The sequence below is a fragment of the Hyperoodon ampullatus genome (genome assembly GCF_949752795.1).
Source record: "Hyperoodon ampullatus genome assembly, chromosome: 11".
In the NCBI taxonomy this organism is placed as follows: Eukaryota; Metazoa; Chordata; class Mammalia; order Artiodactyla; family Ziphiidae; genus Hyperoodon; species Hyperoodon ampullatus.
This window is the reverse complement of record NC_136924.1, coordinates 59541242-59613330: the sequence shown is the minus strand read 5'-3', so window position 1 is coordinate 59613330 and position 72089 is coordinate 59541242. Positions and strand designations below refer to the sequence as shown.

At 40.4% G+C, this 72089-nt stretch overlaps 1 protein-coding gene across 1 annotated transcript; it reads left to right on the top strand.

Annotated features, from left to right (window-relative positions):
• Nucleotides 1–18633: 18633 nt before the first annotated feature.
• Nucleotides 18634–51308, top strand: TESPA1 (thymocyte expressed, positive selection associated 1; the record flags this gene model as incomplete). Its single annotated transcript, XM_079714949.1, has 10 exons — nucleotides 18634–18796; nucleotides 19931–19973; nucleotides 26484–26533; nucleotides 27333–27386; nucleotides 28131–28167; nucleotides 28441–28539; nucleotides 33072–33280; nucleotides 35069–35865; nucleotides 36987–37080; nucleotides 51103–51308. The coding sequence occupies 10 exons, from the start codon at nucleotides 18634–18636 to the stop codon at nucleotides 51306–51308; spliced, it is 1752 nt and encodes a 583-aa protein (XP_079571075.1).
• Nucleotides 51309–72089: the final 20781 nt, after the last annotated feature.

Genomic DNA, 72089 nt, shown 5'->3' with positions numbered 1-72089 from the left:
AAGTGACATAAAACTTCAAAACTCCACAGAAATCTTCCTTTATTTCAATCCTAAGCCAGTTCCCACTCACATTTCAGCCTGTTATTTGGGGGAGTGGGAAGACATATAGATATTTATTGGGGATCTTTTTCTTTACTCTCAGAGTTAACTTTTCCTGTGGCTTTTAACTTTTCCCCTCCCCTGCAACGTCCTGCACATTTGTCCTCTGTTCTATATCCTAGGGGTCTCTTGTCTTTTAAGCAAAAAACAGAGGAGAAACCTGGTTCTTCCTTTGCTGTTTTACTTCGAGGTTCCATCACTCCTTCGGCTCTCTTGTTCCCAGGCAAAGATCTCCCCCGGGGGCCTTGAGAGCCACTGGGAGTAAGAAGGGAGAGAAGTCAGCTCTTGCCTCCCGAGGGAGGGAAGGAGGGAGGGAGGGAGGGAGGAAGGACAGAGGGAAGCTGTGCTCCAGGGACTCTGGACAACCGATTAGCTGGAGGAGATGGCCCTGCCTGCCTGCCCAGTCCTGCTTGCTCAGCTGCTCAGCATCGGCCCTGCCCCCGAGAGAAGAGTGGTTCTTCTCTAGGGTCCCTGCCAATCTCGTGGTCTCCGGCAAAGGAGCCAAGAAGGGCTCAGATGTGTCCTGCATCCCAAAGCCCACAGGCACCACTGGGCAGCTTCACAGCCCATGTCCAGGAAGCCAGAAGAGGCATCTTGATTTCACAGGTCTCCCTACCCCTGAAATCCTCCATCCCTACAGCTTTTACGCCCTATGTTTTCCCCCCTCAGCCACCCATATCCTCTCCCCCCTCCTCAGAAGAAGGAGGGACAAGCTATAATTAGAAAAATCTTCTGACTGAAAGTCAAAAAGGTTAATTTTGTCACTAGCTGTGTGGGCAATATCTTCCTCTATAAAATAAGACAAATGGTATCTGCTCTTTATTGCCCACCATGCTGGGAGGAAAATGCATATTAAGAAGCTGGTTATATCAGTTACTGAGACAATGACAAGGGTTGCTCTTAGTATGGCCATGGCAATGAGTGGAGCAGAAGTGATACAGGTTTCATAATCAGAGCAGGGATGAAATCCTGGCCTTATACGGAGACTGCTGGAACTCATTTTCTTCATCTATACGTTAGGAATAATAATGCCAGCCTTGAAGAGTTGCTGTGAGATTTAAGTGAGTGGATGCGTAGTGAAACATCTAGAAGAGAGGTAGGTGGATAGTGAGAGCTTAAGAAATGTTTGTCCTCTCCCAGATTCGAATGGCCCCCAAATCCAACCCAGAGCTGTAGGCTCCTGCAGTTATCACTGTGCTGGTTGTGCCTTGCACAGGGGTGTCTGCCCAAGCGAGCAAATACAACCAAGGTGGGGGCTCTGAGATCGGGCAGCGTTGACCTGGAAGAAGGGTATTTTTCCCCCTCTAATCTATCAGGGTTGTCATGTGCTAGACTCAAGGTTAAAAGATTTCTTGAAGCAGGTTAGAACTCCAATACCAGAGTTCTAGGCAGAAGAAGGTCAATATACAGGAGTTAAAGATAGTAAAATCACTCTCTCTCTCTCTCTCTCTCTCTCTCTCTCTCTCTCTCTCTCACACACACACACACACACACACACACCACACAAACACATAATGCACAGCTTCCAGAATGATATTTCTAAACATGGTTCTAATTATATCCTACCCTACTCCATATATTTTTGATACATTTTTGACTCTCCACCATTAAGAAAATATAATACTAAAACTAGTAAGTGAAAGTTTGATAAGGAATAGGATGTTTACTTACTTTCAAAATATTTAAAAGCACTTATTAATTAAATAGGAAAATTATAACTTTACAATAAAAGACAAAACAAAAGGAGAATACTGCCTCGTGTTACCAATAATGGGAAAATGTATGCCATGTGCTTCCCGATGGGATGCACTGAGAAGGATGTTACATCACTTACCTCATCCTGACCCATGAAAGCTGTCTAACCCAAAGTTAATCACATGCAACTGCAAAAAAACCAACTTGGGGGTCGCTCTACAGGGTAGAAGGACTATACTCTTCCCAAATGTCAAGGTCATGAGAGACAAATGGAAGTTGAAGAGCAGTTCCAAACAAAAGGAGATGAAAGAGACGTGAAATCTATGTGCCGTGTGTGATTCTGCACATTATGGGGGAAGAAATGAAATTTGAATAAGATCTATATTAGATAATAGTATTGTATCACTGTCAAATTTCCTGATTTTGATCATTGTAGTAGACGTGTAAAAATCAGTAGCTTTGGGCTTCCATGTTGGCGCAGTGGTTGAGAGTCCACCTGCTGATGCGGGGGACACAGGTTTGTGCCCCGGTCTGGGAGGATCCCACATGTGGGCCCATGAGCCGTGGCCGCTGAGCCTGTGCGTCTGGAGCCTGTGCTCCACAACAGGAGAGGCCACAACAGCGAGAGGCCTGCGTACCACAAAAAAAATCAGTAGCTTTGTTTTTAGGTAAAGGGTAAAGGGGCATAACATCTGAAAATTATTCTCCATGGTTCAGAAAAAACAAAAGAGACTGTGTGATAAAGAAAAATATATCAGTCAGGGTGACAGATGTCCTGGAGTTCTCTTTATTCTTCTTACAATTCTTCCATACGTTCGAAATTATTACAAAAGAAAAATTTACAAAATAAAACAAAGTTCAAACCCTGAACCATGACATCCAAGGATTTCTTAGATCTAGCCACAAACTGTCTTAACAATCTTATGTTCCTCTCGTTCTTCGTCATACAACTCACCTTGCGCTACTTGAGTTTTACCAAACATAACCTGTATGTTCCACCTTGGTACTTAATGCTCACTCAGGTCTGCCAGCATAACCTTCATTTATTTCCTCAACCTTTTGAAATCCTATTGAACTTTGACCCAAATAAAAATTTACCCAATCTGAAGAAGAAACCCTCATTTACCCACTTTAGCCCCTAAATCCATCCAGTCTCCTGGGTTAATTCACCATTTTGGCTTAGGTCAACCTTCTGAGCTGTGGGCTAGTTGCTGATGCCACCTAGTAACCACAACCGGAACTCAGAGAATTGGTATAGGCTGCCACCTGGTGGTCTTTAGGGAAAAAATTATTTGAAGAATTCATCTGTGAGTACAGAGATTTGTGGGATGGGAAACTTGAGGACACACAGATTCTGCTTAAAGTCTCATTTAATTCATCTGTGGGTTATCAGATCCGCTCTACAGAAGTGGATTTTGAAGACTAGAGTTAATATACATTCATTGTTTTTCCCAGAGTATTTACTCAACAAATGGTAACTAGTATTATTAGAAACAAACTATTATACTGGAAAGAACCTTAAAGACCATCTATTTGTATCTGATCATTTTGTAGTGAAGAATCCTGAAATCCAGGAGAGATGCAGAGCAAAACCTAAAGGACAGGCTTTTGGACTCCTCACTCTTTTACCAAATGTAGGTCAAAAGAAACAAGTTCATCCTGAGCGCAGCAAAAATGATAGTATGTGATTGTAGAACAATTGGGTTTAAATCTCATTCACACTCACCCTCTCGTTTACTCCTACCTTCTAAGGTGGGCCTGGCCAGCTGCTAGGTCCGAGCTGGTAAGGGCAGGAGGGGCTCCAGAGGAGGGAACTGCTCCTCCAGGGAAGGAGGAGGGCAGTTGTGACAAGGGACCAGGTGCCTGCGAGAAAGATGAGATGTTTCCTCCAAGAGGTCGGTTAGAGCAACTCGCCTTTCAAAACTGGGGTGGTTACGCTCCAGTTTTACTTTCTCTTGTGTGTGAATCACTTCCTTTCAGATTCTCTCTCTGTGCTTCTCCCTGGTTCGGCCTCTCTTCTTTCTTCTCCTCACTTCTTCCTCTTTCTTTCTCTCTAACCCTAACAAAGAGAACTCTCCTTGGAGCCGAGACTTCTGCCCAGACCAAGGGCTGGGCTGGATGCTACACGATCTCCTTCTCTGCAGCTCTCCCTCTGATCAGAGGCTGACGGTTATCCCACTTCCTCTGATTAACTGACACACGCGGATGAAGCATTTTGACATCTTTGCAGCAATCCTGGTGTGTTGTTCTACCCCCATCACTGGTGCTGCCCCACACCCTCCCGTGCCTGCCTGTCCACTCCGCCCACCGGGTCTCTGGCCCACTGTGTCTGGGAAGAGCAGTCTCGCTTTGGGGGAATGGCCTCAGGGCTTCAGAGCTTCCCTTCCGTAGAGATGAGCGAAGGACCTAGGCTTAGAAAAGAGTCCCCCGCTTCCTCCAATCTGCTTAACTCTTGCCCCGTTCTCACCGGAACCCAAGTTCTTGTGTTCTGCCTCTAAACCCTAACCCCACACTCCAACCCTACATTTTTTCCCTTATACTAAATCTACAGCAGCCTCCAAATTCTACCTGCTGCTGTGGCTTTTCATCCCTATCCTTTTAAGGTTTTGGAGTGTTGGGCCTAAAGACCCCAGCTTAAAATGTTTCCCAAATCCGTGAGGTCACTAGCCTGCTGGCAGTTGCTCCATAGTTTCTCGAAGGTTCAACCCACCTTAAAGGCTCTTTCACCCAAACATTTTGATTGCATTTCAGTCATCCCCCTCGTTCTTTTTCCTACCACCAGTTTTACCATTGCTATGAGTGTTGACTTTGTACCAGGTTCCTGGTAGAGAGGAACCCTCCTAGAAGCCCTCTTTTCTTCTAGGTAGGGAGACCAAACTGAAAATTATTCCACATTTCTCATTTCTTAAGTCCACAGGGTTGTCCTAGCCCCCAAAGTCCTCTGACTCCCATCCTGTGAAATCCCCAGATCACTTCTCCTCCACTGCACTTACACTCACATCTGTGGACCCCAGGCTCTGTCCTCCTCAAAGGGGTTATAAAACACTGAGCTCACTACGTGAATCACACTTGAGACCCCGATGAGGCCTTTAAATTAAACAACGTGCTTCTAAATTAAACAGGCTTGATCAGATGAAAGCTAGGACATAGGCTTACCAGATAGTCAAACAATCTGTGTTCACATCATCTGAGTATGACAAAAGACAGGAACGTCATTATTTAATCTAAGGAAGGCAGAACTGAAATGAATGTAGTGGAGGACAACTTCCCCATAAGTAATTTTCTTAGGATGCTCCTCCAAAAAAACAAAAAGACTAAGACATTTGGGAAACAGAAACTCCTAAGAGAGTCACAATTCATATCAGCTTATTAAAAGCTTCGAGAAGTTGTACCTTAAAGAATCAAGTTTTTCTTTTGTTAACCATGTATTTTCCCAAATTATTTGATCACACAAGAGAGTAAGCCCTCTAGGAGATAGCATTTCATATTGTCTCTCTTTGTATCCCCCTGGATCTAGCTTATCTCTGGAACTTAGAAGGTATCCAATTAAATACAATTTAAATAGAATTATCATTTCAGATCTCTACAGGAATACCTTCTGCAGAGGCCTGTGGCATATTGCTCTTTAGTTCTGCTGGACTTACAACTAGGGAAGAGATAGCAAAACAGAACTAAGAACTTTCCTGCAATTAAGTTGAGTGATTCAGGGGAACGGGTGCGATAGAAAAGTTAGCAAATCCCATTTCTTGGAATCCTGTACTCACAGAGCACAGAAGCAGAGAAAAGGACAAGATGATCTCAGAGGACATTTTCTAGTGTGGAGAAAGTTCAGAAAACTTTCAACTCCTTTACGAGTTGAACCCTCACCTTCTCCCCTAGGGTTCCATCCACGCCCTCTCCCCACTTTTGAGCCTTTGGCACAGGAAGGAGACAAACTCACTCAAACTCCCATGTTGGTAGTTTGAAGAGACAGACTCAGTAGAAAATGGCTGTTTGCAAACCCGAGGGTGTGAAAAAGAGAAAGCTGAGAACTGAAATGGAAGCATGTCGCTTGCATCTGGGCCTGGGCAGGGAGGCCCACCTGTTCGGCCCAGAGCAGCGGCTGTGAACAGCAGCTTCTGCATCCTGGGACAGCCTCGCCAGGCAGCTGTCCTGGCTCTGCCCCAGGTCTGGCTGGGCAGCCTGCCAACTGGCTGTCAATTCTATAGCTTCAGAACTCATGCCCAGCCCCAGCTCATCTGTTTGATGACACCTCAGTGCTCAGAAACTGTTCTTACTTGTCAGTGTTATCAGGTTACATGTCTGGAGGATAATATCATTCAAAAGCAATTTTTACTTAGCTTTGCAAAGGCCAACAGGTTTTTTTTTTTCCCCTAACGCATTCTCTCTTATCTTCCTAGTGATTTCTTACCAAAGATCCGTCACTTAATATTTTCGTTTTCTGTAATAAACCACACATGTGTACATGAAAGAAGAGAAAAACAGTGTATGTACGTATTATAGGTTTCTAGAGCCAAGAGAATCTTAGAAAATATTCCTCTATTTGTCAGAAGAGGAAACTGATAGGCAGGGAAGTTAAGTAATTGTCATATAGCTAGTGTTAAAGCCAGATGGCTTTTTTACTCCCAGTTCAGTGTTTTTACTAAATTTCATAAAGCACGGAGGGAGGCCACCCTAAAATGACAATCTGGCCATGTGATAAAGTGTTGAACTGACGAATCGCATGGGCAGCAGAGAGCTAACTCAACATCTCAGATGGTTTAAGGGTTTTTATTTTTAACCAGGAAAAAAAAATGAACAAAATCTCCTAAAACCTCCTGAAATCCTGAACTGCATCTACAATTCAGGACAAAAAGGACAATTGGTCAAGGTTTCAGGAAGCCTGTGGAATATATGATCAGAGAACTTTACAGTGTCAACTGAGGCTCTTAACATTTTTAAAGGACAGAGGAAGAGTAGCTGAGAGAGAAATACTGTACAACTGAGGAAGAAGACAAACATAGAAGAATATTCTGGCCTTCTTTGTCCTCCTGGGAATCATATAGCCTTCATCCTAATCTTTCAGCAACAGCTTATAAAGAAGCAAACATTTCTTTAACAAACAAAATCTCTAGAAATTTCCTTGTGAAATGGCTTCTTTAGTCAGTAAGGTCACTTTGATGGATACAGGGATATAACGTTTCAATTTATAGACAAATTGAAAACATCATATTAAAGAGCCTTAAGCAAATAGCTGCAATTTGTTGAGCATTTGCCGTGAGTTAAGCCCTGGACTATATACTCTACATTCCTTTTTTCCTATAGCTTTGCAACCAGTCCTTTAAGATTATCTTCATTTTGCAGATAGGAAGTTGAGGCCTGGAGGTGTTAATTAATGTGTCCAGGACTACAGAGTCACCTAGCACCAGGGTGTGACTCCAGAGCCAGATCTTCTAACCATGAAACCACCCATGTTTATCAAAATGTTGGCATTATGGCCAGGACAGTCATTCCTGTTGCTGAACAGTCCTGTGCCTTCAGAGGTGTTCAGCATCTTTGGTCCTCAGGCACTAAATAGAAGGAGCAGCTTCCTATCACTCTAAAAATTAAAATGCGCTATAGAGGTGGTACTTTCCCTGTCCCCAGCATGTTGAAAATTACTGTTAAGGAAATTAATGAATTTCAGAAACTTAAGGTTAAAAATAATTTTAAGAGTTCCATTAGTTAGTTTTTGTAGATAATTTGTACAGTAAGAAATAATGTTAAAGAGACCAAGGGAACGCTAGCATTGGCTTTTTTACTTGCTGATTTTGAGTTAATTCTCAGAAAAGCATATGTTTAGCACCTACTATGTACTGGGAAAATATGTTAGACATTTTTATCCCTACATATAAATGAATGTATTGTGTGTGTCTCTGTGTATTAGGGAGAGAGAGACATCAAGAATTATTATTTTAATACTACTTATCTTTGAAGAAAATAATGTTTAGAGAACTTAATTTGCTGAGCAGAAATTTTATTTAGGCTTCTCCACGATACTATAACTATATTGTGAATATCCAATGAAGTTGTCCTATTGGCAGTTGCAAATGGAATTGGGAACATGGTAAAAAGAGATCCAGCTGTAGTTATAGCCATAAATTTTTTGGGAAAAAAAGAATGAATATGCTAAAGTCAGTCACTTTTAGCACATCAGAGGTGTGTCTTGTACAATAAATATTATGATAAATATTTATAAGTAAATGACACAGGGAAGGAAACAGAATTAGGACCAGGAAAGAAAGATGGGAAATAACTTGAATGGTGCAACATCAAAGAAGAAAAAATATTAGGAAATATTGGAGAGATAAGGAGCGGTATTGTCAAGGATGCTGAATGCTGGTCAGAGGTGAAAGTGATGGGAAAAAATTCTAGAGTCTAGTAAGTCTTCTTGGAACTGAAAGCCAATAAATTGAAGACATCTCCAGCATGTGACAGATTTTGGAAAACCTTCGGAAAACAATCATTTATTTAAAAAAAGAAATACTTTGAATTGGTTTGAGCATGAAAACAAAACATTAAGAAGTCAACACAGAGAAACAGTTGCTTACAATGGTGCAGTATTTGAAAACAAGCTTCTGGGGAATTTACCAGAGTGTGAAAGAGTTACGAAAACAAATCCACTCTGGCTTAGAGCCCTCTCAAGTGTGTGATGGGGCTGTGAGCATCTTCTCTGAGATAAATGTGAGATAATTTTCGGGAGAGAGCCTTACCACTTTTAGACACCTCTCCTCCTGGAGACAGAAGCTTTATGTGAGGCAGTGGGGTTATTTGAGGCAGTTATATGGTTAGAAGACTTTCCTATACACACATCCTTAAATGAGCTGTACCTTCCCCTTAACAGGAAAAGATCTCCTGTTGTCTTGCAAAGACCACAGCAACTCTGTGATGGGACGGGCTCCCTAGTGGTGAGATCGGGGGACCGCAGATATTTTCTTCTACAGTCAGTCTGCCGAGCTAAAGAGCAGAGGATGTGGCCAGGATAGGAGGAGGGGACTGTACATATGTGAGTGTATGTGTGTGTGTGTTTTCTCATTTCCGCTTCCCCTTTCAAGCTGGCAACAGCATTTTAATGAAGACAAAGATACAATATGCAATATGATACCTTCTCCCTGTCCTCACCTCCATCCCAGCTGGGAAGGGCTGTGCCCAGCTCTGAGAACTGCTTTGCCTCAAACTCAGCTCTTTACCAGCGAACAGGTGAGTACAACTTCCACCTCAATTTTAAGACTGTACTGATTTAGGATGGTGCCGGGAGATAGGAGGAAACAAGTCAGAGAAAAATCAGGCTGCGAAGAAAATGGAAATGTCAGGAGAAAAGCTCCCACATCCCTGACTTCAACCTTAAAAAGTACATCACTGTGCCTCTTGGGACAAGGTTTCTTTATTTTTTTTTTCCTTCCTATTATCAGAGAGGTACTCTTGCTAGGGTCACAGAACATGGGCTCCTTTGACGGCCTGAATTAATATTTAGGAATTTTTCATCTTTCTCACCTGAGAAGTTCCTCTCTGTGTCTTGCTGTCCTCACTTTTGCTTCGTTTCAATCTGATTCTAACTTGGAAAAGTTCTCAAGGAGAAAAGTTTCTTAGCTTCATCTGGGTCCCATTCTAGCATCCATAACTCTGACTCTCGGGAATACCTAGCCAGAATTAATTTTGCTTTTTGTGGGTATGAAGAAAGTTGCTGAGGAGATAACTATAGCAACATATACTAGGGTGAAAGGGGAGGGAGAATTTATACAACTGGACGACATCGGGCCAAATTTACTGGAAGGCTCAAGATCAATAACAACCTGTCAGGTTTGGTGTTCAAGCGTACATCCCAGAGATGGATCGATGAATATATTGACCACTTAATGACCTATGTAATCCTGAGGAGGGATGGGGTCTGCTCCTCCCACACACCTGGTCTCAGTGGTAGCCAGGCTGAGCATGTCACCACCTGCATGAGTTTGGGGGAAGGTAGAGGAGTGGAAAGATCCTCTACGCTGGGGTTTTCCCATGCCCTGCTTGCTACTGAACCCACCAGTGGGTGGAGGAGCAGAGGTGTGTCCCCAGTGTAGAACAAGGACAAGATGAAAGAGCCCCCCAGAACTGATAAGACCCCAAGTGTTTGGAAGAGATCCCCAGTGACTCTGTCTACCACAAATAGCCCTAAATAGAGAGGCAAGGGAACTTTCTAGACAGTACACAGCAGTGCCCAGGATAGGAGGTTGGAGGTTGCAGACTTTCGACCTGTGTGTCAAATCTTCAGTTATTAGGCTTGAGTGATTAGAGCTAAAGATCTGGTCTAATTTTCATGTAACTTGAAACATTATTAGGAATAAGGTAAGACAGGTTTATTATCTATCTCTACTGAGAATATCAGAGATAACAAGCTAAAGCTATCACAAGAGAGATAGAAAGAGATCTTACAAATGATTTTTTCTTCACGTGCATCCCAAGGAGTTTAGAAACTCTTTACCACCATACAAAAGACACTTTCTCATAACTCCTTTGCTCTACTGAAACTTAGATGGAGTCCTGTGATTAAGCATAATGTAGTAGCCATGGAGACCTAATACCATCATTTGGTTAATGATTCATATTCTGTGAGAAAATGGAGAAGAAGTTTGGTCCCAGCCGAGGTCATGATTCACACAGTAAGAGGAAATGATCAGACATCTATCTCCACTTGATAACTGCCAACTGTTCTGTTTACAGCCTAAAGGACAAGACAAAGGTGGGTATTCCAGTACCCACAGTACTGTGTGCCTGGCCCACACACAGACCTACTGCAAAAAGGCTTGAACACAGATTCTGAGAAGAAGAAAAGAGGGTGTAGATATTGTGAAAGAAAAAGAGGGAAGAATAAACATAAGTATCTGAGGGACAGAGCTTCATTACCAAGGAAATGAGACTGAAGAATTAAAGATAGGAATTCACAAAACTAAATCAATGATCGAGAAGTCTGCTTATTCTCACTCCTGTTTCTAGACTGAACTACCTGTAAACCAGTCCAGGCAAACTGATGTCTCTTATTCTTGATGCCTTGATGATAGCCCATCCAGATGAAAGAATCTAGTGTCTCCCAACACGGACAGCATGTGATCCCTTTTTTCCAAATATACAACTTTAATATTTCCTGTAGGACTTTACAAGGCTCCCATAAAACTCATCCACATCATGGAGGTAGAAGTAAGTAAGAAAGAGGAGAGAAAAAGAGGCTGTAGATGGTCTTTTTTCAGGATTTATTCAGCTAAACTTATTTGTGGGAGGGAGGGGATGAAAAGAGAGAGGAGACGAGTTACAAAAGTGAATGGGCATTTTTCTTGGTATTATTTATCAAATAGCATCCCTCTTTTCTCCTCAAATCAGTTGAACTGCTCCCTTAGACCACAGGAAGTCTCAGGATGCAAAAATGCTGCACTCAGGGTAATTTTTGTTCTGATGATCTTCCAAATGGCAGTGACATGGGAGAGGGTTAGAGATTAGCAAGACATTGCCTATCTGTGAAGGAGTGTGAGAGCCTGTTGCAGGGGTTGGGGGTATGGAGAATGGGGGGCAGTCAACCTGGCCTGAGGTGGAGTTTGTCCTGGTTGAAAACCGAGAAATTGGCTGTCCTGGGATTTCCCACAACCCCTTGCAAGAGTGGTGATGTCTATCTTGGCTGTGACTGCAGAAAAGATGCATAAGTTGTGGAAGGTCTTACAGGCCCCATCATGGAAACTCCGTTTCCTTTTTCTCTCCTCCCACTCTTGTTTTCACTCGCAGTCCCAATTCACAGGCACTGCTGGGGTGTAGGCACAGTACAGCCAGAAGAGAAGAGAGGTCTGTCTGATACACGTCCCGGGAGGAGGCCCAGCGTGCTCAAGAGAAACCTAAGGCTGGGTCTTGGAAACCAGGAGTGAGGAGGAAGGCTGTGTGATACAAAGGAAGAAAGCACACACCTGGGACTCAGAAGTTGTGTGTGTCCTGTTGATAACAGTTAATATTCTGTGTGACTTCAGATAAGCCTCTCTCTCTCTCTTTCTGTTTCTCTGTCTCTCTCTCTGTGTCAGTTTCCTTCACTGCAAAATGAGTGATCAGGATTAGATGATCTCTCTGATCACTTTGGGCATTAAGTAAGAACAGAGGACTTATTTACTGCTTAGCTTTTATCTCTTCTTAACAGCATCATCCTTCTTTCACCGTCTGGGTTTGACGCACACTTCTGTACCCTGCTGCCCACTCCTTCTCCTTCCTTCTTTCCTTATTCCTGAAAATGTTCCAACTTTAGTGAATGGCTTAGACTGAGGGGAAATTAATAACAATAATAACTATATTTATTAAGCACCTCCTTTATACATCAGGGACTTAGTATGCATTATCTGATTTTTTATTTTTAAACCCCAATAACCCAACAAGTTTGGTACACTATCTGTTTTACATATGAAGAAACTCAGGTTTAGAGGGGATAAGGAATTTCACTGAGGACACATATGCAGTAAGTAGACAGAACTGTGATTTCAGACAAGCTTTACGCTGATTGCACAGCCCCACACTCTTTCTACAGTTTTCCTCCTCAAGAGTTGGCCATCCTTTCTAGACCCCTTCAGAATATCCCCATGGTAAGACATCTGTAACTAGGGCTGATATTTGGCAGGTACAGATTGGTAGGCCCATATGGTTGCTAAGATATTAAAATATGTTCATATCGAATTATGATAAATATTCATCATTCCAAGACCACTGAGTGCCCATCACTAACCCAGCTACCCCAGCTCTTCCCACAAGACTCCTCAGATGGCACCAAAAACTCAGTGCCAAGCTAGCCATGCACTTGTAGGACCCAGTCACAGGACTGTGACTGGTATCACCTCTGAGTTGCCTGTGCTGCTCCATAACCATTGATAAATGTTCTGAATGCCACAACAGTCTAAAAGTAATGTGAAATTCCAGGAAGACTGTCTCCTCTGAGCTAGAACCTAGTTGGGCCCTGGCTGCTAAACCACTCTTAAGCCTGAGGAAGGCAAAACTGCTTCATAACCATCTAGTTGGAGTCAAGAAGGAAAACTACACTAATAACCAAAAAAAGCAACTCTTCCTTTACTAAGATTGTCACAAAGTCAAGCATAAATTACTTTTGGTTTATCTGCCTCTTCTATACTAGACTATAAAATGGAGAGTTCATCTAGCATGTGAAATAGAGAATCTACTAACATAGTTTCTCCTTCCTTTATCCTAAATTACATTTATCAGTGACACCTGCATGGTGATCTTAGGTTATTCTCTTACTCTATTATTAGTGGAAAGATGATACAACTAGAGTCAGACTAATGTGAGTTTAAATCTCAGCACCACAAGGTCCTAAATATATGACCTTGGACTAGTCACATATCTCTCTGAGCTTCAGATAACAATAATTAGCTCCAAGGAGATTGTTGGGATTAAGTGAAGTAGTTTATGGGACAGTTTTATGGATAAATATAAGGAACTCTGTACATCTCAGTTATTTTGAGTACCTATTGCTTTGACTTGCCCATGTTTATATAAAGTGAATCTCTGACTACATTCCTTAGAAAAGAGACTGGAAGTGAGTGATGTTCTCAGTGTAGTAATAATCACATACCCATAAAGGTTTTCTCTGCTAGTAAAGTTACTGCTTCTGCTGATGATTTTAGTTGGAAGATATTCCTTTCAAAGCTCTGAAACAACTCCCTGGTCTTTTTTTTTAAATAAATTTATTTTATTTACTTATTTTTGGCTGCGTTGGGTCTTTGTTGCTGTGTGCGGACTTTCTCTAGTTGCAGCGAGCGGGGCCTACTCTTCTTTACGGTGCGCGGGCTTCTCATTGCGGTGGCTTCTCTTGTTACGGAGCACGGGCTGTAGGCGCTCGGGCTTCAGTAGTTGTGGCTCGCAGGCTCAGTAGTTGTGGCTTGCGGGCTCTAGAGCGCAGGCTCCATACTTGTGGCGCACGGGTTTAGTTGCTCCGCGGCATGTGGGATCTTCCCTGACCAGGGCTCAAACGTGTGTACCTTGCATTGGCAGGCGGATTCTTAACCACCACGCCACCAGGGAAGTCCCCAGCTCCCTAGTCTTAAACCATTAATGGTGATTCCTCTTGTCTAACTTCAATCATGGCTGCTGCAATTTCTGCTTTGAGCTATAACATCCTCAGAAAAAGAGAATTCTCTCCTACTGTACTTGGTTGTAGTCAGGTTCCAGAGCACTCAACAGATTGTGGAGAAATATTTTGGGAGTAAATCCCTAGAAAAATGTAGGAAAGAAGAAAAGACAGAGGACTGAAAATGATAGCAGAGGGGGAAAGGAGGCTTTGGGGTGGTCCAGGCAAGTAGAAACAGAACCAGCGTGGCATTCGTGTTGTTGTTTCTTTGGGGGTAGGGGGGTGCTTAGTGGGAATGTCAGAGAAAATATATTAGCAGGCATCAGACTTTCATCCCCACAGAAGATAGACTAAATATAATATTATAATCTAAACCAGCATCAAGAAAAATGGTACTCAGATTCCAGAAGGAACTTTTGACCAGGGAATAAAAACTTACAATGAAAAATTCTTTTTTTTTTTTTTTTTTTTTTTGTGCGGTACGCAGGCCTCTCACTGCTGTGGCCTCTCCCGTTGCGGAGCACAGGCTCAGTGGCCATGGCTCACGGGCCCAGCCGCTCCGCGGCATGTGGGATCTTCCCGGACTGGGGCATGAACCCGCGTCCCCTGTATCGGCAGGCGGACTCTCAACCACTGCGCCACCAGGGAAGCCCCTGGAAAATATTTTTTTTTAGGATAAGAGAAGTTGATAGTTTCAGCTTATAAGTTCAGTCAGATTTGTGTGGCCCTATGTTCTATCAACAAAGGGGTGGCGTGACTATGCCCCAAACCTTTTTCCTCTTCATTAGAAGGCATCCAAAATATATACATTAAGATTTGAGACCATGTGGAAAGTCGGGAGCCCCTGGCCTATGATACACACTAGAGGGGGATAATATTTCAGCAGCAGCGTGACTCTTGGTCCTCTGCAGGTACAGTATCTACTGAGCCCCTTCTGTTGCAATGTACCATGCACTGCCCTGAGGTAGGATTTAGGGGACAGGTTACAAGCAATGGTGAATAACGGCCAGAAAGGTAAGCCACTTACGTCTTGTTGAATGTGGTCTAGGCGCATGTGCTGGGTGCTAGTGGTGGGCAAGAGAAGGAGATGACTTGAGGAGCCCTTCAAAATGTAGATAGAATGTGTTTGGGCAGAGAGGAAGGTGGCTGAAACTGGGTAAGCTAAAGCAAAGAAGCAGAAAAGTTCAAGAAGTGCTGGGGGTCCTTGAGCTCTCCTGACTGAATCACACTCCTCGGGCTCCTTCTCAGCCTCCCTCATCCAGGCTCACCACTTTCCTGGGTCACTGAATGTTTTAAGTCCAAGAACCTCATAAGTCAGTGTTAATTTGAAAGGGAATTTGTTAAATGGCAAGTAACTCCAGAGGCCACTGGACCGTTTCCTAATTCTTACAGGAAAAACTACACAAATGCATCTTTTGTACAGGTATTATTCCTACAAATATCTCAGACTCAATTGGAATAAATTCATAAACATTGGTATTAGAGGCGAACTTTTACAACATTGAGTCCCACCAATTCATTTTCTAGAGGATGAAGTCAATGCCCAAATAGAAAACCTAACTGACGTGCCAGAAGTCAGTTAATTGGACAGAAAATCCAGAAGAACGCCCAAGACTCCTGACTCCCATCAGTGCTCTTTTCACTGCACCAAACTCCATTGTACATCCAGGTGTGTGTTTTTGTATGACTTGTTTGGAGGAAATATCTCCATGCCCTCTCTCTATCACAAGGACCCTCCATGCTTTCAAAGGTGCCATCTTGACAGCTGTGTGCATCCATCCTTCAATTCTTTCTAACACTCTCACTGCCGATGTGCTTGTCTGATAATCATGTGCCACTTCCTCCGGATTTCCACAAAGAATACCCAGTTTCTCATCTCCAAGCAGCACAGCTTCCCTCTGTTACCACTAACCAGACAATTCTATTTCTCCCAGCCTCCAAATACTGCTGTACTTATGGTGTTCCCACATGCTGCCCTGTGAACAGTTCTCTATAACCCACGTGTGGCAGAGATTGGGGAAAGTCAGTTAGGTTCTGTTTTAGGCAGCAGGGACATAGCAGTGAACAACCCAGACAAAAATCTCTGTCCTTGTGGAGCTTCTATTTTAATCAGAAGAATAAACAATAAATTGGATTAACAAATAAAACATAAAGTATGTTAGTGATAAGAACAATGAAGAAGAAAATCAAGCAGGGAAGGAGCTCAGTGGAAGTGCCTATCATCTGGAGGCTGTGGAAACCAGGCCTGGCTTCACGGAGAAATTGGTTAAGAGTTGGGCTTTCGGGCTTCCCTGGTGGCGCAGTGGTTGAGAGTCCGCCTGCCGATGCAGGGGACACGGGTTCGTGCCCTGGTCCGGGAAGATCCCACGTGCCGCGGAGCAGCTGGGCCCGTGAGCCATGGCCACTGAGCCTGCGCGTCCAGAGCCTGTGCTCCGCAACGGGAGAGGCCACAACAGTGAGAAGCCCGCGTATCGCAAAAAAAAAAAAAGAGTTGGGCTTTCAGGTTAAGTGTGCCAAAGGCTGAGAGGGAAGAAGAGGGAGGGGAAAAACATGGGGAAAGCCTAGGGTTGAATGGGGGATAAGCATTTTCAGGGGGCAGAGGGGAAATGAGCCTGTATGAGTCTGACATATTTTCAAAGATGTAGGAGGAGTGTGGGATAGATTCGCATCACAGAGGATGCTGAAACCAAAGTAGAGGCCTCCATCACTCATCTCAATTAGTGAGATTCTGACACTGTGCTAGGCTATAACATCCCCATTGAGAAACTGAGCCCAGAGAAAGGGACTGAATTTGCCAAGGCTATACCATTAGTCAGTGGCAGAATAAAGTGTGGGAGTTGAAGGTTCCTTCCTTCTTTCCTTCTTTTTCTCCTTCCTCCCCTCCTTCCTTTCCTCCTTCCTTCCCTTCTTCCTGCCTTCTTCCCTCCCTCCCTCCCTCCCTCCCTTCCTTCCTGAATTCCTTTTAAATTCCTCTGATCACCAAATTAGTTCTTCTTGTGACCTGAAGATTTCTTGTGATTTAGGTGAGATTCATTTGCTCTGGAAATTAAAGACAATAGGCAAGTCAGCCTTTGATATTTTCTTCCCGGGACTGACTGACACCAACCTATTAAATATTTTGGATGGAGGTGCAGGACTAGGTAAATGCACAGTAACAAGGCTTTTTAGACTCTTTCCCTAAATTCTTTATAGTGGCAGTTTCGTCCTCATTTTATAACCTCATAACAGCTCTGGCCAAAGGACAACAAATTCTCTCTGCTACCCCTCTTTGTGGCTTCACTATGCACCACAGACTTCATTCAGTTGTTTAATTTCCCCTCAAAGTCACAGGCAGTGGAGAAAGGGCCGGGTGTCCGGGGTTAATAAAGTTTCATAGGGCCAACTGCTGTCTCTCCTTGGGGGAGAGACATGCCTTAGGCTGGACCTGAAGTCAAAGAATTTAGATCAGACATCAGTAATTATGACTGTTTTTCTCTGGATATGTTTTGTCTGTAACAAGCAGAAACATCCAAAACAATTTTATTGCCCTAGGAATGCATTTTATGTTCAGGACTTTCTTTTCAAAAATAGGTATTTTAGTGCCTAAATTGTTGAATGCTTCACTGATGATTCTGTTTTTAAGTGTTTGAGAAGCAGAAGTCCCTGGAAACTGGCACTCTTCTTATTTATTTCCCCCTTTTATTTTTCCTTACTCCAGCAGTTAAAGGTGTAGCCATGAGGATGAAGCGTTTATGGCAGCTCCAGTGACAAGGGCTGGTCCCACCTCCACCTGTTCACTGTGGGGATTGTGAGTGCAGCTGGTGGGGAAGAGGCAGGAGGACAGAGTATAAGCCAATGACTGTACATTAATTAGCCTCAAGTCTTTTTAAGCTCTATTTGGACAATCGAATGATTCATCCTCTCTGTCTTCCTCTTTGAATAAGTGGCTCGTGCCATCAGAATGTATCTCTTGGAAGAATACAGAGGTGTTGATAGGCAGTGTTAAATGAAACATTAGCACACTGATGAACTGGACAATTAACTCAGAGCCATGGAGAAACCCAAGCTGACAAATTAGAAAGTGATGATCCTGAAAGTGGTAACTGCTAATTGCTTCAGGCAATGTCTCCTTTTTGTTTTTATTATGGGATTCTCCCCACCCTCATCCCTACCGCCCCCAGAGAAGTCCTATGCTAAATAGGAAACAAAACAAAACAAGCCCAGAATGACTAGTTAGACTGACATCCTGGTTGTGAGACCTTAGAAAATTCGTTTAACCTTTGAGATCTGAGACTTCATATATCTTTATTAGGATCAAATAAAGTGAAATTTACACATTGCAAATTTAAAGATATTTTAATTACAATGGAAGATTCTGGGAGACAAAATTCTTAAGAACTAAAGAAAATGTTTTCAATACAGCATTTCACCTATCATGAGAAGTAGCAGCTCTTCAAGTCAGAAGCGCTTTCTCAGTGTCCCTTAAATCATATGATATTTCCAGTTTCCAAACTTGGAAGACCTGGTGTTTAGATTGATCAGAGCATTCCTTTCGTTGGAAGTTGGAGGAGGAACCAGACATCTCCTCCCTCCTCCGGAACGGGCAGAGGGTTACGCTCCTTTCTGCAGAGCTGGGAAGATGTGGGGACGGCCCTGGGAGTGGTGATTACTGACCAGAGGATGAGGCAGCATCACTGTGTTCCAACTCTCAGGACAGCATCCCTGTGGCGGGAGGCCCTGAAGTCTGAACCAGTGCCATGGAGGGCTCTGTGCTGAGCCCCACGTCCTGGGAGAGGCGAAGGGCCTGGCTCCGACAGAGCCGGCACTGGCAGACCCAGCTCCTGGAAGAGGAGGCTGCCGCAGCCCTGCAGGATGTCCCAGATCCCGAGCCTTCTGGCCTGGATGATGTTTTCCAGGAAGGTAAGAGGCCATTAGACATCAAACGTTCTCTTGTGATATGGAAAATATGCCAGATGCCCAGGTCTGCAGTGCGGGCAGCGGGTCCTGGGTTTAGGCTAGGCGCCCCCCCCCCCGAGGCTTATTTTGACTTGGTTAAAATGAGTTTAAGGGAAGATGAGTAAAGTAATATGAGGCATGAATTACGTGAGAAAGAAACAGCGTAGATTGGGAAAAAGGAAGAGGCACACTTTGGCTGTGTCCTGAGCAGCTATCTGTGAGGATCCAAGGCCAGGGTTCTCTATGAATGTTTGGAGTGTTTCTGTGTTGTCTGTGTAACAAGGTTACACGCAATCTGGGTGCCTGGACTCTGGCTGCAACTCAGCTGTGTGACGTGACCTTTGGCAAGTCGCTTTCCGCTCTAGGACATGCTTGTCTAATTGAAGTATTAGTACCTGAGATAGTAATAGTACCTTTTCCACATGCCTCACAGAGCTTCTTTTAGATTCCAATGACGCTGCAGACATAAGAGTAAAAAGTAAAAAATAAATTAAAAAATAAATGTTATGTAAGTGAACCTACCCTCGCTTATTTGGTAGGAAACAAAAAGCGCAAACGCAAAATTGTGCTTTTTATTTTTTTGTTTTTTTCTTTTCCTTTTTTTTTTTTAGAGAGAAGGATCTATTTCTGTTCCCAAACCTTGGGGTATTTTCCAAGTTTCTGGGAGAAAGGGGGCACAGAGGCAGAGAGAGAAGAAATATCCACTATTTTTTTTTTTTTTTTTTTTTTTGCGGTACGCGGGCCTCTCACTGTTGTGGCCTCTCCCGCTGCGGAGCACAGGCTCCGGACGCACAGGCCCAGCGGCCATGGCTCACGGGCCCAGCCGCTCCGCGGCATGTGGGATCTTCCCAGACCGGGGCACGAACCCGTGTCCCCTGCATCGGCAGGCGGACTCTCAACCACTGCGCCACCAGGGAAGCCCCCACTATTTTTATACATGGGTATATTCCTCTTTTATCTTAAAGAAAAGTTTTATGGGAAGAAAAAGGAGTCATGAGGTGGCTTATATAATGATAAGTTTGTGGAATGGGGTGAATTTCAGGGAGGAAGTCTGATTTCCTTCAGTTTCCACGGTGATCTGATGTCTGGCTTTTCTAGGAAATCCAATCAACAAGATTGAAGACTGGCTGCAGGATTGTGGGTAAGTGCTGGCGAGGCAGCTGGACTGAGCGTGGTTGATGGCTGGGTGTGCTAACAGGCTCTGACTCTTGAGAACTCAGAGCACAGGGACATGAATTTTAATCGGGTGTAATGATTAGAAGTGAGGTTGAAATAAGGGAGAGGGGATTGTAAAGATTTGGGGTGAGTGTGGGGATTGGGGCTATGAATCAAGTGCATCTCTGGGCTGAGACCAAGTTAGGTGAGGATCTGGAAGTACAGGCTGGACCTGGTCTAAAACTAAGAAGGATGGAAATGGATAGCCACAGGGAAGAGCTGGGCTAAATTCCAGATTCCTGCTCCATTGCTTTTCCCTTCAGACTGGAGTTTTACACTGCGTAACAAAAGAGGAGTTAGAAACCTAATTGTTCTTATGGTCAGAGTATTTCTTCATTATGAATCATTATGTTGTTTATTTCTATTGAAGAACACAGGAAGAGGGGCTAAGGGTTTACCCCAGTCATTCAAAGCAGTGACGAATTGGAGCAGGTACTTCAAGGCAAAATGTAGTTATCTCTTTCCTGAGAAACATTAAAAAATTTGAAACCCTACACCCCCTCTGCCTGTACCATTTTAGGTTCAGTCTACCCAGACACAGAGGGAAAGCTTCTGTGACCCATTTAAGTGTGATCATTTGTGTGATAATGAATTCTCAGAACTTATAACTCCTGCCTACTCTTTATTTCCTCTTCAGAAATGTTTCAAGCTGTATATAGCCTTTCATCTAATAAACCCATCTGAATAAACCCATCCTGGCTTACTTGGTAGGAAATAAATAGCACTGTATAATCCAAGGTTGTTTATTTTAACTCTGCCCTGGGAGGTAAGGCCAGGAAGAATTTATTTTGTGTTTTTGTTGTTTACAAAACATGTTGTCTTTATTGTCATAATCTGGTTCGGAATTTCAAAGTTAATTAAAGGTAATCAAAATATAGGGAAGTAAATGGATGGTGGTAATGTTTGCAGGTTTGGGTGTGTGAGAACTGTCCCAGGATTTAAAATGCTTCTCCAGATACGTACAGGAGAACCAGTGGGCTCAGTTACTGTCTTTATCCCATTAACTATTCTTCAGTCTTATCAATTCAAGTCAATAATTATTACTGACCCTGTGTTTGCTGTCTGATTGTCTAAATGGCCTAGAGGGGTGCCAAGTAGTTTAAAATATGCTCCTTGACCACAAACATACTACATTCTAGTTGAAAAGAATAAATTCCCAGAAATACAAGATTGTAAATTCCAGAAATCACCTTTCCCTACCTATATTCTACCAAGATAAACCCTGAACCAAAATTTATGATGAAAAAGTCATCTGGTGAGTGAAAAGCCTCCAAGATTCGAGCCTAATTCTTGTGCTAACCATCTGTATAACCAGCTGTAAGCAAACAACTGAAATTCTATCTCAGACTCCTCTTCTGTAAAGTGGAGAGCTAGAATAATAAAGTTCCAAAAGATTCTTGTGAGATTTAAATGCTATATGTGTACAAGTGCTTTATACTCTGTAGTAATATGTGAGTGGTGAGTGTCAGGGAGGAAAGAATTTTCTTCTACCCTTCTTTCTAGGTTCTTCTTTAATTCTTTAATCTGAGAATTAAATTGACATGAGACAGATTAACAGGAGAAAATCAAACAAAAGTTTAATAACATGTATACATGGGAGACACCCCGGAGAACTGAGTAACTCACCAAAATGGTGAAACCCTCACCTTAAATACCATCCTCAGCTAAAGACAAAAGATGATACTGGGGATAGTGGTTTGGGACTTCAAAGGGGAGGAAGGCAATTCACATGGAGATGAAAAAGCAAATGTTTGGTAAACAAACATTTACTGGACTATGTAAAGACAATGGGATACTGAGCAGACTCTGATTTCCTACACACCTAGTTCATATTCTCTAGTGAGGTCTCTATTCCTGTTACAGTCCCTCTATCCAAATTCTTTAGGCAGCTAAGGGAGAAGGTCAAAGTTTCTTCCTGAGTCTTTTGAGCCTTGGTTGTTTTCAGCTTGAAATAATCCACATGCCAAAGAGACATTTCAGGGTGGCAAATTTTGCTCCCCTGCATGAAGTTTATAAAGATGAGCTTTATGCTACTTTAAAATTTCACAAAATAAGTCCATCTATCTATTTACCTGGCATCTATCTGTATCCTTTTATTTATCGGAAAAGTGTGTACAGATATGATACATATCAACTTTAGGACAGTGATTACCTCTAGGAAGGAAGAAAGTTAGGAAGGAATGGGAGTAAAACTTCTCCTGAAAATATCTAACTATCTGAGGGCCAGTTCTGTCAGTTTTCCCAGAGCACAAAAGTGCCTTCTCCTGATCTTTGCCCTGAAATTCCTTCAAGGTGTATTGTAGGTCAGCGACTGCAGTGGCTAATGACTTGATTTTTGTAGAACTGGATGGTGGGCAACATTCTTCACTTTACAATCCCTTCCCTTTCAGTCTTAATTTCGACCAAGCTTTGAGAGGCATTTCATGACCGGTTTGTCCCATGGCACTAGGAATGCTTATTCCCAGGTCAGGTGAGGATTTCTTTGATTGGCCACTCAATGTACTATTACTGGACTAGGCCTTGTTAACAGTGGCCAAAAGCCTCTGGACCACCTGTCTTACTGGTCTGTTATGGTCCAGGAAATTGTTTCCTCTTGCTGTTTCTTCCTATATCTAGACTTACACTATCACTCTCATTGATCTTATAGAACTACATATTTGATCAATCATTTCAAGTCACCTAATCATCATTAATTTGATCTGAGGCTCAGTCACACATATGGTAATGCAAGAAAAAATAATCTTGTAAAATAAGATTACAAGTAATATAGCTAGTAACATTAATAGGTCATAAGTAAGTATTGAAGCTAAGAACTTCTATTAGGTGCTGCCCTGTGTCTCCCCAGGTCACCTGACCAGTCTGTTCTGCACCAGTCACTATCTTTAAGGGAAATGACATATTGGAATTGTACATAAAGTTCCCCAAAGATGTCTGCACGTACAAGGCGAGAGGTGGGTCATCATGACCCCATACATAGGATTGAGAGAGAAATATTATCATATAGGGCATTACATGGCTGGTGCCAGAAGAAGAAAAATTGATCTCTACAGTTGAGCAGATATTTCTGCCATTGCAGAGGTCTGGTTAATGCATAATGCAGGTGCACAATGCGCACCAGAGGGGAGGAAGGAGGCCAAAATGGGCAGAAAAAGAATTTGTTTAAATTTTTGTCTTGCCTTAAAATGAATTTTTATTTCATCAGTCTCTGCAGGCAGAATCTATGGAAATTGCTGGAAGGAGCTAAAAATAGCCACATGCTTCTTCTCACAGTCCAATCCTCCTCCCTACTCTTTGTTTATGAATTGGGTATACAGGAAGAGCAGTAGCTTGGCTCTTCTATGTCAGACTTGAAATGATGCTAAGGGACCTTTCAGTGCAAATGTGGAGAGGAGCAGCTATGGATCTAGTCTCTAGTCATTGATTTTACGTTCTAAGCAATAACTCACGAAAGGCCTGGGTCTTGGATGAGGGACATGACATTTCAAACCACCATGCTCAGAGGAGCTGAGCATGGATCAACAGATCCAGGCCTATGTCCATACTTCTGTGGTGTATTCCACATACACATAGAAAAGCATACCATCACAAGGGTCAGCCTGAGCTGGTCCTCATATAGAGACTATGGACATGCCTGCTAGGGCACAGCTAGAAAATAGAAATGAAGGATGTACACCCAACAAATATTGTGTTACTAAATTTTGCTTTGGGCAAATAAGGAATTTTATCAGTGGTATTTTTTAATGTAAATTTTATTGAAGTATAGCATACATATCAGTAGCATTTTTCTTTTTAACATAAATTGTGCAACTCAATGGATGTAAATTTCAGCTATGCTAGATGAATAAATTCTAGTGACCTACTGTACAACATAGTGCCTATAGCTAACAATATGGTATTGTGCACTTCAAAATTTGTTAAGAGGGTAAATCTCATATTAAGTGTTCTTACTTCAAAAAAAAATCAAAGGGAAACAAGGATACTCTGGGAGTTGTTGGATGTGTCTGTTAGTTCGATTGGTGATGGATGGTCACAAGTGTTTACATATGTCCAAGCTCATCAAGTTGCACACATTAAATATGTGCAGTCCCTTGTTTATCAATTATACCTAAATAAAGCTGTATATAAATATACATATAAATGTATACATATAAATATACATATGTTTACATATAAATATAAAATAATAGCAATATAAATTGCATTGAGGTATAAAGTATTTACTGAAAAATAAACGAGTCTTAAATATATGGTTCAGTGAATTTTCTCAAAGGGAATATAGTGATGAAATCTGAAATAGAACATCACCAGCGCTCCAGAAGCTCCTTCTGTCCCCTTCTGTTCACTGCCCTGCTTCCAAGGGTAACCAATACCCTGACTTGTAGCATCAAAGATAAATTTTGTACTTTTTAAACTTTATATAAATAGAATCATACAATATGCACTGTTTTATGTGTCTTTTTTTTGTTCAGCATTATGTTTGTGACGTTCATCCATGTGTTTGCACCCAGTAATAGCTCATTCTTTTCCATTGTTGTGTAGCATTGTCTATTGATCATGCAATTTATCCATTTTACAATAACTAGAGATTTGGGGGTCTGCCAATTCTGAGTTATTATAAACATTATTTCTTTTGGTGAACGTATACAGGCATTTCCATTGATTGCATACCTAGAAGTGTAACAGTAGTGTGTTTTATTGTAGTTATAGTAATTGTAGGCTTTAGTAGTTGCATTACTGTGTAGCTACAGCACAAGCATTAAAGGCAACAGTAGATCTCAGCATTCTAGTAGTTGACTATATTGTTATAATGTTTTTTAATAGTAATAGGAAATATTAATTTATACTAATATTTGTAATGTTATATATACTAACACATTTGTAGTATTATAATATATATCTTTATGTAATTATATATTAGGAAGAGAAGTATGTATTTGTAGTTCTAGTTGTGTTTATTAGAGTTACCCATTCTTAATTACCTTGAGTATCATTCCACACTTTATAGCATATATTGATGTACGGTTTTTCTCATGAGGACATGTAAAAATCCAGATTTTAGACAATATTGTTGATTTTTTCACTATTGAAAGGAAAGTACCAGCAAAAGATGTCTATATATGTAGGGATTTATTTTGTAAAATTAAACACAGCTCGTTCTACAGATGTTGAGTCTGTAAGCCCATTTTCATTAATATACATTTCGTGAACTGATACTCCAGTAGCCTGAGAGGTGCCTAGATCTCTGGAGACTGATAAAGAAAGCCCATTTAAGACCAGCTCCAATGGATGCTCTCCAGTCAGTTTCCCTGTTAACTCACTGGAACAACTCTTCTCTATTCCAGCCTCCATTTGAGATTACATTCAAAGCATCATGCGCAACTTTCATTTTTAAAACTTTCAGGAAAGCCAACTATAAAACTCACAACACGTCAGTGTTTGAAGTGAACTTAGATAATGATAATAACTAGGCAACTAAATCCCCTTACTTAATATTTGGGAACATAGCAGCAGCCAGGAGCCAGGACTGGAATCCAGGTGCTCTGGTCCTGTTCAAAGCTTTTTCACAGACAACTTCAATCACCCGTTTGAGACAGATAATTTCTTCCTCATTTAAGTTGTTTCTCACTACCATGTATGCTGAATTCCAATTGTTCTTCCTGTGGAGACAGTAAATGTTTGATAAGCCCATATCTCAAAATGTAGAAATGTAATCTCTAACCAAGATGCAGTTCCTGCTGCTTCCTGAAAGACGTGATATTCATCAAGAACGGGGCTCAAAGAAAAGGAAGGAGGTGTAGGTAGATAAGATGACCTCCTAAAAGTTTTTTCTTAGTTTCAATATTTGTATTTCTGATGGAAAGTTAATGGCACCCAGACCCCTGCTTCTGTAAATATATTTCTCCAGTTTTGCTTCCGTATCTTTCCTATTTCCTAGTTACTGAAGAATCCTTGCTAAACTGACTTGGGACACAGTTATCAGCACAACGGCAGCACAATCTAAAATACAGCACCATGGCAGTTTATGAAGTTTCATGTATATACATATATATGTGTGTGTATCATACTGATAATTTCCTTGGGATGTAAAATTATTTTATGTAAGAAATTGTGTTGTGTGTCTGTGTGTTGGCAAGATCTCTAACAACTCTCAAATCCATTATTCCTGCTTTAACTAATTCTATTTATTATTAATTAGGATGAAAATGAATAAATGTGATGAACAAATAAATAAATAAATAAATAAAATACAGCACCTTCTGACTACCTCTGTGGATTTGTCAGTCAAATCATCACTCTCCATTTTCTTCAACATAAGAGTAATTTAAATACTACTGACTCTTATTGGAAAATTACGTGAACTTGTGGGAAATATTTGAAGAAAAGCCCTTTCGAAAATGTAGCAATTTAAACCTATGATATTCTTTTTGGTTTTTAGATACTTTGAAGAAGGGTTTTTTGAGGAAGCAGGACAGCCGATCCACAACGGTAAGTAGAGGCTCTGTTCTTTCTCCTCTTGTTCCTCTACCTTAGACAGCGACACGGCTGTGTGTGTGTGTGTGTGTGTGTGTGTGTGTGTGTGCATGCACATGTGTATGCGTGCGTAAGATGCTATCTTTTCACTGCCTACAGAACACCTATTAGTGGTCATAAGACAGTCCAGGAGGCCCAGAGGATAGAGTAAGTGTTGGGTCAGAGCCCACAGGCTGACTAGTCCTCAAAGGTTATCTTCTGTTAGTGGCTGCTCAGCTGACAACCACTGCTATGGAAAACAAGCTTTATAAAATATGTGTGGATGTAGAGAACAAATGTATGGACACCAACGGGGAAAAGTGACGGGGGTGTGGTGGTGGGATGAATTGGGAGATTGGGATTGACATATATACACTAATATGTATTAAATGTATAATTAATAAGAACTTGCTGTATAAAAAATAAATAAAATAAAATTCAAAAATTCAAAATAAAATAAAATATGTGTGTCTATATATGCATGTTTATGTGTGAGTGCATACCCCCATGTGTCAATTCTTTGGCAGAGGATTGTGTACATGACTATGTGATATAGGGGACAGGTTAATTATAGGTGAGTTTTTACGTGATTTTTAAAATCAAAATATGAATGTGATTTCTGAGTATATATATGGCTGGGGTAGTTTTTCAAACATGTGGATGTATGTTGTAATTGTGTGGTTGTAGATGTGTATACTAATGTGTGATTGTGTGTGTGCGTGTGTGTGTGAGTCCAAGTCTGATTTTCTGCAGCCTTTGCCTTATTATTTGACAGGGTGCCCCAGCCATGGAACCAGCTTTGAAGATGACTTGACCCTCGGAGCAGAAGGTAAGTGGCACAGCTCTCTGAGGCTGGGATTGAGGAAGAGGCTATCTACTGGATGAATTAAGGATAGAATGGAAGGGGAGAACTGCAGAAAGAAGCAGCCCATCCCTGGGATCTTATCTGCAGGGAAAGAGCAATCTCATATGATCTAATGGAAAACTCAGCAAGTGTCACATGCCCAGAAATACTTCCTCACCAGCCTGTCAAGACATCTACTGGTGCATCACTGGAGCTTTCCTTCGGCCCCTGAATATATAAATCACCATAAAAGTGGCCGCCCAGACATCTTTGAGATGGTTTTCTGTATAGGGAGCCCCAGGCAGCCTGAGTACTGGGTGTAAGAGAGAGACTCCATTGGAGGAAAATAAGGGCTGGGATAAAGGATGGAGGTACCGCAACCTACCAGCGTCTTCTGGGACCTGTAGAGACTCACGTGGTGAGGCAGGAACACTAGCCTGGGGGCCTGAATGACTCTGTCCTCCTCAGGACAGAGAAACTCTTGTCTGGACACCAGGCATGGTTCAGAAGTTCAGAGGCTCGGGGCCGGTTTTTCTCTGCTATATTTGTCCAGGTCTGTGTTTGATAATCTTCAGATACTTATATAAAGAACAGAGTTCATGGGATTCAGGGGCCTATAGTAGTGGCAGAGGGGAACAGAGGGGGCTGAGTTTTAAGTTCGGAGGGACAGCTTAGGTGATTTGCATTTTCCCTTCTAACTTTTTCTTTGCCTTTCTGTTCCTTGTCCAGCCACACTGTTGGCCACCAACAGCAAACTCTTCTCCAGGTAAGTGTTTGCTTGACCCAGGCTGAACAATGTCTCCTTCAGGACATACTGAACTGGGGTGAGTGTCAGAGTCCAAGAAATTAAAAACAAAGAGCTGAAGATTCACAATAGAGGGTGAGATTTCCAACTAGCAATGAGACCATAGATTGAGTTTTTACAGTAGATGATTCAAAGGTGCCCAGCAGGGAGTGACAATGCCCAGTAGGGCATGTCTAGGAACCAGGGTGCAGACTGTTCACAAGATTAGTATGACTTCAGCATTGATCCCTGCAGGAGTTTCCTGGAGACAGCCCGGCCTGGGCAGCTACTGGATCTTGGCTGCAGTTTGGCTTCCAGCAGCATGACTGGTGGGACCAACAAGACTAGTTCAAGGTAGGTGCCAAGTTTGGCAGGGGTGTAAGGGCGGGGAAGATGAGAGGTAGAAGCGAATGGAACTAAGAACCATTGCCAGTTTTTTTCTGGGGTATACTACTAGAGCTTTTATGTAGTCACATACTTGACAAGCATAACAATATTTGCGTCAAGAATAGTAAGGATGCAGAGGAATCTACTGCTCAGAGCTCAATGCTGTGTATAAAATACAGGTGTCTCCTCCCCTGAACCTTGTACCCCAGGAGGTGTAGTATTGGTACCATCACAGTTCCTGGACTTATAAGCACTCAGTAAGCAATCAATAAATGTATTAATTGATTGATTGGTTGATTGAGGCAATAAAATATTGATTCATTCAGATAATTTTGTACCCCCAAATGCAGGCCAGGCAATGACTGTCTGGGATTTGAAGATGAAGCAGACAAAGAGTTTGCCCCCAGGAGCCCACCAAGCCTATAGGGTGAAAAAAATATACACACAAATAACTTTAAAACAAGATGGAAAGTGATGAAAACTAGTGTGCTATAATAAAAATTGTTTGGAATTTGGAGTCAAAGTTTGAATTTGAGACCTTATTAGCTATTAACTATCTTTAGTGATTTGTCTTTACTGAACCTTAGCCCTGGCAACACCCCAGTTCAGTTAATATAATACAGAATCTCTGGAGATGAGACTCAGATATCTGCATTAAAATTTTTTTCAAAGTATATTTGATTTACAACGCTTCAGGTGTACAGCAAAGTGATTCAGATATATATATATATATACATATATGTGTGTATATATATATATATATATTATTTTTCAGATTCTTTCCCATTATAGGTTATTGCAGGATATTGAGTATAGTTCCCTGTGCTGTATAGTAGGTCCTTATTGTTTACTGTTTTATATATCGTAGTGTATATGTGTTAATTGAAAACTCCTAATTTATCTCTCCCCATCCTCTGCTATCGCCTTTGGTAACCTTAAGTTTGTTTTCTATGTCTGTGAGTCTATTTCTGTTTTGTAAATAAGTTCATTGGAATCATTTTTTTAGATTCCACATATAAGTGATATCATATGATAGTTATCTGTCTCTGTCTGACTTGCTTCACTTAGTGTGATAATTTCTAGATTTATCCATGTAGCTGCAAATGGCATTAGTTCATTCTTTTTTATGGCAGAGTGATATTCCATTGTATATATATACCACATCTTCTTTATCCATTCATCTGTTGATGGACATTTAAGTTGCTTCCATGTCTTGGCTGTTGTAAATAGTGCTGCTATGAACAATGGGGTGAATGTATCTTTCAAATTAGAGTTTTCATCTTTTCTGGATATGTGTCCAGGAGTAGGATTGCTGGATCATATGGTAACTCTGTTTTTAGTTTTTTTGAGGAATCTCCATACTGTTCTGCATAGTGACTGCCCAATTTACATTCCCACCAACAGTGTAGGAGGGTTCCCTTTTTTCCAGACCCTCTCCAGTATTTATTATTTGTAGACTTTTTTTTAAATTTATTTTTGGCTGTGTTGGGTCTTCGTTGCTGCACGTGGGCTTTCTCTAGTTGCGGCGAGTGGGACTACTCTTCATTGCAGTGCGCAGGCTTCTCATTGCAGTGGCTTCCCTTGTTGTGGAGCACAGGCTCTAGGCACATGGACTTCAGTAGTTGTAGCATGCGGGCTCAGTAGTTGTGGCTCATGGGCTCTAGAGTGCAGGCTCGGTAGTTTTGGCGCACGGGCTTAGTTGCTCCACGGCATGTGGGATCTTCCCCTACCAGGGATCAAACGCATGTACCCTTCATTGGCAGGCGGATTCTTAACCACTGCGCCACCAGGGAAGCCCTGTAGACTTTTTGATGATGGCCATTCTGACTGGTGTGAGGTGATACCTCATTGTAGTTTTGATTTTCAATTCTCTAATAATTAGCAATGTTGAACATCTTTTCATGTGCCTACTGGCCATCTGTATGTTTTCTTTGGGAAAATGTCTGTTGAGGTCTTCTGCCCATTTTCTAATTACGTTCTTTGTTTTTTGATATTGAGATGTATGAGCTATTTATACATTTTGGATATCAACCCATTATCAGTCATATCATTTGAAAATATTTTCTCCCATTTAGTAAGTTGTCTTTTCATTCTATCAGTGATTTCCTTTGCTGTGCAGAAGGCTTTATGTTTAATTAAGTGCCATTTGTCCATTTTAGCTTTTGTTTCCTTTGCCTTATGAGAGAGATCCAAAAAAATATTGCTACAATTTATGTCAAAGAGTATTCTGCTTGTGTTTTCTTCTAGGAGTTTTATGACTTCTGTTCTTATGGAACAGTGTTTACCCATTTTGAGTTTATTTTTTTATACAGAGTGAGAAAATTTTCTAATTCTTTTACATGTAGCTGTCCAATTTCCCAGCACCACTTATTAAAGAGACAGTCTTTTCCCCATTGTATACTCTTGCTTCCTTTATCATGCACTATAAGTGCATGGTTTTTTTTTTCTGGGCTCTCTATTCTGTTCTATTGATCTATATAACTGCTTTTGTGCCAGTACCAAACTGTTCTGATGACTATAGCTTTATAATCGGGTCTGAAGTGGACACAAGTCACCTCTTCACCCCGAGGTGTGCTGGCAGCTATCACCTTAGTGGAAGCTGTGGCTGGAGATGGAAGGGCTAGAGCCAGAGCCTGGTGTCAGCCAGGGCTTCTCCTGTGCTCAGTGGCTCACAGCACCCTATCCGGGGCAAGATTGTGTCCTAAGTTGTTGGAGCAGAATTCCTGAGGGTCAGGTCTGAGCTGGTTCCATTCCCTCTGAGTGTGTGCTCTCCTGCATCCCACCATTGGTACCTTCGCCCCAGAGGGGAGCAAGGCTGGAGCAAGAAGGGCCAGGGCAGGTGCCCATTGCAAGCAAGGGCCCACTGGGGAGCGGTCCTGGCACACGAGTCAGAGTTCCAGACCTCTCTCCATCTGCCTCTGCTGGGAGCGCCAGTAATGGCTGCCATCGCCCGGTTCAGATGTAGCACCAGGTCCAAGCCAGCTCCATCGCCCACAGCTACACACTCTTCTCAGTAATGGCAGCCTTCACTCTAGTGGAGAGCTGCACCATGGAGAAAGAGGGACTAGAGTGGGTGCCCCGTGTGGGTCGCAGGAAGCTGGCCAGAGCCAAGGCACTTTCAATCTGCTTCCTCCTCCTTGTCTCAGGGAGTCAGCGAGCGAGTGCGCTCTCTTCGCGAGCAGAGTCTAGGGTTCCTACAGCCCTCCTGTTGGTCCTACTGGTTTTCAAGCCAGCTAATGGGACTCCTCTGCCCAGCATCAGACCCTAGGGCTGGGGTGCCCAATTTGTGGTGTGAACCGCCCACTCCCCAGGGAGGATCTCAGAGCCCATGTAATCCCCCTCTTCCTCTGTGTCCCCTTGCAGGGATGCAGGTCCTGACCTGACTGTTTCTCTTCTCTTCCTACCCAATTCCGTGTAGATCTTGCTTTACAGCCTTGGCTGTGTAAGAGTGTATCAGTCTCCAATATGTTTTCAGCGAGAGTTGCTCCTCATGGAGATGTATTTTTGATCTGTTCGTTGGGGTGGGTGAACTCAGCATCTTCCTTCTCTGCCACCTTGATCTCCCCCCACCTCGGTGATCTAGTCTTATGCCCACAATTCAGATAAGGAAACTTAGGATCATGAAGATAAAATTGGCAGTTAGGAGGAATGCACGAGAATAGATCCAGGGATTCCAATTATCCAGCTATTACTTGAATAAGATGGTCTCAATTTGGATCAAAAAGCCCAGCATCCTTTCTGAAGAGAGTAACAGTGATTAGTCGAAGCCTCAAATAATTCACAGCTCCCCTACCCACATTGTTGTTTGGAACACATAGTTGGTGAGCTCTAGTGTCACCCAGCTTGGTGCTACCAGATGTAGACATATGTTGGTGCCATACCGAGAGAGAGACAGAGACAGAGAGACAGACAGAGACAGAGAGAAAGTGTTTGGTCTGTAATGCAGGACTTCTATCCTGAAATTGTGCTGTAAAGGGACCTACTTCTCAAAATCAGGTTTTGAGCATACCTGTATAGATAAAATTTTATCCTCAGGGTGAGAATAAAATGAGTTTTATTTTCCTTACACACTCATTGCCTGGTTGTCCCACACAGCCACTGGCACAAGCTGGGTGGCAAGTTACAAAGCGCTTGGCAAAAGCCAGCTGTATCATAGTATGTGCAAGTGGGAACTGACAGGTTAATAACACAACCGCAAGGTTTCTTTGCATCTAGACTGCTTTTGATTTTTCAGATCCCTCTCATAGCAAATTTTCATTCATCTGTAATCACTGTAGTCATGACAGAATCTCATTCAATTTTTAAACCAGGGCGAGATTGTAATTCCCATGTTTCAGACAGAGAGTTTAGACTCAGAGAAGTGAAAGCTTTTCTCAGTCACAGTGGTAGAGGGAGAAATGGCCAGAAAGGTATCTCAGTCTCCTGACACTTTTATTAGATACTCTGGATTACCGTGTGTCTCAGAGCTTTGCTTATTTACCCAAACCCCCTCTTTGCAGCATCTCAGAGATTCTGGACAAGGTGCAAGAAGATGCAGAAGATGTCCTTTTCAGTCTGGGCTTTGGCCAGGAGGACCACAAAGACACTTCTCGAATTCCTGCCCGATTTTTCACCACCCCGTCTCAGGCCAAAGGCATTGATTTCCAGCTCTTCCTGAAGTCCCAGGTGCGGAGGATTGAGATGGAAGACCCGTGCCTCATGCTGGCCAGTGAGTGTTACCACAGATATATGCTCAACTTCTCTCCCAGCCTCCAGTCATTCACAACAGGGATCAGTGGCTCTAAATACTACTTTCTCTTGGTCAGCTTCACTCGACCTTTTGTCTCTTGTGTCTATTTCTTCCCTATGCTGTCTTCAGTGAAGATAGAGAACTTTGACTTCTGCTTCTCTCTCTTGAAGAAATTGTCTTCAAGAGGCCTCATATCACTATTACTTTCTTTAGGTCTTCTCTCTTTTAGCTGAATCAAATAGGAACAATGTCTTTAAATCTTGTCCCCATTTTCTGTTTCTCAGTTGGAATTACTGAATGTTCCCCATTTATAGCCACTACCTTAAAATCATTTTCATTTAGGGCAGTGGTTCTGTTAATTATGTTAAATTGTGCAGGAGTTAATAAAATATTCATAGGCTTTTCTTCCAGAGAAGGAAGGGCTCAGGAATATTTATTTTAAGTAAGCACGCCGATGATTCTTATGAATAATCCTTAGACCTCATCTAGGGAAACAATGATTTAAGTTGTCCCAATTCCATACTAAGGAAAGATATGAGAGGGCTTCTCTACCTGGATGAGGGATAAAAGACTCTATTTTATTCTATATGTTACAGTATATTTCAAATTATATTCTTTTACAGGTCCCCAACATAGTGTTTCTGATAGTGCTGTTTCAGATTCTTTTAACAGATTCAACTTAAAAACTTGGTAAAACTACGCTTCTGAGCTCCACCTGCTGGAACAAGGATTTTGAGTTGGAGTATTTGCACAAGCACTTTAGATGATCCTTATGCACACTAAAGATTGAGGATGATTTGTTGAATTTATTTTATGTGCCAAGTACATAATTAGTTGTTAAATTCTGGAAGAACAGCAGCTAGGCAAGAGAAACATGATTCTTGCCTTTAGGACACTTACAGTTTAATGGATATATGGTTTATCACAGTGCTTTTCCAACATGAGTGTATGTATGAATTACTGAAGGATATTGCTAAAATGTGTAGGATACAGTCTGAGAGTCTGTATTTACAATAACTTCCCAATTAATGCCAATGCTACTGGACTACTGGCCACACTTTGAGAAGCAAAGTCTAGCAGAAATGATATAGTCCATCTAAATTTCTCTACCCCTGTCCATTGCCTAGTAATTGCTATCCCTCAAATTTGCTGCTATCAAAGAAGACTTCTATAACCCTAAAGTTTTCTTACTAAGAAAATAATGTTAGTTTTGCCCTTTTAGTCATGTTTGTCATCTAAGGCAAACACAGTGATAGAGACCATTGTATACTGACAGCAGAAAGGTTATGCTAAATCAAGATACAGAAAAGTTTTTCATCCCGTATAGAATTAATTTTTGGACTATTTGGGATAGGGAGTCAAAAAGTCAAGAAGGGGCCTCCCTGGTGGCGCAGTGGTTGAGAGTCCGCCTGCCGATGCAGGGGATACGGGTTCGTGCCCCGGTCTGGGAGGATCCCATATGCCGCGGAGCGGCTGGGCCCGTGAGCCATGGCTGCTGGGCCTGCGCGTCCGGAGCCTGTGCTCCGCAACGGGAGAGGCCACAACAGTGAGAGGCCCGCGTACCACAAAAAAAAAAAAAAAAAAAAAAAAAGTCAAGAAGGTCAAGAAAGAGAATCCTGGGTGTCAGAAATCTAAATGGGAGAAACGCTGATAGAGAAAATGGCACCTTTCTGAATTTTGAGTTTTAGGAAGGCTACTGAAGGGAAAGATTCAAGAAGTAATTTGCTGATGACCCCTAGACTCACCATCTTCAACCCTTGCACTCAGGCAGGTTTAAGCAAGTGCAAACACTGGCCGTCACCGCCGATGCCTTCTTCTGTCTCTACTCCTACGTATCTAAGACCCCTGTCCAAAAGTTCACACCATCCCACATGTTCTGGAATTGCAACCCAACTGATGTGCCATCCATCAAGATTCTGGCCCCAGAACCTGAACCTCACTCACCCAGAGAGCGCCTCCGGAAAGCCATCTCCAAAATGTGCCTGTACACATGCCCACGAGATAGGCTATCACCACCCGACCACACCCCCAAAAGGAACAGTTTAGACCAGGTGGTGTGGGAAGTGATGGACAGAGTGCGAGGAGAGAAGTTGGTCCTCCAGCAAGACCCTGGGTTTGGGCCAGTCCCACAGGGAGATCCTGTGCCCCCTATCAGGGGTACAAAGCTGCCTACTTCTTCCTGTCCATGTGCCCTCTGCTTTAAAGAGGAAACACAGCAGGGGATTTCCACATTGCAAGAACCACCAGAAACTCTGGATTCTAACCCCTGTTGCACACATTTTCTGCCCAGAGCAGATCTACAGTGGAGCACAGACCCTGCACAGGTAAAAAGACAGCTGTGGGGTCTACAAGCCACCAGTAAGGAAGCCCATTCATCCAAGGATGAGACCTTTTGGAAAAGAAAGAGCAGAGCAAGAAAGAGTCTGTTTCAGAAGAATCCCATGGGCAGGAAGGTTAAATCACTGGACCTGTCCATCATCCAACAGAGATGGAAACAGGGCCAAGAGAGAACAGAACTGCACCCATCTCTAACCCAGCAGCTGCAGGACACTTTGGACTTGGAGGTGAGTGGGTTGAAAGTGAGGGAGAGGCTGGCAGAGAAAGGCTCTGGATTCCTTCCCTTGGGTAAAGGAAATCCAGGCTCCTTTTCCTCGCCAGATATATCAATTCTTGAATTACATTCCGAAACCTTTGGGAATGGGTTAATATAAAAGGAGGGAGAAAAAGAAATGAGCCTGGTTTCTTAAGAGTGCCCAGGTTTCTAGCACTATTTTTCTAATTCCTTATCTAATCTGATCTTCACTGAAGTTTCTCATCAAGCACACCTGCCCCTGTCATTTGTGGGATCCACACAAGGGTACAGATAGAGGTTACGCACTAGGCTAAACACGATTAAATAAAATCTTCTCTTCTACCTTGACAGGTATGTAACCACAAAGTCCTAGAAGTTCAGGTTCAAATCTAGAATTCTCACTCTTAGGACTTCAGTGCTAGAACATGGCAGGGTGGGCAGACATCCTCCCCATCCTGTCCGCTTCTCTTCCCATGGCCAGATCTGCCCTGCACCATAAGGGATTTTGCACATACATATGTGAACACCCCAGCCTGCATATACAAATGCCACAAACCCCCTACCCACACATATAACCACCATTAGTCATCACTCAGGCCTGGGAGTGCATACACTAGGAGAAAGGCTGGTCTTTGAGAGAACAGACACCAGGCAAAGCCAATGCATTTCCCTGAAACAGGCTTGGGGCCATTTGAATAGCATTTGGGGGGATTCTGGGTATCCAGAGCATGTTCTAGAAGAGGTAGTACAAGATCAAAGTGGACACATCCTCTAGGTCCACCAACTCTTCATCCCATGAGCTCTCTAAAAGTTGGAATTCTTCTTGCCTGGGTCTATAGACAGTACTGCCTTCAAGTGCTAGAGTCTCGAGGAAAAGCCCTCAAATCCTTGCCACAAAGAGAAGCCATGATGATTTGCAGTGTCATTTGCATGTATGTCACCTCTCATTGAATGTAGAGCTGTTCCTGCCTTCCTCACTACCAGGCTCCTACCACAAGAGAAGAGGCCAAGTCTCTCAAGTACATTCAGCCTCTTTCCCTTACAGCTATCTGCCATTCTGCACTTTTCTCCAACACTGGCACTGACTGAGTTCTGCCGGGATCTTGGTTACAGGTGCAAAGCAACAGTGAGGAGGAGGAGAGCCACTGGCCCAGCAGATCCAGAAACCACCACCTCTACCAGACTTTTGCTGGCAAGGACTCAGGAAGTAAGTGAAGTGGATCTCTCTCTCTCTCCCCCTCTCCCTCTCTCTCTCTCTCTCTCCCTCTCTCTCTCTCTCTCTCTCTCTCTCTCTCTCTCTCTCTCTCTCTCATGTGTGTGTGTGTGTGGTTCTCAAACCTCGCTGCACATTGGAAGCACATAGGAAGATTTTTTAAAATACTCACAGTGAATTGTCCCACATCCTGCCTTCTGATTTAATTGGTATGGCGTGGAGCCCAGGGACTGATTTTTTTTGTTTTTAAGCTCCTAGTGTAATTCTATTATGGCTGGATAAATACTTTTCTAGATCAGTGGTTCTCAAACTTTAGCATCAAAATCACCTGGAGGGCTTGTGACACTACAGATGGCTGGGTCCCAACTCCCAGAGTTTCTGATTGAATAGATCTGGACAGCACCTAGGAATTTGCATTTCTAACAAATTCTCAAGTGATGTCAATGCTGTTGGTCTGGTGATCACAGTCTGAGAACTGTTATTCAGGGGGAAAATTCTGTATAACCTTAATATTCAAAATGTAGTCTGCAGATCAGCAGTATTAGCATCGTTTGGGATTTTGTTAGAAATGTGGAATCCCAGCCTTTCCCCACCCCAGACCCAAGGGATCAAATTTTATTAAGATCCTTAGGTTATTTACTTGCACATTGAAGTTTGAGAAGCATTGTAGTTTGCAACAGGTGAAGACCAACCAGATGAAGACCAACCATGGAGATTTATACCCCAGCACCTGCTTTTAGCTACTTTCTAATCAGCCCAGATCATAGGACTTAGGCAAGAGTCCTCAATGTATCTCACATGTATGTTCATTTAGGCTCTGAGTTCCATTCTGCAGCTAGGCTCTGATGTACTTAGCTCTCCTTCTCTCCTCAAAGAAGGACAATGAATCTCACGTAGGTAGTTATTGCAGCTAAAATGTCTTTCCTCTAGATATGAATTTCGAGTATTAACTCTTTCAGAGCTTTCCTTTATTTTTTGAAAATTTTGACTAAAGATTTATTATTTAAACTAAGCAGAAATTAATCTCCTGGTATTTCAACTGCCTATCCGCTAGGACCACAGGGAATATGGCATCAGAGATAATGATTTTTCCAAGATAGGAAGAATTGAAATATTTCTTTTTTTTTTTTTTTTTTGCGGTAGGCGGGCCTCTCACTGTTGTGGCCCCTCCCCCTGCGGAGCACAGGCTCCGGAGCACAGGCTCAGTGGCCATGGCTCACGGGCCCAGCCGCTCCGCGGCATGTGGGATCCTCCCAGACCGGGGCACGAACCCGTGTCCCCTGCATCGGCAGGCGGACTCTCAACCACTGCGCCACCAGGGAAGCCCTGAAATATTTCTTGAATTAAGTAAATGAATCATCTTGCTTAGGGTTCCCTCCATTTTTAATGTCTTAGTACTATTTACTGCACTTCCTAGTCCAATAGCTTTTTGTTCAACACCAAAATTTCATTGTTACTGGTCCAGAATCACAAAAGTCTTTATGATTCTAACTCCTTTAATTCTAATTATCTGTGGTTTTAGGGTCCTAATCACTCTACTTTCTCTCTTACTCATAACTTTCATCTCCAGATATATAGCTTGTATGTATCAGTCACTCACAAAAGAGTTAAATGTCAGAAGACAGCAATCTACTATATGTAGTTGAAAAATTTTAAGATATGGAGTCAAATGACCTACTTCCTACTAGCTCAATAATCTTGCCCAAATCACTTAACTTTGTTTGTTCCTATGAAACCTTACAGAGAGTTTGTGTAGGTAATGTACCATGCTGGAATAACTGTTATGATGTTGCTGTTGCTGCTGCTGATTTTAGAAAAGGTAATCATGGGCAAAATATTTAGATCAGTGAATCCCAATCTTACAAGCTTTTTAAAAAATTGCTATTTCCTGGACTCCACCTAATAAAATTAAATACAAATCTCTTAGGTTTGGACTTGGGCATTATTGTTTATTCTTCTTTAAAAGTTTCCTAGTGTTAGCAGTTACCTATTTTTGCATAATAAACCACCCAAAATGTAGTGACTTAAAGGAAAACTTATTTATTATTTCTTGCTATTTCTTGGGTTTACTGGGGGGATTATTCTGCTTGGTTCATCTGGGTTCACTTATGCAGCTGCTTTTGGCTAGTTGACTGGGCTGGACTAGAAGGTCTAAATGGGCTCACCGTATTGGCACTAGCCTTGGTGCTGAATCTCTGTGCTACTGTCAGCCAGTCAGGCACTTTCTCCATGTGGTGAGTCATTCTTCAGTAGTCTAACTTGTCTTTCTTACGTGGATGTTCAGCAAAAACTGAAGTTGCAATGGCTCTTTTTAAGGATATGTTTTAAGTTGTACAATGCCCCCTCTACCACATGTTATTGCTCAAATCAAAGCACAAAGCCAACCTAGATTCAAAGGGAAGGAAAACAGACTTTACTTTTTTAATAGGAGTGGCAAAGTCACACTGTGAAAAGGCAATGTGGAATGGGAGGGTTGCTATGGCCATCTTTATAAACAGTCTCTCACAGACAGTGATTCTGGCACCCCATGAGGGTTAAGAAAGACTAGTTTAATTAAAGGGCTTCATCGTCACATATTAAAGATGCCCTGAGGGTAAGCTCTCATTCTAAAGCTCATTGAAACTCAGCCACAGCATACAAAATTTGAAAAGGAAATTAACTGCTAAACTTACCAAATTCAAATAGAAAATGTGGAGTATATGCACCACAGCTAGGTTTCCCTGCCAAAAATTTTAATTTATTCTAAAATAGCAAAACAAAGCTTTGCTCAAGTGTTACTTGTCCAGCAGATGTCAGCCTCGCACAAGAAAATGCCAATTTGTCCAGCAAAGCAGGCTGTGTAGGATCTATATGATTATACCTTTCTAGACAATTCATGCAATACCCAAAACATCAGTTCCTCTCACAAATGTCCCATCTTTGACTAAAGGTCAGTATACAGAAAGATTGGAATTGAGTTGCCAGGGAGGAAGTTTCTAGGAGTTAAACATTTCAAATAAGTAACTAGATGTAACTAGACTCCATTTTCTGCTAGGTGATGGGATTTCATTACAGCAGGAGTTACTGTGTTTAGAGATGCTATATTTCACTTATTCTAAGATGTACATTTTTCTGCACTTGAATATCTCTGAAATAGAATGGGTCTAACAGTTGGCAGTGTCAACCAATATACTTGTGTGTGTGGGTGTGTATATATATATATAAAAAATACATATACTTGTCTTCTTAATGGAATATAAAATTAATTATGTCTTACAAACTATGTTTCAATGAAACACAGTAACTTTAGAAATTCAATGCACTTAGCCTCTCAGGTAAATAAGGAGGTGATTTTATAGATTTTCCTTTTATGATTCGCCTAGAAAAATGAGAGATCTCTTCTTCACTGACACAGACTTCAGCTGAGGCAGGGGGTCACAGTGGTTTCCAAATCATTCCCATGTTCTATGAGTTTCTTTAATAATCTTCTCACAAAGCTATAAGCTATCTCTCTCAATCTACTTCTCTATCATCCTTTAAGAGATCACATGGAGTGGGAAGTAGCTATGAAAACAGCTCAGTACTGGCAAGATTAAAGACTGCATAAGAAACATGGGTAGGGAAATTCACTCACCACCATCAAAGGCAGAACTAGGTGGGACCGTTCCTCAGATCTACTGCCCCTTCCAGGATCTGTAATTATGTCCCAGGATCTCTGTATCTAGTCCCAGGTGTTAATCTACTACTTGTTATCAAGCATAGGAGAGGTGCAAGCATGGATAGAAAGTGGTGGCAGCACCCAGCCAGCAGCAGTGTCTAGTTGTGTGGTCCTCATATTTCACAATGACACTCACTTGAATAGGCAAATAAGGGTTGGAACCCAGCTCTACTGAGCTTACCTTCCATAATCTCAAGGGTCTTCTTCTTCTAAGAGGGAGTTTCTTTTTTTCCCCTTATTTATCTATATAAGATGAGCACCTTTCTGTAATTAGCACAAGGGCACATTTTCTGTTAAAAGATGTTCCCAGCTATCAGCTTTCATCCCTCCCACTCCATCTTTTAGTCTCTTCCAGAGAAGTCTTAATCTTCCTCCAAGTTCCTGGCAAAGAATGACACTCATCCCTCATAATTTGCACCTTGCTCAAGAATTTCAACTTCATGGCCCTTTTATTGGTGCCCTGTTGCTGAAATTTAAATCATTTGACGTTTACCACATTTATGAGAAGCACGGCTAAGGAGAATATTTTTATTTTGTTGTTGTTGTTGTTGTTTCTTTTACCAGATCTGAGGTAGCACAGCATAATATATATCCTGTTTGTGAAGTGATCATATCTAGAGGTGAGAGGTTTCATTTTATTGTCAACACTGCTAGCAGCAGTGGGAGAAGAGTCAGGAAGGATTAGGTGGGGACGCTGATGCAGAGCACAGGATAAAGAAGAAAACTAGTCTGAGATAATCCCAAATGGTGGGTAACTCAACACACTATCTGTTTGTACTTGGTGGAAACTCTGTGAGCCAAGTAGCTACAGACTTGCTCTTTGATGAAAGATTTTGCCATTATGTAATATTAACAATAACAAATATATATAGTGCTTATTACATGTCATACACTATCCTTAGCACTTTGTGGGAATTAAATCATTTAATCTTGTGATATAAGTTGTTTTATTGTTCCCCATTTTATAGGTGATGACCCTGGGCACAGTTATTTTTATACCAAAATAAATTCTCAAGAGGAACTATCAGATAGGAAGTGTAGGGAGAGACAAGAAAAGGGAGAGGAAAGAGAGGGAGGACTATGAGAATGTGATAATTATTTTTCTGCCTCATTTACATTTCTTACCAAGATTGTTTTGGGTCTGTGGGGGAAATATAATTAAAAACAAAATCTTCTGCCACCCCAGAATCCGTCTCCAGAAAGGTATAAGAGAAAGAAAAAAGTTTTGTTTTTGAATAAGCATTAAACCAGAATATGATGTGCATTACAGGCAAAGGATGTGCTAAAGAGATTGCAGAGACAGAAAGGGATCTTACCCTCTTATATATCCAAGAAGATACAACCCATTACATACATGTTGTCAAAATAAACAATAACTAGTCCTCAAGTAAGAGGACTTGACAGCACCAATTTTCACACATAGTTCATCCTAGATTCACCTGGTAACTGAGGTGGCCAACCATATTAGCTAATTGCCTTTAGCCAAAGGAATAATAAATACCTCTCATGTTTTTATGGCAATTCATGGTTTTGCAGTTGGAACCAGGCATCTAAGTTAGACTGGAGACTGGGAGATGGGGGTTCTATGATCCTTGATACATTTCAAAGCAATGGCTTCTATATCCTTGAGAGAGACATTTCTGGTTTGTAAAGGTTTCAAAGGGCTTATTTAGCCTTTAAAAAAGATTTACATAATTTCAAAAAAAAACAAAGAATTTACAAGTTTCCTAAAGAGACATGTTTTAACCTGCCAGGTGAGTGACCTGCCCCTGCGCACTACTACCCCATGGCCCTACCAAAGTGGCCAGGTGAGCACAGCCCACACAGGGAATGCTCCTTGAGTCAGCCTAGTTCTGATGGCCAATAGGATTGCCTTTCTGGGCTCCACAGGTCTGAAACAATTAGAGAGATAGTTCTTGGCAGGCTACCACCCCCAGGGCACTGCACAGACAGCAGACTGAAACAACCCCCAGTCTTCCCATGCAAAAGGCCTATTTACTTGTCCTGGAGTGTCAGCCTGAGAAGTAGAGTTCAAGTTAACCACACATCTAGATGCTACAGAAGTGTTCTCAGGGAACATTAGCCAGTACTTTCACTTGACTTCACTACAGCTCACCAGTACCTCCCAGAAAGGTGCTTATACACTCAACTGGAGCCCAGAATTTTGCAACATTCTCAAAGGGACACCTCCGGGTTCTTGGTCTTGATGCCAGCAGAGTCTACAATTTCAGTCCCACAGGACCGTATATATTTGCATATCTTAAAAGCTGCTGCCTGAAGGTCTAACTGTCAATCAGCCCAAAACTGAGATCCCTCCTCTAGGACACTCACAGGTCCTGGCACATTCTCAACAACTGAGAACTACCCAGAATAAATCAGGCTGCTTAGACAAACACAAATGTTTGAGAGACAACAAGCTAGGGAAAGGTTAAATGATAAGGTTCATCTCCTACCCAAGGCCATTCCTTTAAGACTGGGAGACATAGCTATTTCACATAGAAACAACACAGAGAGTCAAGCAAAAATGAGGAGTCAAAGAATATGTTTCAAATGAAAGAACAAGATAAAAACCCAGGGAAAAGAAATAAAAATGCCTCAATGAAATGGAGACAAGTAATTTACCTGAGAAAGCGTTCAAAGTAATGGTCATTAAAGTGCTCACCAAACACAGGAGAAGAATGGATAAACACAGTGAGAACTTTAAGCAAAATTATAGATAATAAAAGAAAGTAGAAAACAAACATCACAGGTTTGAAGAATACAATAACTGAACTGAAATGTACACTAGCAGTGTTCAGCAGCACACTAGATGAAGCAGAAGAAAGAATCAGTGATCTGGAAGACATGGCAGTGGAACTCACCCAACAGAGCAGCAAAAAGAACAAAGATATTTAAAAAGTGAAGATAGCTTAAAGGACCTATGAGGCAACATCAAGAGGAATAACATTTGAATTGTAGGGGTACCAGAAGGGAAAGAGAGAAAGAAAGGGGCAGAAAACATATTTGAAGAAATAATGGCTGAAAATGTCCCTAACTTCGTGATGGAAACAGACATCTAGATCCAAGAAGCCCAGAGTGTTCCACACAAGGTGAACCCAAAGAGAGCCACACCAAGATTATAATGAAAATGTCAAAAGTTAAAGAGAGAATCTTAAAAATAGCAAGAGAAAAACAACTTATTATGCAGAAGCTAACCCCCATAAGACTATCAGCCAATTTCTCAGCAAAAACTGCAGGCTGGGAGTGGCATGATATATTCAAAGTGCTGAAAGAAATAAAATTCCAACCAGTTAATACTCTACCCAGCAAAGTAATCATTTAGAATTGAAAAGAAGATAAAGAACTTTCCAGGCAAACAAAAGCTAAAGGAGTTCATCACCACTAAACCAGTCTTGCAGTAAATGTTAAAGAACCTTCATTAAGCTGAAAAAAGGGGGCACTAATTGTTAACAAGAGAACATATGAAAGTGAAAATCTCACTGGTAAAGGTAAATATATATTAAAGGTAGTGGATTAATAACGTATAAATCCAGTATGAAGGTTAAAATACAAAAGCAGTAAAAATAACTAGAACTAAAATAATTAGGTAAGAGGTACACAGAATAAAAAGATGTAAAATGTGACATCAAAAACACAAAATGTGAAACAACAAGGTCCTACTATATAGCAGAGGGAACTATATCCAATCTCCTGGGACAAACCATAATGGAAAAGAATATTTTAAAAGAACGTATAATGTTTAAAACTGAGTCACTTTGCTGTACAGCAGAGATTTGTACAACATTGCAAATCCACTATACTTCATTAAAAAACAAAAATAAATAAAAATAAAAACCACAAAATTTGGATGGGGGCATTAAAATATAGAGTTTTAGAATGCATTCAAACTTAACTTGCTATCAACTTAAATATATCAAAACTCTCAACAAAGTGGGCATAGAGGGAACATGACTCAGCATAATAAAGGCCATATATGACAAGCCCACAGCCAGCATCATACTCAATGGGGAAAAGCTGAAAGCTTTTCCTTTAAGATGAGGAGCAAGGAAAGGGTGACCACACTCACCACTTTTATTCAACATTGTACTGGAAGTCCTAGCCAGAGCAATTAGTCAAGAAAAAGAAAAGGCATCCAAATTGGAAAGAAAGAAGTAAAATTGTCACTATTTGCAGATGACATGATTTTATATATGGAAAACCCTAAAGCCTCCTCCAAAAAACTGTGAGAACTAATAAACAAATTCAGTAAAGGTGCAGGATAAAAAATTGATATACAAAAATCTGTTGCATTTTAAAACACTAACAATGAGCTATCAGAAAGAGAAATTAAGAAAACAACCCCATTTATAATTGCATCATAAAGTAAATTAAAATACCTAGAATAAATTTAACCTAGGAGATTAAAGACCTCTACACTGAAAACTATAAGACATTAATGAAAGAATTGAAGAAGACACAAATAAATGGAAAGATATTTTGTGCTCATGGAGTAGAAGAATTAATATTATTAAAACTTCCTTACTACCCAAAGCAATATACAGATTCAGTACAATCTCTTTCAAAATACCAAGGGTATTTTTCACATAAATCAAATACACAATCATAAAATTTATATGGAATCACAAAAGATCCTGAACAGCCAAAGCAATCTTGAGAAAGAAAAACAAAGCTGGAGGCATCACACTCCCCGATTTCAAACTATACTACAAAACTATAGTAATAAAAACAATATGGCATTGGCATAAAAACAGACACATAGATTGATGCAACAGATAACAGAGCCCAGAAATAAACCCACCCATATATGGTTAACCAATTTATAACAAAGGAGGCAAGAAGAAACAGTAAAGAAAGAAGAGTCTCTTCAATAAATTATGTTGAGAAAACTAGACAACCACATGCAAAAGTATGAAACTGGACCACTATCTTACACCATACATAAAAATTAACTCAAAACGGATTAAAGACTTGAATGTAAAACCAGAAATCATAAAAATCCTAGGAAAAAAAAGCATAGGCAGTAGGCTTCTTAACATTGATCTTAGCAATATTTTTTTTTTGGTTCTGACTCCAGAAACAATGGAAACAAAGCAAAAGTAAACACATAGGACTATATCAAACTGAAAAGCTTCTGCACAGTGAAGGAAACCATCAACAAAATAAAAAGGCAACCAACTGAATGGGAGAAGATATTTTCAAATCATATACCCAATAAGCGGTTAATATCCGAAGTATGTAAGATCTCATATCACTCAATAAGAAAAACAAACAATCTATTTTAAAAATAGGCAGGATCTGAATAGACGTTTTTCCAAGGAAGACATACAGATCAGGTCAATAGGCACATGAAAAGATGCTCAACATCACTAATGCAAGTCAAAACCACAATGTGATCTCACTCACACCTGTCAAAATGGTAAAAAAAGACAACAAATATCAAGTGTTGGCAAGGATGTGGAAAAAAGAGAACCCTCATGAATGGCTGATAGGAGTGTAAATTGGTGCAGCTGCTATGGAACACAGTATGGCAGTTCTTCAAAAAAGTTCTTCAAAAAATTAAAATTAGAACTACCAGTAAATGCTTTGCTGAGTGTTTATCCAAATAAAATGAAAACACTAATTTGAAAAGATACATGCACCCTTGTGTTCATTGCAGCACTATTTACAATAGCCAAGATATGGAAACAACGTGTGTCCATCAATGGATAAAAGGATAAAGAAGAGGTGGTATATGTATACAGTGGAATACTACTCAGCCATTAAAAAAGAAATCTTACCATTTTCAACAACATACATGGACCTCAAGAGTATAAAGACGCAGACCTACTAGAGAATGGACTTGAGGAATAGGGAAGGGGGAAGGGTAAGCTAGGACAAAGTGAGAGAGTGGTATTGACATATATACACTACCAAATGTAAAATAGATAGCTAGTGGGAAGAAGTCACATAGCACAGGGAGATCAGCCCGGTGCTTTGTGACCAGCTAGAAGGGTGGGATAGGGAGAGTGGGAGGGAGGGAGACGCAAGAGGGAAGAAATATGGGGATATATGTATATGTCACTTTGTTATAGAGCAGAAACTAACACACCATTGTAAAGCAATTATACTCCAATAAAAACGTTAAAAAAAGTATTATGCTAAAGGAAATCAGTCTGACAGAGAAGACAAATACCATATGATTGCACTTCTATGTGGAATGTAAAAACAAAGCAAACAAACAAAACAAAACTCATTATACAGAGAACAGATGGGGGTTGCCAGAGGGGTAAAGTGTTGGAGGGTAAGTGAAATGGGTTATGGGGATCAAGAGGTACAAACTTTCAGTTATAAAATAAATAAGCTATGGGGATATAGTATACAGCCTGGATACAGTAGTCAATAATATTGTATTGCAAATTTGAAAGTTGCTAAGAAAGTAAATCTTAAGAGTTCTCATCACCCCTCCCCACACACAAAAGAACCATGCTTTGGGCTTCCCTGGTGGCGCAGTGGTTGGGAGTCCGCCTGCCGATGCAGGGGACACGGGTTATTGCCCCGGTCCGGGAGGATCCCACATGCTGCAGGGCAGCTGGGCCCGTGGGCCATGGCCGCTGAGCCTGTGCGTCCGGAACCTGTGCTCCGCGGTGGGGGAGGCCACGGCAGTGGAGGCCCGCGTACTGCAAAAAACAAAAAAACAAAAAACAACAACAACAACAAAAAAACCCCATGCTTTAAGAAAAGGGGGGTGGAGGCAAAGCCTATTTCTCAACAAGGAAATTTAACTTCTTATTTTGAATTTGTATTTGCCATTACACTTCTTTGCATCTTCGTTTCTCTTCCTTTGCTTTCCCTTTATCTGTACTGCCTCATTCTTCTTTGGAACTGTGGAAGGCAGAAGAGTAATTTCTATATGCATAACATAATGTTCATTTTCTGAGTTATACATTTCAAATATTCCAATGGATTACCAAAGCTGTATCCAAGGCAGTCACGCCACATGGCTTCATGTGTCAACATTCACATAGACTGTAGTGTAAGCATTGCTCCTGGAGATGTACAGAGCAGAGGCCCTGGCTCCATCCACACTACCTCACCTAGCCCTTCATGTGAATGGCCTTTAGTGATTATATAACCTTTTTGGAGATATTATCTCACATAAACCTTATAATCACATAGAGAGCAAAAACTGTTTTATGCTTGATAAGGCTCAGAGCAGGAAAATTACTTAGCAAGATTTGTAATTAGTTAGTTAATATCAGAATCAGAACTAGAACTTAGGTCTCCTGACTCCAAACCAGTGCTCTTTTCATCAGTGCACACTGCCCAGAGTGTGCAGGAGCTCAGACTGTAGCTATGGATCAGAGCAAGCCTCACTACCTTTACTTGAATCTGACCTTCATTAACTTGTGCCCTAACCCTTTGAGTTAAGCACCAATAACCTCACTACCTTTGTCAACACTGAATTTTGCCTGCCTTCTTATAAACTCACTGGCAAGATGAGTGTTATGCAGGTTAAGCAGGAACACTCACAGGCCACTTGGAGCTCATAGTTTAGTGAAAGGCATGATAGGAAAATCCACAGTTACTTTGATTTAATTTCATCAAATGCCATAGGGACATAGAAAAATGAACTTCCCAGAGGATGACATGTCCAGGTGAATCTGGACAGACGAGTAAAGGTTGAACAGGGGAAAGTTATGGGGGGAGGTAGAAGAAGAAACAAGACGTTGATATCCTAGGCAGAGAGAAAACATGTTCAAGGGCAAAGAGGAATGGAATGTCATAATACTGTGTCTTCAGAAGCTACACCTTCTGCCTAGTGGTCGAAAGGGAATCTGTGGGAGAAGATCAAAATTAAGAATAAGAAAGATAAATAGAAATCAGTTCATGAAACAAAGTCTTCTGTGTTATTTTCAGTGTTTTGATTTAGTCTAGGAAGATAGGAAACTACTTAAAAATTTATGAAGGAAGTGACATGATTAGATTTATCTTTTAGAAAGATCATTCTAGCAGAGGTATGGGAGATGGATTAAATAGGGAGCCAGTGGAGTAAGGAAAATCATCTCAGAGTCTACCACAAAAGACTGAGGAGAAATGTAATGACCAGAAATAAGACAAGAGTGCTGGGAATTGAGAGGAAGAAGAGTGAGATTTTGAGATACTTAATATGTACAATGGCTAAGCCTAAGGCCAACCATATTTGTGTTTGTGGGAGAGGGAAGGGATGAGAAAAACAAAGGAACACAGAGAAATTTGCAGGTTTCATCTTAGGTAACTAAGTGAATATTAATACCCTTTTATTAAGAACAAAATACAGTAGAAGCAACAAGTTGGAAGGCAAATATTTTATAGTATAAGTTTAAAAAGGCAAAATACTGCTTCAAGAAGGAAGGTGTAGTGTTCAGTACCATATGTCACAAAATATCCATTAGGAAAGACAATGCAACTATACCTTTGGATTTTCCACTAGAAAGTGATTAGGAAATTTGATAACAGTGTTTTTATTTGTGTGACAGGGCTTTACAATATTAATGTGAAAAATGAATAGGAAGTTATGCAAACAAAGTAGGTAAAGGGGTCAAGAGACTCTAAGGAGTATTTTGTTTTGTTTTGTTTTGTTTTCTAGGATTTGGAAGTTTTAAGCATGTATATTTGCTGAAGGAAAAGAATCAATAGGGTGGAGAAGGCCATGGTTCAGGAGGGAAGGGAAATGAGGATGTGAAGTCAACAGAGAGCTGGAATGAGTTGAGATCCAAAGCACTTTTGGAGGGTTTAGCCAGGAACTGAGGTACAGATCTTTAAGTTTAGAGGAAAGGAAAAAGGACAGGTGTGAATACAGTTACATTGGTTGTCTGGAGAGGAGGTCAAGAAATATATGCTTACTGGTTTCTCTCTTTTTCCTGTTGGGTCATCATTAAAAGCATGAGGCAGGAAATCTGAGGAGGATCATAAAGATTTGAGATCACCACTATGGAGAAAGGACAAGAATAATATTTATTAATAGAAATATGTATTAATAGTCAAATTGGTGAATAGCGTTAGGGCTCAGCTCAAGGTGCAGAACATGGATTGGGAATAGTTTTGTCATTTTCTCCAGCAGTGCTCAGCAGTCTATACAAAAGAATAAGAATAAAAGCATAGGTATACTTTTATAAGTCTAAACATTAAGAAGTGAACTTTTTCAGGAATCTCATTTCATGGTGAGAAGAGCAGAAAGCCTAAGTCATATGACTCTTTGATGCCATTGCTGCTGCTGCTAATAACTTTAAATATTACTTATAGTAGTGAGAAACATTTCCCCAGGTAGGGTATAAAAGTTTCTACCAATCCAGTACACAAAGTTGTCTCAAAGATGCATGATGTGACAAACAACCCAATCAAAAAATGAGCCGAAGACCTAAATAGACATTTCTCCAAAGAAGACATACAAGTGGCCAACAGGTGCATGAAAAGATAATTAGATCACTAATTATCAGAGAAATGCAAATCGAAACTACAATGAGGTATCACCTCACACCAGTCGGGATGACCATCATTAAAAAACCCACAAACCGTAAATGCTTGAGAGGGTGTGGAGAAACGGGAACCCTCCTACACTGTTGGTGGGAATGTAAATTGGTGCGGGCACTATGGAGAACAGTACGGAGGTTCTTTTAAAAACTAAAAATAGTGTTACCATATGATCCAGCAATCCCACTCCTGGGCATATATACAGAGAAAACTCTAATTCAAAAAGATACATGCACACCAATGTTCATAGCAGCACTATTTACGATAGCCAAGACATGAAAGCAACCTAAGTGTCCACAGACAGATGAATGGATAAAGAAGATATGGTATATATACACAATGAAATATTACTCAGCCATAAAAAAGAATGAAATAATGCAATCTTCAGCAACATGGATGGACCTAGAGATTATCATACCAAGTGAAGTAAGTCAGACAGAGAAAGACAAATATCATATGATATCACTTATATGTGGAATCTAAAAAATGATACAAATGAACTTATTTACAAAATAGAAACAAACTCACAGACCTAGAAAGTGAACTTATGGTTACCAAAGGGGATAGTGGGAGAGGGGGAGAGATAAATTAGGAGTTTGGGATTAACAGATACACACAACTGTATATAAAACAGATAAACAACAAGGTCTTATTGTATGGCACAGGGAATTGTATTCAATATCTTGTAATAACCTGTAATGAAAAAGAATATTTGTATGTATAACTGAATCACTTTGCTGTACACCTGAAACTAACACAACATTGTACATCAACTATACTTCAATTTTTTAAAAAATGCATGATGTGTTTCTTTTAAATTCCCATTGCAGGCTTTTACCACCACCACAGCACATGCTCTGACAGCAGCGACTTCATAGAAGAGCCTAACTCCCACCTCCTCTTGCAGGAGGCTGTGTGGCCTCCAATATCCAGCTCCTGCTCTCTGGCCCTACAAACTCCTGATCTCAGTCGGAGAAAAGCAGCATGGTACACCGGGCAGAAGACCAGAGTAAGAGACTTGGAATCTACAACCTGATGCTATCATGAACAGCATGCACAGAGACAGACCTTAGGCAGTCACTTCATTTCTCTTTGGTTTTTCTACTCTGGGGGTATTAGAATACATGATCTACATGATAGGGACAGTGGTAACCTGGACAAATACTTAATTTTCTCTCAAGCTTTGACACTGCCTAGGACAGTTAGAAGATTTAAGGATCATCAAATTTGAGGAACAAGGGTTGCTACTGGAATACTCTCAAAGGGCTCAAGCTAAATGAGGAAGCACAAATCCCACTTTCAGGCCCTGAAACCTTGGTGCAGCCTACAGTAAGATTCCCTCTGAGCCTCTATTCCTCCCTCTGTGCTCCCAATTAAATTCCAGGAAGTCTTCCACCATACCGATATCCTTTTTTTCTTCTTGAGGACTCATCCAAGGAGATACACTTGGAGCCTCCCCACTAAAACCATTTTCTCCCTGTATCCTAAATTTTGGCTCTTCATAGGAAAAGAGATGAGTGGGATTCAGAGTCCCTCCTCTTGGCCATTGCAAGAAATTCACAGTATTTTCTGCTGGCAGAAAACAATACAAATAAAAATATGTTTTTAAACCTTGGCATTTGTTTAAAAAGAATAAACAGTTGTGGTTTGTGTCAGAAGGAAAATGTTTTGTCAATAAACAGAGCTTGAACACTGACAGGACTCTACCAGGCCATATGTAGTATAGAGCATTTTAGATACATTCCTTCTCGAAGAAAATTTTAGTAGGGTGGGAGAGGTCACATACACACACGTGCGCGCGCTTACAATAATGTATTACTTGGTTGCCTAATACACTGCAAGATAGTGTATGGTAGACAATTAGAATATTGCCTACCATACCAGTAAACAAAGGATGTCACAGTCATCAGTGACTGCAGCCCTTCAACGTGAGTCGGTGAGCCCTGAGGAAACTCAGGATGTGAAAACACAGGATACTGGCCCCAGATAGCTGAGGTGCATATCAAAGGAATGATTTCAGTGAGCCCATACTCCTGCATCTTCTCATACATAGAAAAGCCGAAATTCCTTAACTTGACATATCTGGTTTTCTTTAATTAACAGTAATCTTTTGATGTTTCCGACTACCTGCCCTTTGTTACAAAACTCTTGTGTATCCTAGCTCCCCTCCCTGGCCTCCTCAGAGCGGTACTCTCAGGGATACTTGAGATTCTGCCTCCCAGGCTTGAAGTCCTAGAAATTCCCACCAAGTAAAACATAACTATCAGGGCTTCCCTGGTGCCACAGTGGTGAAGAATCCGCCTGCCAATGCAGGAGACATGGGTTCGAGCCCTGGTCCCGGAAGATTCCCACATGCCGCGGAGCAACTAAGCCCGTACGCCACAACTACTGAGGCTGTGTGACACAACTACTGAAGCCCGCGTGCCTAGAGCCCATGCTCCACAACACGAGAAGCCACTGCAGTGAGAAGCCCATGCACTACAACAAAGAGTAGCCCCCACTCACTGCAACTAAAGAAAAGCCCAGGCACAGCAACGAAGACCCAATGCAGCCAAAAGTAAATAAATAAATTTATTTTTTAAAAAACCTCTCAATTTCTAGGTTGTGAATAATTTTTTAGTTGACAATAGCAAAGATCAGGAGAAAGGGATTAGGCAGAAAGGATAACCATGAGTGTTAAAGAAAAAAAAATCATACCAGATATTATGAGCAAACAGAACTCTTTTATTTTGATACTATTGCCAGTCATAGAGCATAGACCAGTCTGGTTGCCTAGCTAGGTGGAAACAAAGGGCTGGAGAGTTTTTAAGAGCTGTAGTGGCAGGCTTCTTAGACCATCTCTGTTTGCTAATTGTCCTTATCCAAAGGAAAAGTGAACTTTCTGGTATCTTCTTGACAGGAGGTCGTTTTGCAACTTGGAACTAGCCCTCCTCCCCCCACCCCTAAGTTAGGCTCCTACCCTCCCACAGAAACTGGGGAAACTTATCCATTCTTTTTTAGATTCTTTTGCCATATAGACCATTACAGAGTATTGACTAGAGTTCCCTGTGCTATACAATAGGTCCTTATTAGTTATCTATTTTATATATAGTAGTATGTATATGTCAATTCCAATCTCCCAATTTATCCCTCCCATCCTTTCTCCTCTGCTGGTAAGCATAAGTTTGTTTTCTACATCTGTGACTCTATTTCTGTTTTGTAAATAAGTTCATGTGTATCATTTTTTTAGATTCTACATATAAGCAATATCATATGGTATTTGTCTTTCTCCGTCTGACTTACTTCACTCAGTATGACAATATCTAGGTCCATCCATGTTGCTGCAAATGGCGTTATTTCATTCTTTTTTATGACTGAGCAATATTCCATTTGTGTGTGTGTGTGTGTGTGTGTATACACACACAATGGAATATATATATATATATATATATATATATATACATATATACATACCACATTTTCTTTATCCATCCCTCTGTTGATGGACATTTAGGTTGCTTCCATGTCCTGGCTATTGTAAATAGTGCTGCAATGAACACTGGGGTGCATGTGTCTTTTCGAATTATGGTTTTCTACAGATATATGCCCAGAAGTGGGACTGCCGGATCATATGATAGCGCTATTTTTAGTTTTTTAAGGAACCTCCATACTGTTCTCCATAGTGGCTGTACCAATTTACATTCCCACCAACAGTGTAGGAGGGTTCCCTTTTCTCCACACCCTCTCCAGCATTTATTGTTTGTAGATTTTTTGTTGACGGCCATTCTGACTGGTGTGAGGTGATACCTCATTGTGGTTTTGATTAGCATTTCTCTAATAATTAGCAGTGATGAGCATCTTTTCATGTGCCTATTGGCCATCTATATGTCTTCTTTGGAGAAATGTCTATTTAGATCTTCTGCCCATTTTTTGATTGGGTTGTTTGTTTTTTGATATTGAGCTGCGTGAGTTATTGGTATATTTTGGGGATTAATCCCTAACACCCTTTCAATGCTGATTTCTCTCTGCCACAACTACTCCCACCTCACCCCCGTTGCCCTCACTGCCATCCTGGGTCCCCTAGGAAACCCTGTGAAAGGAGAGGAGACAATCTGGAATGTAGGACACCCACAAGAAACAGGCTACTCATACTTGCAGCCCCACAAGGCAAAGTGACAAGTGTCCGTATACAAATTGCAGTTTCTAAGTGAATTCTAAGTATAGGCTGGGGAAAGACAGGGTCATTACAGGGAGCTGGTTCAAAGGAAAGTAATGTGGGTGGAAAAGGCTTTAGGAAATGGCTTTTCCGGACTACATGAAGGCCTCTGGAGGCTGCTGGGTGGAAGAGTGGGGAGAGGGACTATTGGAATGGGGTTAGAGGGACCAGAGGTACTTAGCTGGTTTGGAGAGGGTATAAGCTTTCAGAGTTGCCAAAATCTGAGGATTGGGTGGGTATTTCAAGTTATCCCTTCCCAGGTGTCTGGCTCTACTTAGATTCACAGCTCCAGAGTGCAACGAGGATATAAACCCTACTTTGGGCCCCAAACATGAAAGCCTATACCCTCATCATTCACTAGCCAGCTGTATGATTTAGCCATGGTGTTTAACCTCCCTAAGTTCTCAACTGTAAAGTAAAGATACTGAGAACTGTCCTGTCTAGTATACTGGATTGGAATAAGCAAAGTAACGGTATAAAAGTGCTTTTAGCACAGCAATGTTTATTCTAGGAAGGATTCTAATGAGACAGAAAGCCCTGACTCACAGCATTAGAATGTCAGTAAAGTGAGGAGTAGGTTTAGAATCTAGACACTCACTAACTGTGTTACTTTATTCATGGCTATTGCAATATGGAGAGAAGCCAGAACTAAGGCTGAACTCAACACTGCTGAAGCAGGAGTGATAGTTTTTTGTTGTTGTTGTTGTTGTTGTTGTTTTTTTTTGGCAGTACACAGGCCTCTTACTGTTGTGGCCTCCCCCATCATGGAGCACAGGCTCCGGACACGCAGGCCCAGCAGCCATGGCTCACGGGTCCAGCCGCTCCGTGGAACATGGGATCCTCCTGGACCAGGGCACGAACCCGTGTCCCCTGCATCGGCAGGCGGACTCTCAACAACTGCGCCACCAGGGAAGCCCAGGAGTGATAGTTTTTAAGGGTGAGAGTGAGCTAATGGAAAAACACCAAAGGACCTTAGGAGGTGGCCATAGGCCATCTGTATTTGCTAACTGGCTTTATCCAAAGGAAAAATCTCTCTCATATCTTTGTGACAGGAGATAGTTTTTCAACTTAGGGCTAGGCATCCTATGATGTTAGGCTCCTACCCTCCCACAGAAACTGGGATATAAAGGTGCTAATTCTCTTTCAATGATTACATTCCAAAGAGATGGCTCCCAGGTCCTTGTAAAAGACAGTCCTGAGTTGTAGAACTGGCAAGAGACTTGGAGATTTCTATTTCAAAGGGGTAGAGGAATAATTTACAATGACAAGGGTTTTTTTTTTTCTTTTCTTTTTTATTTTTCTTTTCTTTTTTTTTTTGCTGTGGTGGGATTTTATTTTATTATGTTTTTCTTTTTTTTTTACTTTTTATTATTTTTATTTATTTATTTATTAAACATCTTTATTGGAGTATAATTGCTTTACAATGATCTGTTAGTTTCTGCTTTATAACAAAGTGAATCAGTTTTACATATACATATGTTCCCATATCTCTTCCCTCTTGCGTCTCCCTCCCTCCCACCTTTTTTACCTTTTAAAATTGAAGTATAGTTGATTTACAATGCTGTGTTAGTCTCAGGTGTACAGCATAATGGTTCAGTTATATATATATATATTTTATGTATTTCAGATTCTTTTCCATTATAGGTTATTACAAAATATAGAATGTAATTCCCTGTGCTCTACAGTAGGTCTTTGTTGGTTATCTACTTTATATATAGTAGTGTGTATAGGTTAATCCCAAACTCCTAATTTAACCCTCACCCCCTTTTCCCTTTTGTAACCATAAGTTTGTTTTCCACATCTGTGAGTCTGTTTCTGTTTTATAAACAACTTCATTTGTATCATTTTTTAGATTCCACATATAAGTGATATCATATATTTGTCTTTCTCTGTCTAATTACTTCACTTAGTATGATAGTCTCTAGATCCATCCATGTTGCTGCAAATGGCATTATTTCATTCCTTTTTATGGCTATTATTCCACTGTATGTATATATATATATATATATATATATATATATATATATATATATATATATATATACATACACACACACACACACACCACATCTTCTTTATCCATTCATCTGTCCATGGACATTTAGGTTGCTTTCATGTCTTGGCTATCATAAATATAGTGCTGATATGAACATTGGGGTGCATGTATCTTTTTGAATTAGAGTTTTCATCTTTTCCGGATATATGCCCAAGAATGGGATTGCTGGATCATATGGCAACTTTATTTTTAGTTTTTTAAGGAACCTTCATACTGTTTTCCACAGTGGCTGCACCAGTTTCATTCCCACCAACAGTGTAGGAGGGTTCCCTATTCTCTACACCCTCTCCAGCATTTATTGTTTGTAAACTTTTTGATGATGGCCATTCTGACCAGTGTGATTTGATACCTCATTGTAGTTTTGATTTGCATTCTCTAATAATTAGTGATGTTGAGCATCTTTTCATGTCCCTCTTGGCCATCTGTATGTCTTCTTTAGAGAAATGTCTATTTAGGTCTTCTGCCCATTTTTTGACTGGGTTGTTTGTTTTTTTGATATTGGGCTGCATGAGCTCTTTGTGTATTTTGGAGATGAATCCTTTGTCGGTCGCATCATTTGCAGATATTTTCTCCCAGTCTGTAGGTTGTCTTTTTGCTTTGCTTATGGTTTCCTTTGCTGTGGAAAAACATAAGTTTGATTAGATCCCATTTGTTTATTTTTGCTTTTTTTTTCTTTTGCCTTGGGAGACAGACCTAAGAAAACATCGGTACAATTTATGTCAGAGAATGTTTTGCCTATGTTCTCTTCTAGGAATTTTATGGTGCCACATCTTATATTTAAGTCTTTAAGCCTACACTGGCAAGTTCAAAAAAAATGCTCTAAGAAAATGGAGATCAGGAGCCTAGAATCAAGAAGAAGCCTGCCTAAAGCTCAGTTAAGTTGAAGGGAACATTAAGGCCATCTTGTTCAATACTAATTATAATAATATTTACTCCATAAGCTTGCTGTGGCATCACATGAGTTATTTTCTGGAAGAGCAGAGCAGAGTGCCTGGCACTTATTAATCATGAGAGAAGGGTTTGAAATTATTAATATTATAAATGATATCTGAGATTTCTTCCATTTCTGAGGTTTGTTAATTCTTTAGGACATAATGACTTTAATACAGAAAAACAATATTTTCTCATAAAACAACTGTAAGTCTCAATTTCCTGGGCATCAGTTTGTATTCTTAGGCAGTTTTCCAAGGTGAACATTTAATCTCCAGTCACTTTCCTTCCCTTGCTCAGCACACATTTGCTGCCTATTCTAACACATTCATAGCCCCTAAGGTCTCAAGACTTCACAGTTTTTATAAACCAAACCAAATTAGTGATGTGACTCTTCTAGGGGTGGAGAAGGCTGATGTTTGGTGCTTATTAATATCTAATGCAAAATGACTATTATATTATCTGCTGGTTGGCATGATCATTTTCCCTATACCCACGTCTTTGTTAGTGTGAGGATAGGAATTAATAGCATGAGGGTATCTAAGGAAGACCTCTGCTTCATCCATCCTTCCTCAGTCCTGTCTCTACAGGGAAATGTTTCCATAAAGGGCTATAATAGGACACCTGAGCTTGGACAGCAAATGGCTCAAGACAATTCTAATGACACTGTTTTGTAAAGATTTTCTATCCTAAGAAAATTTCTTTCTCAGATGTTTAGTGCATGATAAAGTTACCATTCTTTAATACAACTTTCTCCTTCCGTACATTCCTATGGCTATACTTGGTCACCAGTAAACAATCATATGCAAGCAGATGATTTCTATGCATGAAAGCAAACAGTAAATCATATATATATATATATATATATATATATATATATATATATATATATAAAGGCATTATATTATTTCTTTTCATAAGTTGCAATTTATGGCACAATTAGTCTCTTTTTATATCCTATACCACTTCCCAAATGTACCTGTAAATTCAACTTTTATACTATAATCAAAATCAAGGTTACTGTGTTTATAGCATTTTAAGAAAAATGCGTTGTTCAGCATTTTTCCCTGTGGCCTCTCATTAGTGAGTCAGGATGCAGTAACCTTCAGTAGGGTGCCTTCTGATCTTGGTGCATGCAGAAGAAATAGAGGAATGAACACAGGACTGAGAGTAAGAAATGTTAGCTTGTGCATTGTCATGGCTCTAAACCTGCCTCCTGACCCCGGACAAGTCTCTTTCTCTCTCTCAGCCTCAGAGTCCTCCTCAACTCCCTATTACAGCTGTAGAAGCCCCTTTAATCCATATACCCCTTTCCTGCCATAATTTTTGTCTACAGAACTTACACTACTTCACATTCTATGTTTACTTACATGTTTATTGCCTCTTTTTCCTTAATAGAATGTAAACTCTGTGCGGGAAGATACTTATCTGTTTTGTTCACTAATGTCCTCGGGGCTAGAAAACTACCTGATGCATAAGCGTCACTCTATTTCTTAAATAAATGAACAAATGAGGAATGAGGAGACCAGATTAGATGATCTCAAATCTTAACCACTGAATCTTTGATTTAGTCATGAGGTATTTCACCATTTGGTTTCGTTCCACCTTGTTGCATCCTCATCCTCCCAAATGAACTGTAATAAAATACTTCCACCATCTCATGAACTTAACAATAGCAACAAAGATTTAGGTTCGATGCAAAGCCTTCCTCATACATTCAAATAAATTCTATGTTAGCTCTTACACCAGAAATGGCTCCCAGTTTGTTCCTTATATAAAATTTATCTCCCAATATATATTAAAACTACTAGAAGACAGGCACTGGGACCTTCTCTTTATCTGTACACCCAAAGGAAGAAAGTAAGAAATTTGAAAGTAGAGCTTTAGTGGCTATGTAAAGAAACAGTAGGAGGAAAGTCTGGGATTTGTTCCCTCCCCTTGAGGATCTTAATACTTCAAAAGGAAGAAAGAATATTGCTCTACCAGGCAAAAAGTGATCCTGCCTAGATGCAGAGAGATGGGTGAGATGAATTTTCTAAGTTGTCTGTTGCCAAAAGTGACTTAAAAATAGATTGGACTATTTCAATCTGTCCAGTGGGCATTAGGATGATTTAGCTGAAGAGAGCAGATTGAGTGAGAACTGAGTCATTGCTTACATGTGTAAGCCACATTATTACCTGCAGAGAACGGGGAACAATTGTTCTTCCCTGCTGAAGAATGGGAGGAGAGAAATGAGCTAAGATTTCAGCAGAATGAAGTTAAGACTAAACCCAAGGGGGCAGTAACTGTCAGTAATAACCATAAGGCAACATAGCAATGATGACTGAGCAAGATGTTACAGTGCATTTCTGCTTTGGAACTCCTTGCAAACAAAAACAGACAAAAATTCTTTAAAGAATTCAAAGGGCTGTGAACTCAGAAAAACTTCAAGAATGCATGGCAATTGGGAAATGTCCCTTAAAAATCACATATGCTTGTAGGCAGGGAGAAGTATTGGAAGTGGAAAGGGATAATTAATCCCAGATGACCAATTTTCCAGGTCTTACCCAAGGAAGAAAATTGGTTCAAACCCCTTGGTCCCTCAATGTGGCTATATCCCTCTTAGAATGCCTATGAAGGAGCTGAAATATGAGAGTTTTATGGTGCATATGAGAAGCATCGGTTGTTTAAATGTCAAAGGGGACATATTCAAGAGCTAGGGGTCTTCTACTGAAACAAGAACTCTGTGTTTGCAGGTGTTGGCAATTAAGAGGGAAGATGGTGACAAGTAGGAAAAAGAAAGCTCAGCTAAGTCTCATTTGAACAAATGCTCAGGCCTCTGTGGTCACACCCACATTCATCCAGAACCTGAAGACATAAATGATCATTAGTTTCATTGCTAATTTTTACTATTGCTACACACAACAATAATTAACTATTGCTACTAATACAAAAACATTTTCAAGACAAATACCTCTATCACATGCCAGTCACTGTTCTACAGGCTGATGAGTACTTTTTAAAATGCCTTGTTTGTGCAACTTTGTTCTAATGGAAGTGACTTTGTATCAGAAATCTCAAACGGTCTAAGGTAATAATGGACATGTATTGTCTCATGTGCCCGAGAATTTAGAGATAGAGCTGTCTTCAGTTGAGGCTTGAGTTTATAGCTCAAATAATGGGACCAAGCAGTTTATTCTTTTTTTTTCTTTTTTTAAAATTTATTTATTTTTATTTTTGGCTGCGTTGGATCCTCATTGCGGTGCGGGAGCTTTCTCTAGTTGCGGTGAGCAGGGGCCTTCTCATTGCAGTGGCTTCTCTTGTTGCGGAGCACGGGCTCTAGGCACGCGGGCTTCAGTAGTTGTGGCTCGTGGGCTCTAGAGCGCAGACTCATTAGTTGTGGCACACGGACTTGGTTGCTCCGCAGCGTGTGGGATCTTCCCGGACCTCAGCTCGAACCCGTGTCCCCTGCCTTGGCAGGCAGATTCTTAAGCACCGCACCACCAGGGAAGCCCCCAAGCAGTTTATTCTTTCCAGTCTTTCCAGTCTTTGAAGTCTTTTAATCATTCTTATCATTTTAAGGACAGATATATGAGAAATATTAATTTTTTTTCTTTTATAGAAATCAAAAAGTTGGGCTTCCCTAGTGGCGCAGTGGTTGAGAGCCCGCCTGCCGATGCGGGGGACGCGGGTTCGTGCCCCGGTCCGGGAGGGTCCCACATGCTGCGGAGCGGCTGGGCCCGTGAGCCATGGCCGCTGGGCCTGCGCGTCCGGAGCCTGTGCTCCGCAGCGGGAGAGGCCACAGCAGTGAGAGGCCCGCGTACCGCAAAAAAAAAAAAAAAAAAAAAAAAATCAAAATGTTTTCCAATCTAACACATATGTTTTAATTTTTCACAATACATTTTTAAATGTTTTATATTGAAGTAGTGCTATCATTTTTATTATATTTTCTGTATTAAACAATTTGAAAAACACATAACAGGGACACCTTAAATTTGTGACAATTTAATATTCCTCCATGCGCAGGTCACATTTCTTTCTACCCTCTGGATATACCAAATGGTCACAAGCCTGGCCCCAGTCACCAGTGCACACTCTAATTTAGAGCATTTATTAAGGGAGCCAGGCCCTGAGTGGAAACCAGAAAAGAAGCCTCAGCATGACAAGAGGTCTTAGAGAGGAGCATCAAGGACTTGGTCCAAAATCAGACCTCTCATCACTGTTCATACACTACAAAAGAATGGGAAGATTCTGCAGCAGTCTTGGACTGGGATGGGCAAAGACACATGAATGAGTTTCCAATAAACCAGCATTAACTAGACACAGACTAACAAGGGGATCAGATACAGAATTTGTAACAAAAATAGAAGTGAAGAGAAACCCTAGATGATGTGAGGCCCAGAAGGATCTGGTGTTAGGATCAAAGGTCAGATCTCATCCTATTCTTCCCTCAGAGGAGCTGAGGAACACACGGGGCTGCACAGTGACTGTCCAGCATTAGAAATGTGAATGTGTGAGCCAAGCATGGTATACAGATAAAGCATGTTTCTACTAGTTATAAATACCTGTGACTTCTGTCATCCATTATTGCTGTTCATCTCAACTTAAATATCACCTGTTCATGAAAGTTTCCAGTGGCTTCCAAACTAAAGTAACTCTTAACTTGTAAGCAGATAACTTGATTCTATTTTCATTGTAATATTTTTTATTCCCTGGTATTTTCTTGTCTGTTTCTTTGCTCTTGTCTTCTCTGGTTTTTCTGATTCCCTTCTCAATAAGTAAGCTCTTAGAGAACAAAACATTTACTTTGTTCAACTCTATTTCACAAGACCTAGAAGAGTGCCAAGCACTAGGTAGGCTCTTGATAAGTATAACTTAACTAAAAGAATTGAATGAGTGGGCTTCCCTGGTGGCACAGTGGTTGAGAGTCCACCTGCCAATGCAGGGGACACGGGTTCGTGCCCCGGTCCGGGAAGATCCCACATGCCGCGGAGCGGCTGGGCCCGTGAGCCATGGCTGCTGAGCCTGTGCGTCCGGAGCCTGTGCTCCGCAACGGGAGAGGCCACAACACTGTGAGGCCCGCGTACCGCAAAAAAAAAAAAAAAAGAATGAGTGAATAAATGAATGAAATGCAAATTCTTATAATCATACTAAGTGAAGTAAGTCAGACAAGGACAAATATCATATATCACTTATATGTGGAATCTAAAAAAATAATAGAAACTTATTTACAAGACAGAAATAGACTCACAGACATAGAAAACAAACTTATGTTTAACAAAAGGGCTAGTGCGGGGGAGGGGGAGAGGAGAGATAAATTAAGAATTTGGGATTAACATACACACCACCATATATAAAATAGATAACCAACAAGAACCTACTGTATGGCACAGGGAACTATATTCAGCATCTTGTAATAACCTATAATGGAAAAGAATATGAAAAAGAAGACATGTGTATATCCTAAAGTTGGTATAAGATTAAAATTAAAAAATATTTTTTTCTTTTGGCTGCGTTGGGTCTTCGTTGCTGCACGCGGGCTTTTCTCTAGTTGTGGTGAGCAGGGGCTACTCTTCGTTGTGGTGCGTGGGCTTCTCATTGAGGTGGCTTCTCGTTGCGGAGCACGGGCTCTAGGCAGGTGGGCTTCAGTAGTTCTGGCACACGGGCTCAGTAGTTATGGCGCATGGGCTTAGTTGCTCCACAGCATGTGGAATCTTCCCAGACCAGGGCTCGAACCCATGTCCCCTGCATTTGCAGCAGATTCTTAACCACTGCGCCACCAGGGAAGCCCTAAAACAAACTTTTATATGTGAAATGATTAAATGAAATGTATGGCTGACATAGCCATTTCCAGAAATCTGTGTTCATAAATCTATAGATTCTGGGATTATTTACTATAAGTAACCCTGAATCTGGATATCCAGCTAAGACCATTCTACAAATATGGTCTCTGCCTCTTAGTAATGAATATTCGTCTACTTACCCAACATCCAGCTGATAACAGGATTCCACTGGGTCACCTGCATTCCGTTACTTCCTTGATGGTTTGTCTTCAACAAAAGAAGATTGACCAACTTGGTTATATTGATTAAATAATTAAGCAGACAGAAAAAAAAACAAAAAAAAACTATCATTTCGGGCAGAACGAAACTACCTATAACCTGGGCTCTTAAGGTCTTTTGCATGTTTAGCACACATTTTATATCGCAGATTATATTATTTAATGCAGATGCTCCATATTTATTACTCTAAGTTTCCAAAGTGCAGCTCTAACTCTGTTCCCTGAGATTTCTCCATTCCTATCTGGATAGTTTTATAAGAGGAAATGTATTTTACTTTTAATGTGGCTTTATTTGAACACTGATACATTTGTTGAGAAGAGTAGATGTGAAGAGAAGGTAGGCAATTAGTTGAGATGAACTGTGGGCACATTCCAGCCCAGCAGGGCCAAAGGCAGAAAAGGCAACATGTGCCTATGACTGACCAGCTGGGTGACTTCACCAAATATCCCCCACTAGTGAGGCAATTCATGCAAAGAAACCTGTAACACACATTTAAAAAAGAGAGAAAGAGAGAGAGATTGTCGACAGTTCCATAGAAGTTTACAGAATGTGGCTCCCTTATATACTATCTGCCAGGGGAACAACAGTGCCTAATGTCACTGAATTCATAAGAGTCAAAGGATCTGAGTTTTGAGCTCCTAGAGTCCAGTACATGGGAGAAGATCAACTTTTCTCCAAAAGAATGTGGTGGTCTATGCAACCCAGCATGGGAGCCTACCACAAGCTGAAAGTTTGGCAATGAGAAGAATCCCAAGGCTTATTAAATCTTTTTCCAAAAATATGCAATAAGACAGCCTTACTGTGAAAAGAAGGAAGATCAAAATTTAGTCACAGGCAGTCCAATACAGATCCTTGATCACGTGCCAACATATGGCCAGACAGTGAAATAATATAAAGCAATGTTAGTAACAGCCTCCTCAGAACTTAGACTACTTGAATACAAAACAGTTCTTGGCCATATATGCCATGTGTCCAAAACAGCTACACATGATCTCTGTACATCCATTTCCACTTCTTCACAATTTGCTACTTTTAAAAGTTGGTGTAAGATGAAACTTTAATTTAATATGTGAAATATTTAACATGGTGCCTGGAAGTCTTAGATTAAAAAATATTTATAGCAAATCAGTATGCTGGTGGGAAGGGGAGAATAGGTAAACCTGCAAGGCAGGCCTAAATCTTGACCTGCAATAAGATTTAAATATTTCCAATACACCCTGAAAGACTGTCAAAATTATATGGTCCATACTTCTTCCCTGACAAGTACCCACTATAAAGTCATTTTCTACTTCTTGGGAAATTCTCCAAAGGAAAAGTGAATTGACTGATTATAGCTCCCACAAATAGGTACATGGCCAAAGGCTGAAACTTTTTGGTCTTTACCGTAAAATTTCTATTAAAGATGAAGTTAGACAGACCTCATGCTAAAGGAAAAATAAGTCAAGGTAGTAGCCAATAAATACATACCTTGTGGTGCCACCAATTTCTGTCTACTTGCTATGGAAAACCAAATGAAAGTAGAGAGCAAGAAAAACACAGGGAATTTCTCATACCTTCTCCTGCCCCAACATACATAGTCCAGTGTGAAGTGGAGAACCTAGACAATCTAGGAACCACATAAAGACACCCACTCAGAAGGTGGATATTAGCAGGTAGAGAAAAGGCAATCTACTGAATGGGAGAAAATATTTGCCAATGATATGACCAATAAAGGGTTAATATCAAAAATACATAAACAATTCATACAACTCAACATCAGAAAAACGCAACCCAATTAAAAATGGGCAGAAGACCTGAATAGACATTTTTCCAAAGAAGGCATACAGATGGCTAACAGGCACATGAAAAGAAAAGATGCTCGACATGGTTAATCATCAGAGAAATGCAAATTAAAACCACAACGAGATATCACCTCACACCTCTAAGAATGGCTATCATTTAAAAGAACACAAATAACAAATGTTGGCTAGGACATGGAGAAAGGGGAACCCTTGTACATTGTTGATGGGCTTGTAAATTGGTACAGCCACCTTGGAAAACATTATGGCAGTTTCTCAAAAAACTAAAAATAGAACTACCATGTCATCCAGCAATTTTACTCCTGGATATATATCCAAAAAAATGAAAACACTAATTCAAAAAGATACATGCACTCCAATGTTCATAGCAGCATTATTTACAAATACCAAATTATGGAAGCAACCTAAGTGTTGATCAACAAATGAATGGATAGATGTGAGATACACACACACACACACACACACACACACACACAAAGGAATACTACTCAGCCATATAAAAGAACAAAACTTTGCCATTTTCAGCACCATGGATGGACTTGGAGGGCATTACGCTAAGTGAAATAAGTCTGACAGAGAAAGATAAATATTGTATGATATCGCTTATATGTGGAATCTTAAAAATACAACAAATGAGTGAACATAAAAAAAGCAGGCTCACACATATAAAGAACAAACTAGTGATTACCAGTGGTGGGGAGGGACAATAACAGGATGGGATAGTGGGATGTACAAACTATTTGGTATACGATAGGTTCAAGGATGTATTGTACAATGCAAGGAGCATAGCCATATTTTGTGGTTTGGGCTTTTTTTTTTAATTGACATACAGTTGATTTACAATGTTGTGTTAATTTCTGCTGTACAGCAAAGTGATTCCGTTACACATATACATACATTCTTTTTTATATTATTTTCCATTATGGTTTATCATAGGATGTTGAACGTAGTCTCTGTGCTATACAGTAGGACCTTGTTGTTTATTCATTCTATATATAAAGGCTTACATCTGCTAACCCCAACCTCCCACTCCATCCCTTCCCCTATCCCCTACCCCTTGGCAACCACCAGTCTATTCTCTATGTTCATAATTCTGTTTCTGTTTCGTAAATAGGTTCATTTGCATCCTCTTTTAGTTTCCACATATAAGTGACATCATATGGTATTTGTCTTTCTCTTTCTGACTTACTTCACTTAGTATGATAATCTCTAGTTGCATCCATGTTGCTGCAAATGGCATTATTTCATTCTCAGCCATTCTTATGGCTGAGTAGTATTCCATTGTATATATGTACTACATCTTCTTTATCCATTCATCTTTTGATGGACATTTAGGTTGTTTCCATGTCTTAGCCAATATTTTGTAATAACTATAAATGGAAAGTAACCTTTAAAATTTGCATAAAATTTTTTTTTAATTTTAAAGGAAAATTTTCAGAACCATATACATCACAAAGACTGCCCTTTTTGAAGTTTATTTTTATATCCCTATCAGGAATTTGTATTAAATAACTTTTTTATAACCCTATGAATCTTGTCTGGTTTTCAATCTATAAAGCTTCATACACACCCCAATGAGGTCATATTCCTCCTTGCTCTGAGAAGTCTCCTCTTCAAATTGGAACTTACAGTTTGAACTGTTGTAACCATGGTAATCCACACTAGAATGCACCCTGTGGGCTGTTCTACATGCTAATCCTTCTGTGAACTCCTGTCCTAAAACCCTTCCAACTCCTCTTCTGCCTGAAATCTCATTATTCTAGATTCACTCCTGCATCCTCCTTCTTGGAAGCCTTCCTTGACCACACCCACATTGGTTCAGTGAGCCGCCATCTTATCCTGTTGCATCGTCTGCTTTTCTATTACATTCACCTTTATTATAATCATTCTCTCTCCACATCTAGACTCTGCACTCTTACATCACTCATGTTGCACTATTTTCTTAAAATACAGCACGAAGTCCAGCTAAATACTTCGATAAATATAGGGTGGAAAAGAGGAATCAAAAAGGAGGAAAGTAGAAAAGAGAGAGGGAGAAAAGGAGGAAGAAAGGTTAAAAGGATTCATTCAAATGCTACAGTTTCAGGAAAGTAATTGATACCTAAAGGAAGTTCCATATGATTAATTCTCTTCTTTGTTTCTTGCCTGTCTCTTTGGAAGGCAAGTTCCATGAGAGTAAGAACTTTGTTTACTTTGTCTTGTTCACAGCTGTAGCCCCAGGACTTAGAACAGTGTCGCAAATGGGATAGGTACTTGAGGGAAATCAAAGGCACTGACAATAGTATATTGGCATCATGGAGTTCTGATATCAGCTCTGCTACTATAGGGTAATGTCTGGACATGTCATAGAAAAATCTGGAGCTCAGTTTTATCAACGGAAAGAGTTCAATAAAACCTGCCCTGTCAAACTCAAGGAATTTGTTCTGATGAACAAATAAGACAATGGGTATAAAACTTCTCTGAAAATATTCTACATTCCAGGGTTTCAGAAGTTATGTTGAGAAATTTGGGACAATATTTTGGGAAGTAACGTAGTAGTAGGTACAAAAGCCACACATGAAGTGATCCAAAGAATAGATTCAAAGAAAGAAAAAAGTTAAATGCATAAAAGTGATTATTGCTACATTTCTTAAAATAACCCAAACCTGGAAATAACCCAAATGTCTCACAATAAAATGCATAACAAAATGTTGGACTATTTTGTAACCATTAAAACAAGTTTTAAATAATACTGAAAAGCAAATAACATGAAAAGAGTATTTATAGTAGAACTGAGTGACAATAAATATAAATCCAATCTTGTTTAGACACAATGAACACAACTATATAAAATGAGCATGCATGTTAAAGATAAGAAAAAAGTAAAAATAATTGTGTATCAGGAGGACACTTATTACAAACTAACCTGGACTAAAGCTAATTTCAGCAGAAAAGTTACTTAATACAGCTTATCATTTGGATCCTAAAATCACTCAAAGGACTGGAGAAACGGATGATGTTGAAGTTTCCAGGAAAAATGGCAATACCTCTGCCGTAGGGCTGGTCTAGTGAGAAAACCACCCCCATAAGCACATTTGCAGCAGAGCACTAAATGAGAAGAATTTCACTAAGTAATAGCGAGTGCTACCTATGAAATGTGCTTCTGTGTCAGAATTCAATCCTACAACCACTGCTCTCTTTCTAACCTGGATGCTTCTGCAGGCAATATATGCCAGCAAAATGAAGACTGTTTTCACACATGCTCATCTCCAGATTAAGGTCTTGTAAAAGTTGCTAAGATTAGCAGAGCTAGTTCACACAAAACTGCCTCCTGGTTGTAGGGGAAGCTGGAAACTGCAGTCCAATTTCAATGTTGGGAGACTATGCACAGCGTCCTACTTACTTCTAAAAATTAAAAATAAAATAACGTAACATAATATAAAATAAAATGACATTATAATCTAGATTTTGCAAATAGAGAAATTGAAATATGTCTATTTTATAAATTATAGATTGTTTCAGGTTTCCTATAGAGATAATCAGGTCATCCACAAATAATGACATTTTTCTTTCTCCCTTTTCAACTATTTAATCTTTTCTTTCCTTTTCTCATTTTAATGTTCAAGCGAGGAACCTGGTACTAGGCTGAAAACAAATAGTGATAGCAGCATTCTCTGAATTATTCCTGATTTTAAGATAAATGCATTTACTAATTCATGGTTAAGTGTGATATTTGCTGTAGGTCATTTGTAAATGACCTTAACTTTTTCATGTTAAGAAAGTTCCCATTTACTTAGCATGATACCCTCTGGTGAAGGAAATTAAGAGGTACAAACTTTCAGTTACAAAATAAATAAGCCATGGGGATGTAATACACTTCATAAGGAATACGGTCAGTAATATTGTAATAACTTTGTATAGGGACAAGTGATTACTAGACTTATCACAGTGGTCATTTCATAATGTATATAAATGTCAAATCACTATGTAATGCACTATGTAATGAAACTAACATACATACAGTTCATTCGTGCATAAGCAACGTCCATCCTTAGAAGGAAATTAACTTCTGATTCCTTCTGGTTCTCCTAAATCCCACAGCACAGCAGAGAGAGCCTAGGGCCATGGGACATGCTATAATCTTTGATTCTATAGATACCCAGCAACCTTTAAATATTCATTTATTACTTATTAACCAAGCTATAATGTCTATGAATCCTTTGGGCTATCATTCAGTTGTTGGTTTTTTTTAGCATCTTTGTTGGAGTATAATTGCTTTACAGTGGTGTGTTAGTTTCTGCTTTATAATAAAGTGAATCACCTACACATATATCTCCATATCTCCTCCCTCTTGCGTCTCCCTCCCACCCTCCCTATCTATCGTTCAGTTTTAAAACATTCAATCCAAAATATCAGAAAATTCAATGTATTAAACATCAAATATCAAGGTAAATGCACCCCATTTAACAATAAGCAGGACAAATTCTGGGAAAGCTCCCTCATTCTTAGGCAGGGGAAACACAAAAATCATAGAAAATAATAATGAAGTAGTTGTTGATTATTATTACAGTTCAGTGGCAATTATTCAAATTATGAACCTGGGTTAAACATGCCACGACTCAATATTATAAGCAGATATAGATATTCCCAGTTTCATTTATTTTATACCTTAGTCTCACAGTATCACTTGGGAGCTAGACAGAGCCCCTCTCCATTTCTTCTGACAACTGACACCTCACTTCTTCTATGGGAGAAAGAGTGCTGCTCCAACTGGTCAGATTTCAGGACAAATGTGAAGATATGTTTTTCTGTGAATAAAGGCAATGGGGAAATCTTCACTTTGGCTCTTTCTCCTCTAATATTTGTAGGTATAAACTCTTCATCCCATTTGGGTAGTAACTTCCAAGATTCAGTCTTAGGCAAGGGAAGGTGGGGACCATTTGGGCTTGGAGTCAAAAAAGATACCCTAAAATAAATTTATAAAGATATTATATCTCATAAAATCATGGTCAAAATTGTATATATTTATATGGATTATGAAGACAAAGATCCACAAACAGCCAGGTTAATTTCACACACACAAAAAAATATATGTATATACTCTACCAGCTATTAAGCCATACTACAAAACCTTATTCTTAAAAACAGTATGGGTACACTGGGCAACTCAAGCAGAATAAAGAGCTCAAAAAAAAAAAAAAAAAAAAAAAAGACACCCACGGGGCCTAGCCCAGTGATCCCTAAACATCTCACTCAAAAGCACCCTTAAAATTTTTGGGAGCCCTACATACCCTCTCACACATTTTTAAATAGACATTTAGGATTTTTAAAGAAATAATTTAAATAGTTGTAAGTGGTATAACTTCCAGCACTTTAAAATACCGACATTTTAAACAAAGCTGTTATTTCACTCTTTTGAAGGTATCCAATGAAATCTAAATGCCATAGCAATTTGACACCCACTATCAAATACTTTTAAGATGAGATGTTTTTAGAGTTAAAAATTTCATAAAATTCCTTTTTCTCCTTAACCTGTATTTATACCCCACTCCTCCACAGAACTTTATCCTAATATATTCTTATGCTTGAAAGTATTTTATGGATTCCTCTATCAAATTCTTCTGCAACACGTATATGTATATTATTTAAATCTTTTCTGTAGCCATAAAATTCCACATGTTGAAAATTTATGTCTGACATGTATATGGAATTTAAGAAAAAAAAATGTCATGAAGAACCTAGGGGTAAAACAGGAATAAAGACCCAGACTTACTTGAGAATGGACTTGAGGATATGGGGAGGGGGAAGGGTAAGCTGTGACAAAGCGAGAGAGAGGCATGGACATATATACACTACCAAACGTAAGGTAGATAGCTAGTGGGAAGCAGCTGCGTAGCACAGGGAGATCAGCTCCGTGCTTTGTGACCGCCTGGAGGGGTGGGATAGGGAGGGTGGGAGGGAGGGAGACGCAAGAGGGAAGGGATATGGGAACAGATGTATATGTATAACTGATTCACTTTGTTATAAAGCAGAAACTAATAAAAAAATTTATGTCTGAATTTAGTTATCATTACAATTTTAATTTACTCACTATCAATCAAAATAGTACATATAAATTCTAAATTTTGACAAATATCAAACATAAAAATATATTGTTGGAAATGCATTCCATAGACGAACTTTCTCCCAATTAGTTCATGTATCCAAGAATGAATATTACTTAATGCTACAGGGTTCAGCATCAATACTATTTCTATTTTTATTTGTGAGCACCAATAAAATTTTTTCAAAAAAATCAATTAGTAGAAAAAGATAAACTTTTGTTTTCACAGTGTCGCTCAGTTCTTTGAATTCCTTTTAAGTTATGTGTTTAAAAACATCACACAACCATCTATTATCAAAAAAATTATCATATGACAAATATTTAGAAACCACTTGATTTGCAAACTGATTGGCTATTCAGTAATGCAAGTCTTTCACTTTCTCAGCACTGGCACCGTATTTCAAATATCCCTCTGTTTAATGTTCTAGAGTTTTTACACATAAGGTTAACGCATCTGTTCTGCATGAATGAGAAATATGCTTTTCTTTTTTAAAGTAGGAGAAGGGAAACTGTGAAAGAGGAGATGGGAAAGGGAAGCCAGCATGAGTCCTTGATCACAGGCCAGTTCTCAGGCAAGTACATTTTAGGAAAGAATGTGTGGAAATTGAGACTCTGGAAATGTATTCCCTTGAAGCTATCTGTAACTGTATATCTCTAAGGTATGGTCGTCCAGTTTTGAGGTTACTAGTCTAACCCAATTTACTAGATATCTCT